This window comes from Mixophyes fleayi, chromosome 3 (assembly GCF_038048845.1).
Source record: "Mixophyes fleayi isolate aMixFle1 chromosome 3, aMixFle1.hap1, whole genome shotgun sequence".
Classification (NCBI taxonomy): Eukaryota; Metazoa; Chordata; class Amphibia; order Anura; family Limnodynastidae; genus Mixophyes; species Mixophyes fleayi.
In genome coordinates, this window is record NC_134404.1 from 16,469,212 (window position 1) to 16,531,997 (window position 62,786).

Here is a 62,786-nt window from a genome sequence, read left to right on the forward strand (position 1 = left end):
ACACTTGGACCCTGTCTGTCTTTAACATACTTAATGGGATCTCAATGACGAATTGTCTGTAGCATGTTTGGAGGAGGTATTGTGGCCCCGGTATCAAGTTGGGTACCGGGGCCACCCCACTACGCAGTCCAGATACTTGTTTGGTGGAATTCTGACACGTGGAGGGTGTATTTATTTTATTGTGGCCCCGGTATCAAGTTGGGTACCGGGGCCACCCCACTACGCAGTCCAGATACTTGTTTGGTGGAATTCTGACACGTGGAGGGTGTATTTATTTTATTGTGGCCCCGGTATCAAGTTGGGTACCGGGGCCACCCCACTACGCAGTCCAGATACTTGTTTGGTGGAATTCTGACACGTGGAGGGTGTATTTATTTTATTGTGGCCCCGGTATCAAGTTGGGTACCGGGGCCACCCCACTACGCAGTCCAGATACTTGTTTGGTGGAATTCTGACACGTGGAGGGTGTATTTATTTTATTGTGGCCCCGGTATCAAGTTGGGTACCGGGGCCACCCCACTACGCAGTCCAGATACTTGTTTGGTGGAATTCTGACACGTGGAGGGTGTATTTATTTTATTGTGGCCCCGGTATCAAGTTGGGTACCGGGGCCACCCCACTACGCAGTCCAGATACTTGTTTGGTGGAATTCTGACACGTGGAGGGTGTATTTATTTTATTGTGGCCCCGGTACCAAATTGTGTACCGGGGCCACCACACTACGCAGTCAAGATAGATAGATGCGTATCATAGATAAAGTACATTCAGTGGTGTGGGGCAAATTGAAAAATATTCAAAATGCACTGACATTATCAAAAACAAGAGGTTGTCACATGCTAAAACTCCAACATGTATATGATGGAGAGGATGGAGGAGCAGCCGTATGTGTAGTGTAATGCAGACCTGTTGAAGGTTTTTTATATATTTTATTGTGGTGCCCAGTGCCCACTCCTCTACGCAGTCCAGGTACATTTATTGGTGCGAATCAAACAAGTTGATGGTTTTCTTATTATATATATTGTGGTGACCCACTCCTCTACGCAGTCCAGGTACATTTATTGGTGCGAATCAAACAAGTTGATGGTTTTCTTATTATATATATTGTGGTGACCCACTCCTCTACGCAGTCCAGGTACATTTATTGGTGCGATTCATAAAAGTTCAGGGTTTTTAAGATATTGTGGTGACCCACTCCTCTACGCAGTCCAGGTACATTTATTGGTGCGATTCATAAAAGTTCAGGGTTTTTAATATATTGTGGTGACCCACTCCTCTACGCAGTCCAGGTACATTTATTGGTGCGAATCAAACAAGTTGATGGTTTTCTTATTATATATATTGTGGTGACCCACTCCTCTACGCAGTCCAGGTACATTTATTGGTGCGATTCATAAAAGTTCAGGGTTTTTAAGATATTGTGGTGACCCACTCCTCTACGCAGTCCAGGTACATTTATTGGTGCGAATCAAACAAGTTGATGGTTTTCTTATTATATATATTGTGGTGACCCACTCCTCTACGCAGTCCAGGTACATTTATTGGTGCGATTCATAAAAGTTCAGGGTTTTTAATATATTGTGGTGACCCACTCCTCTACGCAGTCCAGGTACATTTATTGGTGCGAATCAAACCAGTTGATGGTTTTCTTATTATATATATTGTGGTGACCCACTCCTCTACGCAGTCCAGGTACATTTATTGGTGCGATTCATAAAAGTTCAGGGTTTTTAATATATTGTGGTGACCCACTCCTCTACGCAGTCCAGGTACATTTATTGGTGCGAATCAAACAAGTTGATGGTTTTCTTATTATATATATTGTGGTGACCCACTCCTCTACGCAGTCCAGGTACATTTATTGGTGCGATTCATAAAAGTTCAGGGTTTTTAAGATATTGTGGTGACCCACTCCTCTACGCAGTCCAGGTACATTTATTGGTGCGAATCAAACAAGTTGATGGTTTTCTTATTATATATATTGTGGTGACCCACTCCTCTACGCAGTCCAGGTACATTTATTGGTGCGATTCATAAAAGTTCAGGGTTTTTAATATATTGTGGTGACCCACTCCTCTACGCAGTCCAGGTACATTTATTGGTGCGAATCAAACCAGTTGATGGTTTTCTTATTATATATATTGTGGTGACCCACTCCTCTACGCAGTCCAGGTACATTTATTGGTGCGATTCATAAAAGTTCAGGGTTTTTAATATATTGTGGTGACCCACTCCTCTACGCAGTCCAGGTACAATTATTGGTGCGAATCATAAAAGTTCAGGGTTTTTAATATATATTGTGGTGACCCACTCCTCTACGCAGTCCAGAAAGATACCTTGTTGCAACGTTTTGGACTAATAACTATATTGTGAGGTGTTCAGAATACACTGTAAATTAGTGGAAATGCTTGTTATTGAATGTTATTGAGGTTAATAATAGCCTAGGAGTGAAAATAAGCCCAAAAACTTGATTTTTAAACTTTTTATGTTTTTTTCAAAAAAAATCCGAATCCAATACCTTAAATCCGAACCGAGACCTTTCGTCAAGTGTTTTGCGAGACAAATCCGAACCTCAAAAATAACGAAAATCCGGATCCAAAACACAAAACACGAGACCTCAAAAGTCGCCGGTGCACATCCCTAAAAGTAACAGAGTAATTTTATCAGGTGATCAGACAATATTAAAAGCATAGCGATGGGTGAATCTAAAAGATTTAGCATTTATGATTGGCCTCATCTCATCATCTAATATTTTTCTTTTGCAGATTAATTGATTGCTGGCTCTATGGATTATTCAGCACTGTTATATGTGATGGGCAACATAGAGAGTTTGTCAGAGGCCTTATGGGGAACACTTTTAAACAAAGGCTCAATACACAGAGAGTTTTGGTGAAGGAAAATAGGTTTGAAGTAGGGTGTTATAATTCAAGCAATCTAGTCATGAAAAGTTTGGCTTAAAGGTTTTGGCTTAAAGATAAAAAAAACCCCAAAGCTATAGACATAGGAAGGATTAACATAAACTAATCAATTGCAGAGTTCAAACATACTTTAGTTGGTTTTGCATACAGACATGTGCATATGAGGGAGCAGGCTGGGGTGTATTTAGAAATGATTTTTTTTGGAAGGGTGTTCTGATATCTTTTCTATTATTTATTGGTGTACAATGCATATTGGAAAGACCAATTGTTTGGTGAAAATTACATTGTCAATGTATTACAAAACTCAGCATGGGTACGAGGGAGACCCTGATCATGGGGCAGAGCTATCTCAGATAATAAACATTCAGTCAGTTGTAAATGGTCTGGAAAGGCCAAGCAATGTTCTTATTTAATGCTTGGTATATTTGTAAATGTAACAAGTTCTGACAAAATGCTCAGGGACACAATGCTTCCACCATGAAAGTAGTATGTGCCTTTTATGTGGGTTTATTATTTTATAGATGAATAAAAGACTTGACTAGTTCAGTCTCATTATACGCATGTTCAGAGGTGGAAGTGGGAGGTATACGGGGTATTCCATACCGCCACTTCTCCTACTGCCTTCATTGTGTAGCCCCTCCCTGTAACTCCTGATAGGAAGTTTGGTGGTGCTTGTCTGATGTCTGGTGCAAGTCCAGGGCTGGGCTACCCTGGGCGGGGAAACTCCAGGAGACAACTCCCAGGCCCAAACAGCAGATCTTTCAGATATTTCTCAGCCAGATAATGTGATAAATGTCACCAGAGCAAGTGCAGTGATTGTGGAAAAAGAAAAAGATGACGGAAAGAAAGTGAATATGACACAGACGTAAGTGCAGTTACTAAACAATGGTTTGAAAAGTCAAACTAGCTGCAAACAAATGTAACAGCAAATACAACAGATTCAAACAAATGGAATGCAGCAGCCTCAAGAAGAAATGCAACAAATACAGGGAAAAATAGAAAGTACACAACAAAAACTGCAGAGAGCACAGGAGGGCAAACATTGTGCATCGAATTCACCTGGTTTGCACCCTCAGAGACAGAGAAGAGCATCCATGGAAAGACAGACTAAAAAACAAAACCTGCAACACCAACATGGTGCGCCCAGGTCGCTCTCGATCCCAGTGAGATGGAGGTGATCTTAGGAACATAACAAAATGACAAAGCCTGTGTCATTGGATCCCACTAAGCTGCAATCTCCAGAGAAGCCCTTGTTGCCAGTGAAGCAAAGTGCAGGTAAAGCTGTAGCTACAACACACCCAGGATCCAGGCTGCAATCTGGAGATCCTGACCACGTGGGAGAGGAGTGATGGTGATTACAGCCCGCAAGACACCACAGACCTGTATACCTGTCGCTGAGAGACCTGTGGCAGGAAGGAGCAGTGATAGAGGAAATATGGACATGACTAAGGGGAGACATTCTCCAAGGCCAGAAACATCAAATGGGGCTGAGTGGTTTTATACAGCCAGGAGACATCTCAATGCAGAATCAAAGTCTTAAAGGGGCAGAGCGAGCACCTGAGCTGCATTTAGCAGAAAAAAATCATTTCACTTGTAAAATAAAATATTAAAATGGGTAATGTCTGGCGCTGGGGCACCGAATGGTATAAATCCCGGTGCTGTGCGCCTAATATAAAGATGTATTCTAAATGTGTTTGATAAAAAAATAAAAATGTATTTACATAATATAAATCAGACTTGCCAACTCTCCCGAAATATCCGGGAGACTCCCGCATTTTGCGAGAGTCTCCCGGGCGAGTGTGGCAATCCCCCGCATCTGGATAATTCTGCCCACTTCCTAGTGAAGTGGGCAGAATTAAGTCCCAAACGCCGCGATTCCCGGTGAATCGCGGCGTTTGGCCCCGCCCCCCGCTGTCAAATGACGCATTTTGCGTCATCACGTCATGGGGGCAGGTCCAAAATGACGTCACTTGGAGCCCCCCCCCCCCCCGTCACGCCCACCTCCTCTGCAGGCTCCCGGATTTCACCAACAGAAAGTTGGTAAGTATGATATAAATGTTTCATCTTAACCTCGTGGTCAAGTGGGGATCAGGTGGCCTCCAACTTAGTGGCACCAGGGTAGAGAGGGGGATGAGACCAACAGCACCAATGAGAGAAATAGTTCACAGGGCAGATATTTGATTGGTTAAAGGAGTAAGGAGCTGGATTACCCCTGACAACCTGTATACCCCTATACAAAAATTGTATAAAAAAAGGCAGTTGAGCCCCAAGTAAAGGGTGCACATTCTTATGATCCACCTGGGTTTATCAGCACTGCCTCACTGTGACGTGTATCAGCTATTTTAAGAACTACATTTCAGCAATAAAAACCACTCTTCATATCAATCTGCTGCTAGCTGTGGAAAGGGCTACAAAAAATTTCAAAACATGATGGAACACTAGGGGTATGAAGTGAAGAAAAAGCGGAATCTTTTTCCAGGAACTGTGATTGCGGTTCGTGTAAAGCCTGAAAATGGCAGCATCATGTTCTATACCTTCTACCATCTGAAACGGACCTTTCATCACAGAGAATTTGTGGAATGTATTTTTGGTTTTGCATTTGATTATTACTATTTGGGAAATATCGTAGGAGAAAAGAGTGCACCTGTAAAAAAGTGTAGTGGAATCATTTGTCCAGCTGGGCCTGTAAGAGGGATTGATGAAAAGCCTGTTTTTATCATCCATCTGGTAAGTACAATTACATGTGGAGGAGAACAACTTCATATACTACGGATACCGCTGTCTGTGAAGTATCTGCGGGAATTGTTATTTTGTCAGTTTATTATGATGAACAGATGTCAGGAAGCGACTATACTCTACCTCTCGTTTGGTGTTTTTGCTGTGAGTGAAAATGGGCTTCATTCTATTGGCGCAATCTTTTTGTTTTTTCTTTTTGTTAAAAATTCAGAACGATTCCTATTATCTGCTGACTTTTTGTGTCCTACAGAGCTGACCCTCTAATCTATCAGATGGATGTAGCAGTGTCTGTTTATGATTGGAGGTGACCTTCTATATGGTGATAGTGTTTAGATTCTGTGGGAACAGGAGATGTACAAGTCTCTGCTGCAGATCTATGATGATCTCCTATATGTAATAAGAGCCAGAGTAATCACGGTGTAAATTAAAGATAGCCATAACTAAACACTATTTGTCATAATAATAAAAATATTAACAATAATATTAATAATAATAATAATAATACATCTTCAGCACACAGTGTATTGTGGGATGATGCATTTATATATTATATGACAAAGTCTTACCTGTAGCTCTGCATTTTGGGGGGCCTTGGCGTGGTGAGGTTCTCGTACCAGCAATCTCTTTACCCTCTCTGTTGACGCACCAACACATACCCGTGCTGCCATGACACTGCAGTGGCCTGTAGCTGCCATCTTTATCACACTGAGGTACATAAGCTCCTATTAGGGGTTTTTTCTTTGCACGCTCACGTTCCTTTAAGCAGGGAGTAAGATCCTCTGAAACACGACATGACAACACATGGTAACATTTTTTTGGAGCAGAGTGGCACCATCTTTAAAATTTAGCTATGACACACAACACAGCTCTGCTCAAAAATAGAGTTGAGCTGATAGATGAGTTTCTGTATAACATCAGTAATTAGTATGTGAAGGTCAGTTTCTGAACGATGTTTGGAGGCTGCAGCATCCTGTCACTGAGTGAAGGTAATGAGGGTATCTGAGAGACTTCACACAGCAAGCTCCAGGCAGGGAGCGAGAGTAAAGACGGATCCAGCAGAGGTTTGGGCTACAAAAGCTTGTTGTGAAAGTACCAAAAACGGTTCTAGGGATGGAATTCTATTGAGCTGAGAACCAGAGCTCTGGATGCAGCAGTGTAGGATTGCAGCCCCAAATTTGAGTTTACAACCCTTGCTGCTGACTTTGGCACGGAGGTGGCACGAGGCACCGGGGACAATGTCCTGAAACTAAGTGTGGGAATAAGATTTAAAGATTAAAACTCTCAGCCCAGACTTATTTGATACATGGTGGAGAAAGGGAAGAGACCACTTCATGTAAAAAGTAGGATCATAAACTGAACAGATCCTTGTAATAGTTTAAATAATCATTTGGGACAAGAGGATAGATGATCACCTGCCAGCTTGTGAGTGTGTAAAAGAGTATATGAAGGTAAAAAAGACCCCATGTCAAGTATATCACTTACGTACTTCCATTAAGTGTTAGCGTGTGTAATCGCTCTTTTAAGAACTTCTCATTTATCCCCCAGCTGTCCTGTGATACCCTATACCTGCTGTATTCCTGTATCCTACAGATAAGGACTAACACTCTCCTCCATCCCCCAGCTGTCCTGTGATACCCTATACCTGCTGTATTCCTGTATCCTACAGATAAGGACTAACACTCTCATCCATCCCCCAGCTGTCCTGTGATACCCTATACCTGTTATATTCCTGTATCCTACAGATAAGGACTAACACTCTCCTCCATCCCCCAGCTGTCCTGTGAGTCGCCTATACCTGTTGTATTCCTGTATCCTACAGATAAGCACTAGCACTCTCATTCATTCCCCGGCTGTCCTGTGATACCCTATACCTGTTGTATTCCTGTATCCTACAGATAAGGACTAGCACTCTCATTCATCCCCCAGCTGTCCTGCGATACCCTATACCTGTTATATTCCTGTATCCTACAGATAAGGACTAGCACTCTCATCCATCCCCGGCTGTCCTGTGAGACTCCTATACCTGCTGTATTACTGTATCCTACAGAAAAGAACTAACACTCTCATCCATCCCGGCTGTCCTGTGAGACTCCTATACCTGCTGTATTACTGTATTCTACAGAAAAGAACTAACACGCTTATCCATCCCACGGCTGTCCTGTGAGACCACTATACCTGCTGTATTACTGTATCCTACAGATAAGGACTAACTCTCTCATCTAACCCCCGTCCTGGGTAATATATTGTACACTGGAACTATTAGGCTGCACAGTGATATAATTAGGGTGGACACTGAGTAAGTTATTCTGCCAATTATGATCGTATTAAATTATAATTTTATACTTTAAATAGTTGAATCTATTTATTTTATCTATGTGTTATAGGCTAGGAGATCCTTCACCATATGTTTGTAATTTCTTTATGTAATCTTCTCATGTCATGTTATCTTCAAATGAGACAATTATTTAAGTCTAAATTGGAATGAAAGTTATGTTTACACATAATACAGTTATACTCATCCATTATTTCACTTGTATTTGCTGTTGCATTTACTCCACAGGAGATATGAGCTAAATTTGAAAATTGTTTTGTGAAATATTCACCTCATTCTGCATTTGTCATATTCTCGCACTTTGCCCACAGAATGGATATTGTGGTTCTGAATTCTACTGCTATATGTATTGGATGGGGTTTCGATGATCCTTACCGGGCAGCTACAGCCGAAGCAGTCATCTCTAGCTTATTACAGAATTACACCAATGACATTGAGAGGAATTCATGGTCCACTGCATTACTATTGACTATTGTATCACTGTACTTCACAAGGAAGAGACCAAACTTGCTAAATACTAGTTTTAAGTTACATGAATCTGAACCAGAACTGATGCAGGTGGATGGTCTAAGTGATTTACTGTCTACTCTCGAAAGCATCTGTAGATTAGAGCAAAACTGTTTATATAGCACAAGTCCAGGACAGTTACAGTAGCAATGTCCTCTCCAGAGGAAAGGTAATTCCTCACACCTCTAGAATAACAATCTGAGTCCACCAGCCAGATTCCTTGCTGTTATGTTTGAGAAGTTATCTATCTGAGGTCCCTGGAAGAGTCTGGGTCTATGGGCAATTAGATTGATAGAGGCTTTATTTTACAACATAAAATACATACAATGCAAAAGATCAAGTTTATTCCACTTGACCAGCAGCTCACCTACTGCTTCTGGGCCTGAGTCTGTTGGAGCCATACCTCTCCTTTTAGAAACCTCCATGAGACATTTATAAATGCTCAGTCTAGACGTGGTCCAATCTCCAAAGTTTCCTGTAGTTTTCATGATACTCTGGCTAGCAGATCATATCTAGCAATCAATTGGGTTGGACAAATGAATAACCTTCACTACAGCTCACTATCTCCACCAACACCTAATCACTCATAGCAGCAAAAACATAGAGGGTGCATTATATATAGCAAGATTTTTTGGATAAAAAATAAGCTGCGGTAATGCCCCCTCACCAATCTTGTAACTGCTGCACTGATTAGCTACATGAAACCTAAATTCCATTAAGGTGAATTTATTGCTTGTCGGAACCACAGTTAAATACCATCCAAATAAATACTGATGATAATGTAAAGAGTTGTTTATCTGCCCATCTACTTTGACAGCTGGAGCTCACATCTTCTTTGGGCAAGAAAGATGGAAGTCTTCATCCAAATCTTACCAAATAACTGTAAATGCAATCACAGTGTGAAATTGATACAGATTCAGAGTTATTTAAGAGGAATTGCATGGTGAAAATTTTTACTAAGCTAGACTAAAGAGGTGCCTATGATTTGATCTGAATACTCCCTGGGGATGAATGGAAGAGGACTTCCTGCATTTGCTTTGGCACTCACTTATGCTGGTGGGATTAACTAACACCCCAGCTACCTTTCAACATTGTCAGAATTATGTAGTCTGAATCGGTATGTAGTAATCTGCCTTGATGACATTCTTATATATTCGCAAATACTATCGGATCATAGACGGTACATTATGCAAAACTTAATGCAAAACTAGAAAATTGCATATTTGAGGTTGACAATATCTATTTCCTTTGGTATATTATTGTGAGGATACCACCCATAGCTGGGATGGCAGTTACCCTCTGTGGGATTCAACTCACTTGGGTAGACCACAGTATATCCTAAGTAAGGCTTTATTACGACAACGCAACACCACAAGACGATCACAAGATAGAGGGCAAATTTTAGCATGTATCCTCCAGCAGCCTCTTGCAGTCATCACTCCAAACTCATAAGCTTAGTCTCTTTCAGAGTCTTATAATCCTGCAATATTACCACTACCATTTAACTAGACAGATACCATGTCGCCCAGCGTTGGATACTGACTCACACAGACACTGTCCTGCTAGGGTTTCCTCCAGCAGCACTGCAATGCTTGCCCAGAGTCCTTTTTGCTGATGTATTGTACACCAGGATCCTCCAAGCTAGAATAGCTCTCTTGGCATTCTGCTCTCCTTATATTCTTGGCTGTATACACAGGGAGTAGGGTCAAATGTCTCAATCCTTCCTCTTACAGCAGGGGTCTATCAGTGGACACATTAAGTGATAGACATACAGTCTCTGTTACTTTGATTATACAATGGAATGGCTTGACTCAATTACCTATTTGGCTGGATACACTAAACAAAGGGTTACAATATTACATCAGGGAATGACACTTCAGACTTGCGTGAAACAATAAAACATTTCACTCATTGTATCTGCAGCATTACGCAATCTGAGTCAGTGATACATTTTGATACAAGAACATTATATTGATACATATTAATACATTCCCAGTGCTATTGCAGGCAGTATATTACTGTGAAGGCACAATGCATATCATATAGAAGTTCTAACCTAAATACCTTTCAAATTGCCTTTTGACCTAGATAATTAACTTGGCTGCCATCTGGTTAACTCACTCAGACATTGTTCTGATTACAAACCAAATCTAAGCTGCACCTCATAACAATGGCCATTTGAGACAAATGGTAATTACATTAGCTAATACAAGCAAAATTACTTCTGCTGCCCCTGTTATTTTCACACAGTATGGCAATATTCTTTATATTTTTAATACATACAATATTGCAGGTAATAGCAAGGGTAAAATGTACCTAATAACATGAAATAATAATACACATAATACACTGATGCTCTGATGTATATACTTAGACTGGGCCAAGGATTAAAAAAATACATTTAACTGTGAGAAACAGGTGAAGAATAAAAAGTCCTCAGTCTAGTAACACCCTGTTTTGTCACAATTATCTTCCCTGAAAAAGTAAAGATTCATCCATCCATCTAGGTCCAGTCGATAGGAGTCTATAGGAGTCTTGTGGACAAGTACCACAATTATAGAGACAGTGCAACAATTTATAGGATTCTCCAAATATTATTTGAGATTCAAATAGAATGGTTTTAAAATAATTGCATTTCACTTATCTTGGCCCTAAACATTAGGGTACCCGTTTCCTGTGTACAACTCCTGCACAACAGGGTTTTTGTCAACTAAAGAAGACTTTCCAAACCACTTCTGTGTTGCCACATCCTGACGCTAATCAACCATTTGTCTTTGAGGTGAATACCTCCTAGATCATTGTGGGGACTGTCCTCTCTCAAAAGTAGGGAGAAAAGAGGTCAATGTAACACTGTACCTACTTTTCCAAAACTTGTCGCCTACAGAGCAAAATGAATCAAGATTTTTCTCTGCAGTAGGGGGCATTATGCAGTCTGTGTTGACACAATTAGGATTCTCTGCCACTTTTCATGGGATTGCTTAAATGAAGTGTGGGGGAGTAAAGGGATCAGCAGATTGTTGGGATTTTAGGATGGTATAAGGTACTGCATATATAGTCCCCAGCTAGATTACTGCTCAGGGCACAAGACAGCGGAAGGAAACGGTGATATCTTATAATATTAGAAAACTTGTATTGTCGGTAGATTACAGCCAGTACAAACATGGTACCAGACTCATTAGAATTCATTTTAGTTTTGAACAGGGAATATTAATTTAAATCTCTCTAGTAGAGATGCTCACTGACCCCCGTGAAGTGGTTTTGGTTTTGATTTTGGATCTGGATTAGCATTGTGTTTTGGTTCTGGCAAATCCACCCTCGTGTGTTTTGGTTTGGGTTTTGGATCTGTATTTTTTTAGCAAAATTGCTGAAATCACATAATTTTGCTCTTTTTTTGATCCTTTATGATTAACCTCAATAACACTAATTTCAAGTCATTTGCAGTCAGTTTTGACCTCACAGGTCACAATATTATTTTCATGCACTTTTGGACAAATACTGCAGCCACCTGGCTGGATGGTAAGCGACAGAGCAATGACACAAACACACGGCAGTTCCTACCACATTTAGGACACATTGGCACACAGCAGTGTCAGAAAAAGAAAAGTGGGGCAAGATGGAATTGTCCTTGGATCATGAAACTAGTTATGGTTCATTTGATCGCTGCTCCTATTTCTTGGATAAGTGAGGTAATTCTACAGCTAATACATGGCAATGAGCGTTGACCCCCCCTGGTATGCGTGCTTTTATCAGACACACACCAATCCATGGTGCCAGACAATGCACTAAAAAGAGCCATTGTAATTCCCAGCAAAAAGAGCCAGTTCATCAGTGAGCTTCAAATCAGCCCCAATTCCGACAAAAATATAATCTAGTTAGCTACCTTTCATGTAAAGTGCCGATTTCAAACACTTGATGAAACAGCAGCAAGTGGAAGATATTGCATATACACGCCTATTTAGACATCCATGCTTACATTACTTCTGCAAGCAACGTTGCTCTTTGTTATTAAAATAGCTGTCTTTATACCATTCAAAATATTTAAAATAATCCTCCATCATTCTTTGAATGTTGATAGTAGGATCAGGTGGAGTTACAGCAGAGGTGTCACTAATTCTGGTCAATACTTTTACGGTAGATAAGACCAGATGTCAAAATTGTGTGCTGATTCATCTGCATCATCAATGGGTGTCTAAGATTTTTGCTAAGCACACAACAATATATATATAGCACATATAGGTAACATTGTCACACAGCGTTAGCTGAAAGGAAAGATGGAATTGTCCTTGGGCCCTCCCACCCACCCTTATGTTGGATCTTAAAAAAAGACATGCACACTTTAACAAACCAAGCACTTCAGCCACAAAAGTGCCACTCCTTGTAGCTGAACTGCTTGGTTTATTTGGGCCCCCACAAAACAAGGTAACAATGGCCTTAAGCCACCTAAGGTAACAGTGGTGTTAATGAACTCTACTGTGACAAGATGTTGTTGTCATCATCCTCAGCCTCATCCTCACTTTCATCAGTGTGTACATGATCCTCACACATTATTAATTCATCACCGCTGGAATCCACCGTTACAGAAGTCTCAGTATTTTGAACTGATTGGCATGAAAGGACTTCCTCTTTGTACTTGAAGTTCATTTTTATTAATGTCGAAGTCGTATAATTGGATGAGCAAAGTATATTAGTTAATATTGTTTTATTGTGCGATTGCACTCAGTATGCCACGCTACACATGGCATGGCGCGATCACGCGGTAAAATGCGCACGCACACACTCGCACTACAACATTTAGTTATTTATATATTTCATGTTTATATTGATTCCATTCCACAAGTATGGATGGTTTTTCGCTGTTCCTCCATCCGCAGAAGCATATACAGGGTGGAATTCCACTTTGTCACCACCTCTTGCTTCAGTTGGCGGCAGGGCAAATTAAACTGCTCTTGTAGTTGCTGCAATCTCCTACACGCTGTTGCCGAATGTCGAAAAATGTCCCGATATTTTACAGACAGCATCTCCTGCATGTCCCTGTCATTTTTTTAAAAGCTCTGCACCATCAAGTTTATTCTGTGAGCAAAACAGGGAATGTGATGGAATTCACCCAGCTGTAATGCTCTCACAATATTAGTGGCATTATCAGAAATGACATATCCTGAGGAGAGTCCAAGTGGGATAAGCCATGTTGCAATGACATCCCTTAGTTTTTGTAACAGATTGTCAGCTGTATGCCTCTTAGTGAAGCCGCTGATACACAGAGTAGCCTGCCTCTGACAAATGTGACGTACTTGGGTACATGCTGCTGCTGTTCCTGATGGCGAAGGCGAATCATCAATCCAGTGGGCTGTCAAGGTCATATAATCTTTAGTTTGCCCAGCTCTGCTTGTCCACATATCTGTGGTTAAGTGTACAGTGGGCAGAATGGCATTTTGCAGCCCAATAATAACATTTTTACGGACTTTCTGGTAGAGGTGAAGAATAGCTTTTCTACTGAAGTGGTGTCGTGATGGAATTTGGTAACAGGGACACAAGACCTCAAGTAACTGTCTAAAACCAGCTGCAATAATAGTGGATATTGGATAAAGATATAATACTAGCATAGTCGCCATGGCCGTCTGTGATCCGCTTTGCCACTGGGTGACAGCTTTCATACTTGCTTCCTCATGCAAAGGATTGTTTAACAGTCAATTGTTGTAAACTACTAGTAGTCTTCTTCTTGGTCTGCTTCTGGGATGAAGATTCACACCCGGCAGCAGCAACAGCAGCAGCAGCAGGACGAACGCTCAAGAATTCTTCTGAGGAATCCAGAATAGTGGAAGAGTCATCTAGCCTTACCAACTTGGATGCGGGACTAACTCCGATCGCTACTGAGGATATTGATGAGGACGGTGTTGTGGGTGTAGATTGCAGGCGTCGGGATGAAGGTGAGAGAAGGGTCCTGATGATTGGCTGCTTGTTGTTATTTTTTTACTATAACTTACTGATTTTCCCAATACCTTGCCATGAACTCGTGTCAAATGGTGTAACATGGATGAGGTTCCTAGATGGTTAAGGTCCCTCCCTCGATTGACTGTGGCTTTGCATAAACTAGACAACTGTTGTCAGGATTTGGATAGAAATAATTCCACACATAAGAAGTGGCTTTTTTGGTTTTAGGTCCAGGCATGACAATGGCCTTCTTCTTATCATGTGTCAAAACTGCTTCCAACGGTGCAGGACTTACACGATCAACATCATCCTCATCAACATCCTCATTATCACCCTCGTCAGCTACACAAATATCCCCCTCATCCTGTTTCAATTCCAAAGTGGCATCCTCAATTGGTGTATCACCGGCTACACTCGGGCTGTTCAGGCACACATCAGCAGAAATGCTGAAAGGGGCCTTCTTTATGGATACATTATCTGAATGGTCACAATAACACATAGCACTCATGCATGGACTCTCCTAATGGATTGGTGTCATTTCTGAATCTGAGCAGACATTTTCCTCTAATGGCTTACGGTTTTCTTCCAGTGCGGCTTTTACATGAAACAGTATTTGTGCACCACTTTTGGAGTCGGAATTACTTGGACTTGCTTGGCTACGAGTGACCTTACAAGAAGATGACTCAGTAATAATTTTAGATCTCGCACTCATAGAGAAAGGCGAAGGCCTCATTCTTTCTTTGCCACTGCATGTGTAGAATGGCATGTTGGCAATTTTTTTTTTTCCGGCAGATAACTTTTCTTCACCACAGTAAAAGGTGGTTTTTTTATGTTTTTTTCCCTGACTTAAAAAGACTTTGTACTTTCACATAGGCTTTACCAGATGACATACAGGGATTATCATCATCAGGACTGGTTGAAGCAGCAGCTTGTTGCTCCTGCTCTTCTGTGTACTGCTGTGAATCCATTTGGATAACACCTTACACTTAATGGTGCAAATTCAGAAAAAAGCCTGCAAGGACTAGTATATTAGATTTGTATTTCAGCAATGACAAATTGAGCAATGCAGCTCTTGTCTTTGGGTGTATATAGCACTACACTTATTGGTGCAAATTCAGAAAAAAAGCCTGCAAAGACTTGTATATTTGGATTTCACCAATGACAATTAGCAATGGAGCTTTGTTGAACAATCAGCTCAATTCCTTTGTAGAACCCTCCGACACTCTCTCTTCATTTGATCCCACAAATGAAGAGGAAGTTTCTACTCTCTTCTCATCCTTCTACTCTACCTCCTGTCCTCTTGATCCCATTCCCTTACAAATTGGTAGGTCCCTGTCTCCTGTGCTCATTACCCCTCTAACTAAAATCTGTAATCTATTGCTTTCTATTGGTATTTTTCCATCACTATTCAAGCATGCAGTGATTACTCCCATTTAAAAAAAACAGAATTTTGGCCATAACTTTCTCACAAATTACCACCCCATCTCCCAGCTCTCATGCCCCTCCGAGCTTCGAGAGAATTGCCTACACTCGCCTCACACACTTTCTTACAGCAAACAACCTATTGGATCCTCTTCAGTCACGCTTTCGCTCTCAACACTCCACAGAGACTGTGCTGACCAAGGTTGTCAATGATTTGATCACAGCAAAAAATAATAACCATTACGCTCTTCTAATTCTCCTGGATCTCTCTGCTGCATTTGACACTGTTGACCACTCTCCTCATACAAACGCTACAATCCCTAGGTCTTGAAGGTACTATCCTATCCTGGTTCTCATCCTACCAATCTAATCGCTCTTTCAGTGTTAATTTCTCTGGATTCACCTCTGCTCCGCTTCCCTTATCAGTTGGAGTACCACAAGGCTCAGTCCTAGGTCCTCTGCTATTCTCTATCTACACCGCTTCTCTTGGAAAACTAATAAGCTCCTTTGGATTTCAGCATCATCTCTATGCGGATGATACACAAATGTATCTATCCTCTCCTGATCTTTCACCATCTGTGTTGTCTCGCGTTACTGACTGTCATTCTGCCATTTCATCTTGGATGTCTTCTCGCCAACTCAAACTCAATCTTTCAAAAACTGAATTAATAATATTCCCCCCCAAAAACAGTAGCTTCCTGCATGGCATTTCTATTTCTGTTGATAACATGACCATAAATCCAACCCCGCAAGCTCGTTGCCTAGGTGTAATTCTTGACTCACAACTGTCATTTATTCCCCACATCAACTCTATATCTAAATCATGTTACATACACCTAAAGAACATTTCCAGAATACACACATATCTCACACAAGACATCGCAAAAAAATTAATTCATGCATTCATCATCTCCCGCATTGACTATTGCAATTCCCTCCTTACTGGTCTTCCCAAAGTCAGACTTGAACCCCTACAATCTATTTTGCATACCGTGGCTAGATTGATTTTCCTTACAAACCATTATTCCTCTGCTGAGCCACTCTGTCAGTCTCTACATTGGCTGCCTGTATTTCAACAAATCCAATATAAAACTCTTCTACTAACATACAAGGCCATCAACAAAATCGCACCAACATACATTTCGTCACTTGTCTCAAAATATCTCCCAACTCGACACCTCCGCTCTGCACAAGATCTGCGTCTCTCTTCCACTCTCATCATATCCTCCCATTCTCGATTACAGGACTTTTTCAGGGCTGCACCCACTTTGTGGAATTCCCTCCCTTGCACAGTAAGACTTTCCTCTAGTCTTCAAACCTTCAAGTGTTCTCTGAAAACCCACCTCTTCAGACAAGCTTATGATATTCCTCAACCACCATCTTAATCTCCCCAGATTACCCTATTACCACCCTCTACACAGCTAACACAAGGCAAGAACCCTCTGACCAACATTGCCACACACACAGCCCATTCAATAGCAGTATTTATAGATTCCAAAACTCCCGAGATCTGACAACATCACGATGACATTTAGCCTCGTTTTGGAATCAACAAAGCGTGAAAGATCCCATAAGTTCGGGTGGGCTTGGTTTTCAGGAAACCGAGCCCGCCCATCTCTACTTTCTAGCACTGGACAATTGTCTATGACAGCAACATCTTTATAATAATAATTCTGAATATTTATTTATCTGGTAGATATATTTTGTAAGTTAAAGAACAAGTAATCCCCTCTTATGCAATTATATTATAAACACTGTATTTCTGAGATAAATAATAATAAATCAAAAGTGTTAATACTTTACTAAATCTTCCCAGTATGTTATCCTAATTCTTTGTATAAAGCAGACATTTTCAAACTATATGATAAGAATATGCTAAGGTTACAAATCAGTGCAGAAGGCTTCCATGTGAGTAACTGGCTCCCCCATTTCCCATACATTTACAGTGTGAGGCTGCTTTGCTGAATGGGCAAATGTCTGGCACTGGGGCACAGAATGGTATAACTCCCGGGGCTGTGAGCCTAATATTAAGATGTATTCTAAATGTGTTTGATGAAAAAAATATAAATAATATAAATGTTTTATCTTAACATCGTGATCCAGGGGAGATCTGGTTGCCTCCAACTTAGTGGCAACAGGGTAGAGAGGGGGATGAGCCCCACACTACCAATGAGAACAATGTAAAACTGTTCAACAAAGTCCAGGCAGATATTTGATTGTGAAAAGGGCAAAGAGCTGGATTATATCTGACAACCTGTGTATAAAAATTGAATAAAAAAGGCCGATGAGCCCCAAGTAAATGGTGCAAAGTCTTATATTCCACCTAGGTTTATCATCACTGCCTCACTGTGATGTTACCAGCTCTTGTAAGAACTACATTTCAGCAATAAACACCACTCTTCATATTATCTGCTGACTTCTTGTGTCCTACAGAGCTGACCCTCTAATCTATCAGATGGATGTACCAGTGTCTGTTTATGATTGGATATGAGCTTCTATATGGTAATAGTGTTTATTTTCTGTGGGAAAAAGGAGATGTACAGGTATCTGCTGCTGATCTGTGATGATCTTCTATATGCAATAAGGACCTGAGTAATCAAGGTATAATTTAAAGATGGCCATGATTAAACACTAATTGTCATAATAATAATAATAATAATAATAAATAATAATAATAATAATACTGCATCTACAGCACACAGTGTATTGTGGGATAATGCAATTATATATTATATGACAAAGTCTTACCTGGAGCTCTGCATTTTGGGGGGCCTTGGCGTGGTGAGGTTCTCGTACCAGCAATCTCTTTACCATCTGTGTTGATGCACCAACACATACCAGTGCTGCCATGACACTGCAGTGGCCTGTAGTTGCCATCTTTATCACACTGAGGTACATAAGCTCCTATTAGGGGTTTTTTCTTTGCAAGCTCACGTTCCTTTAAGCAGGGAGTAAGATTCTCTGAAACACGACATGACAACACATGGTAACATTTTTTGGAGCAGAGTGGCACCATGTTTCAAATTAAGTTATGACACACAACACAGCTCTGCTCAAAAATGAAGCTGAGCTGACTTCTGACACTTCTATGGAAGCAGAAGATTTTAACACTTGGAAGATTGGAAAGATTGGTGCACATGCTGTATGGTAATGACTAATGTCATTACCAAGTGTACACACCCTGGCTATCCCACAACTCCCGCTTCATGGTGGACTGCCACTTAAAGCGGCTGAAAGGATGCAAATATGAAGGAAGGAGTAGAAATGTGCAGATATTTGCCATAATATATAGACACAATTTTATTTCCTTTTTGGTGACATTTGGGAAAAATAATAATTTCTACTGATCAGTTTCTAAATTACTTCAGATCATTCTCTGAAGGTAACAGGGGAAGTTTTATTGCCTGTTCCTTATAGATGAGTTTCTGTATAATTTCAGTAATTGGTATCTGAAGGTTAAGGGGGCTTATCAGTGATGATTACTGACCGATGGAAGGAGGCTGCCACAACCTGTCGCTGAGTGAAGGTAATGAGGGTATCTCAGGGACCTCACACAGCAAGCTACAGGCAGGTTTGCAGAAACCCTGTGGGAGCGAGAGTAAAGATGGATCCAGCACTGTTTGGGCTACAACAGATCCTTCTGGAAGTGCCAGAATGGTTCTAAGGACGTAATTCTATTGAGCAAAGAACCAGAGCTCTGGATGCAGCGAGTAGGATTGCAGCCCCAGAGTCGAGTTCCTAACCATTGCTGCTGACTTTGGCATAGGGAAAACACGAGGCACCGCGGGCAATGTCATGAAACTGAGTTTGGGAAGAAGATCTAAAGATTTAAAGATTAAAATTCTTAGCTCAGACTTATTTGATACATGGTGGAGAAGAGGAAGAGACCACTTCACCCAGCAAATGAGTGATATAAAAAGTAGGATCATAAGCTGAACAGATCCTCATAATAGATGAAATAATACTTTGGGACAATAGGCTAGATTATCACTTGCCAGCATGTGGGTGTGTTAAAGTGTATATGGAGGGACAAAAGACCCATGTAAAGTATATTACTTATGTACTTCTATTAAGTGTACTGTGTGATATCGCTCTTTTAAGGACTAATACTCTCATCCATCCCCCCAGCTCTCCTGTGAGACCCCTATATCTGCTGTATTCCTGTATCCTACAAATAAGGACTAACACTCTCATCCATCCCCCGGCTATCTTGGGTATTATATTGTACACTGAAACAATTAGGCTGCACAGTGATACCATTAGGGTGGACATTGAGAAAGTTACCCTTACAATTATGATTGTATTAATTATAATTTTATACTTCAAATAGTTGGATTTATTCATTTTATCCAGACGAAACGCGTTGAACACATCTTTTTGACATTATATTCACTTTACACGAGTGCCGGAGGTGACGTTTGCAGTCCATAGTGGAACGCAAGCGTCTTCCTACTTCTGAAATGCCGAACTCCGTCTTGCCGCTGCACACACCCGGTATGAGGAATTGCTGGGTACCCGGCCATCATCAGCACACAGCAGGTATCTACACACAGTTGAATGACCTTTTCTATCTAATTTAATACAGCTGACACCATTGGAGACGGAAATCCGTTAACCACATCAATACAAACACTGGTCAGGACCATATAGTGTATTCTTTTGTTCCTTTCTCCCAGATGGAGAGGATTATGATTTACACATCATAATATATTGCTATTCATTTTTATTGGAATACCTTTCGGTGGACTGTTACTATCTCTGTGACTACATATTGGATTTTGATTTACTCAATAATTTCCTGCACACGTGGCTAAACCTATCTCTTGGTCATTTCCCTCAATTTTAACGGGTTGTAGCCATTATATATGTATAATTTATATGCACAATTATGTAGAATTATATGGGATTTTATCTGGACTATACATGGTTATTATGGTATTTAGGGTTGATAAGAATCTGGTTGATTTTTTTATCAGGACTTGTTTTATGTGTTATTATTCACGTTTTTCAATAAACCATACTGGATTTTATGTTTAAATTATTAGGCTGTCACTCATATCTGGAGATACGGATAATATTTGGTTTTATTTATTCAAAACCAAAATTATTGATGTATTTTAATATCTTAGTACACCATTGTTGCTCCAACTTAGGGGTCACAATAATAATAATAATAATAATGCATCTTCAGCACACAGTGTATTGTGGGATGATGCAATTATATATTATATGACAAAGTCTTACCTGGAGCTCTGCATTTTGGGGGGCCTTGGCGTGGTGAGGTTCTCGTACCAGCAATCTCTTTACCGTCTCTGTTGACGCACCAGCACATACCAGTGCTGCCATGACACTGCAGTGGCCTGTAGCTGCCATCTTTATCACACTGAGGTACATAAGCTCCTATTTGGGGTTTTTTCTTTGCAAGCTCACGTTCCTTTAAGCAGGGAGTAAGATGCTCTGAAACACGAGATGACAACACATGGTAACATTTTATTGGAGCAGAGTGGCACCATGTTTAAAGTTTAGTTGTGACATACAACACAGCTCTGTTCAAAAATGGATTTGATCTGACTTCTGTCACTTCTATGGTAGCAGAAGATTTTAACATATAGAAGTTCGGAAAGATTGGTATGGGCAGCACAGTGGCTCAGTGGTTAGCACTTCTGCCTCACAGCACTGGGTTCATGAGTTCAATTCCCGACCAAGGCCTTATCTGTGAGGAGTTTTTATGTTCTCCCTGTGTTTGCGTGGGTTTCCTCCGGGTGCACCGGTTTCCTCCCACACTCCAAAAACATACTGGTAGGTTAATTGGCTGCTAACAAATTGACCCTAGTCTGTGTGTCTGTCTGTATTTGTGTGTGTGCGTTAGGGAATTTAGACTGCAAGCCCCAATGGGGCATGGACTGATGTGAGTGAGTAGAGAACTCACTCACATTAGTCCCTGCCCAATTGGGGTTTATAGAGAGTAGAACACAGTGGGAATAGTGGCACTATATAAATAAATTATGATGATAGAAGATCGGAAACATTGGTGCACATGCAGTATGGTAATGACTAATGTCATTACCATGTGTACACACCTTAGCTATTCCTCAACTCCCGCTCCTTGGTAGACTGCCCCTTAAGGCGGCTGAAACTATGCAAATATGAAGGACAGAGTGGAAATGCACAGATGTTTGCCTTAATATATAGACACAATTGTATTTCCTTTTTGGTGGCATTTTGGTATAAATAGCAATTTCTTCTGATCGAACGTTATGATGAGTTTCTATATAACATCAGAAATTGGTATCTGAAGGTCGAGGGGGCTTATCAGGGACAGTTAATGACCGATGGAAGGAGGCTGCCACAACCAGTCACTGAGGGAAGATAATGAGAGTATCTCATGGACCTCACACAGCAAGCTCCAGGCAGGTTTGTGAAAACCCTGTGAGAGCGAGCGTAAAGATGGATCCAGCAATCTTTGGGCTACAACAGCTCCTTCTGGAAGTGCCAGAAGGGTTCTAAGGATGGAATCCTAAAGGAGCAAGGAACACGAGCTCTGGATGCAGCAGTGTAGGATTGCAGTCCAAGAGTTGGTTTTTCGAACTTTTGCTGCTGACTTTGGCACAGAGGGGGCACGAGGCTTTGTGGGCAATGTTCTGAAACTGAGTTTGGGAAGAAGATTTAAGATTAAAACTCTCAACTCTGACTTATTTCACACATGGTGGAGAAGGGGAAGAGACCACTTCACCCAGCAAATTGAGAAATATAAAAAGTAGGATCATAAGATGAACAGATCCTCATAATAGATGAAATAATAATTTGGGACAAGAGGCTAGATTATCCCCTGCCAGCATGTGGGTTTGTAAAAGTGTATATGGAGGGACAAAAGACCCATGTAAAGTATATTACTTATACACTTCCATTAAGAGTTAGTGTGTGTAATCGCTCTTTAAAGGACTAACTCTCATCCATCCCCCTGGCTGTCCTGTAAGACCCCTATACCTGCTGTATTCCTCTGTCCTACAGATAAGGACTAACACTCTCATCCATCCCCCAGCTGTCCTGGGTATTATATTGTACACTGGAACCATTAGGCTGCACAGTGATCCTATTAGGGTGGATGTTATCCTGCCAATTATGATTACATTGATTATAATTGTATACTTTAAATAGATAAATCTGTTTATTTTATCTTTGAATGTAAGTTTTTTTATGTAATCTTCTCATTTTATGTTATTTACAAATGAGACATTTATTTATTTAAGTCTAAATTAGAATGAAGGTTATGTTTACACAATATAACATTTATACTCTTCCATGGTTCCACTTGTATTTGCTGTTGCATTTACTCCAGAGGAGATACGAGTTACATTTGAAAATTGTTTTTCAAATTTTCACCTCATTCTGCCTTTGTGATGTTCTCGAACTTTGCCCACAGAACGAAAATTGCGTTTCTGAATTCTACTGCTGTATGTATTGGATGGGGTTTTGATGATCCATACCGGACAGCTACGGTAGAAGCAGTCCCCTCTAGCTTAATACAGAATTACATCAATGACAAAGGAATTCATGGTCCACTGCTTTACTATTGACAACTGCTTCACTGTACTTCCCAAGGAGGAGATCAACGGTCTGTTACTTCTTTGTTTCTCTGGCATTACCTGCCAAATACTAGTCTTAAGTTACATGAATCAGAACCAGAACTCATGCAGATGGGCAGCCTCAGTGATTTACGCACTGTCCTCACCAGAGGAAAGCTATTTCTAGACATCTCTGGATTAACAATTTGAGTCCCCCCGGCAGATTCCTTGCTGTTGTGATTGAGTAGATATCTATCTGGATTCCCTGGAAGAGTCTGGGTCTATGGGCAATTTCATTGATAGAGACTTTATTTAACAACACAAAATACATACAATGCAAAAGACCAAGTTTATTCCACTTGATCAGCAGCTTATCTACTGCTTCTGGGCCTGTGTCTGTTGGAGCCATACCTCTCCTTTTAGATACATCCATGAGACATTTTTAAATGCTCAGTCTAGAGTCTAGATGTGGTCCAATCTCCAAAGTTTCCTGTAGTTTTCATGATACTCTGGCTAGTTAGGTCATATCTAACAATCAATTGGGTTGGAAAAATAATAACCTTCAGTACAGCTCACTACCTCCAACAATACCTAATCACTCACAGCAGCAAAAACAGAGTGTGCATTATATGTAGCAACCTGGAGCATTTTTAAAAGTATCAAGATTTATTTGATAAAAAATAACCTGAGTTGATGCCCCCTCACCAATCTTGTAACTGCTGCATTGATTTGCTACATGTAACCCAAATTCCATTCGGGTGACTTTACTGCTTGTCGGAACCACAGTTAAATACCATCCAAATAAATATTGATGATAATGTAAAGAATTGTTTTTTCTGCCCATCTAACGTGACAGCTGGAGCTCATATCATCTCTGGGCACGAGTAGATGGAGGTCTTCATTCATATCTGACCAAATAACTCTAAATTTAATCACAGTGTGAAATTGATACAGATTGATCCGGAGTTGTTGAGGAATTCTATGGTGAAAATATTTACTAAGCTAGACTTAAGAGGGGCCTATGATTTGGTGCAAATACTCCCTGGGGATGAATGGAAAATGACTTCCTCTATTCACTACAGGCACCTACTTATGCTGGTGGGACTAGCTAACACCCCAGCTACCTTTCAACATTGTGAGAATTATGTAGTCTGAATCGGTATATAGTGATCTGCCTTGATGACATTCTTATATATTCACAAATACTCAGAACTTAGACAGCACATTAGCGCTGTTTTTAAATGCTTAAGAACACAAACTTTATGCAAAACTAGAAAAGTGCATGTTTAAGGTTGACAAAATCCTTGTGTCACGGTTGGATTACTGGAAATAGATCCCTAGGATCTGCTGAACATTGCTAGGCCCACCCGCGGGCGTGGAGTCTAGCAGGTAGGTGTTTTTTACCAGGAACCCCCGCAAGGAAGTATGGCACCAAACCTGCAGGTTGCGGTCCCACGAGTGAGTGAACAGCAGAATGATGTGGAGGAGCCAGGTGATGCAGGAAGAAATGATGGAACCCACAGGTAAGTGGTATAGATACAGTAACAATGGCAATATATGCTGATGGTCAGCAGAAGATGAGTCACTAGAAGATAAGGTGCTCTGCGGGTAGCAGTGAGAGAACAGTTGCTGTCACAATGGTGTACTCAGGAGTAGATAGTGGAGGTACTGGAACAGAGGTAGTTCAAAACTGGGCATGAGCTGAGAGAAAACTGAATTAGCGGAGGTAACTCAGGACAACAGCTGATGAGTGACAGGCATAGTAGCGGCTAAGAGAGACAGCAGCGAGAGAACTGAGGCTGTCACAATGAAGTACTCTGAAGATGGTAATAGAAGTACTGGAGCAGTGATAGTTCAACATAGGCCACGAACTGAGAGCAGACTGGAATAGCGTAGGTAACTCGGAATAACAGCTGATGAGTGACAGGCATAGTAGCGGCTTTGAGTGGTAACGATGAGAGAACCAGAACTGTCACGATGAAGTACACTGGAGATGGTAATAAAAGTACTGGAGCAGCGATAGATCAACATGGCCACGAGCTGAGAACAGACTGGAGTGCACGCAAACCACAAGGAGAACAGGAACCAGAACCACAGGCTGTAGGCAGTGAGCTTGAAGAACAGGCGTCAGACAAGCGAATCCAGGAGGTTTAAATAGTACTCCAATAACACTTAGCCAAAGAAGAGAGGGAGGAGGCCCTGAAGTGCAATAGACTAGCACCTGCGCAGATCTGATAGTAGCTGAATAAATGATTAGAGTCTGACGCTGAAACATGGCAGTTTCCAGATCAATGAGTTGCAGGTAATGAGACAGGTACCCATTTGCGGGACCGGAGCATTACACCTTGGGTACATTATATTCCCTGAAAAAGTAAAGATCCAGCCATCCAGGATCAGGCGATAGGAGTCTGGACAAGCACCACATATATACAAACAAAACAGCAATTTATAGGATTGTCCAAATATTATCTGAGATTCCAACGAAATTATTTTAAAATAATTGCATTTATCTTGGCTCTAAACGCAAGGGTGCCCGTTTTCCTGTGTACATCTTCGGTACAACAGGGTTTTTGTCAACTAAAGAAGACTTTCCAAACCACTTCTGTGTTGCCACATCCTGACGCTAATCAACCATTTGTCTTTGAGGTGAATACCTCGTAGATCATTGTGGGGACTGTCCTCTCTCAAAATTAGGGAAAAAGATGTCAATGTAACACTGTACCTGCTTTTCCAAAACTTGTCGCCTAGAGAGCAAAATTAATCAAGATTTTTCTCTGCAGTAGGGGGCATTATGTGTTGTGTTAACACAATTAGGATTCTCTGCCACTTTCATGGGATTGTTTAAATGAAGTGTGGGGGAGTAAAGGGACCAGCAGATTGTTGGGATTTTAGGATGGTATAAGGTACTGCATATATAGTCCACAGCTAGATTACTGCTCAGGGCACAAGACAGCGGAAGGAAACGGTGATATCTTAGAATATCAGAAAACTTGTATTGTCGGTAGATTACAGCCACTACATACATGGGACCAGACTCATTAGAATTCATTTTAGTTTTGAACAGGGAATATTAATTTAAATCTCTCTAGCACTGGACAATTGTCTATGACTGCAACATCTTTATAATAATACTTCTGATTATTTATTAGTATTGCAGATGTATTTTGGAAGCTAAAGAGCAAGTACTCCCTTCTTATGCAATTATATTATAAACAGTGTGTATTACTGAGATGAAGAATATATCGGAAGTGTTAACACTTGACTAAATATGCCCAGTATATTATATTATTTCTTTCTATAAAGCAGACATTTTCAAACCATATGATGAAGGTGAAAAGGTTGCAGACAAGTGGAATAGTCTTCCACGTGAGTAACTGGTTCCCCTATTTCCCATACATTCACCGTGTGGTGCTGCTTCGCTGAATGGGCAAATGTCTGGCATTGGGGCACAGAGTGGGATAACTCCCGGTGCTGTGTGCCTAATATTAAGATGTATTCTAAATGTGTTTGATTTGGAAAAAAAGGGTATTTACATAATATAAATGTTTCATCTTAACCTCGTGGTCCAGTGGGGATCAGGTGGCCTCCAACTTAGTAGCACCAGGATAGAGAGGGGGATGAGCCCCACATCACCAAAACTGTTCAACATAGTCCAGGCTGGTTCACAGGGCAGATTTTGGATTGGTTAAAGGGGCAAGGAGCTGGATTACCCCTGACAAACTATGTATACAAATTGTATAATAAAGGCCATTAAGCCCCATGTAAATGGTGCACATTCTTATGTTCCACCTTGGTTTATCATGACTGTCTCACTGTGATGTGCAATCTTGTAAGAAGTACATTTCAGGAATAAACATGACTTCATATAAATTCTGCACAATGCCTACTATCCATACTTGCCTACTTTATGTTGACGCACTCTCGGAATATCCCTGAAAAAGGGTTTGGTGGGAGGGCGGAAGGGGGGGGACCAAAATGACACAATTCGCCATGAATTGCGTCATTGAGACGGGTCGGGGACAGGATGTGTGAGACTTGCCTGTTCTTGGACATACTGGGAGAGTAGGCAAGTATGCTATAAATAAATGATAATGATGATGATGATGATGATATTATCTGCTGACTTCATTTGTCCTAAAGAGCGGACCCTCTAATCTATCAGATGGATGTACCAGTGTCTGTTTATGATTGGAGGTGACCTTCTATATAGTGATAGTGTTTTGTTTCTGTGGAAACAGATCTGTGACAATCTTCTCTATGCAATAAGGGCCACTGTACTCGAGGTGCACTTGAAAGATGGCCATGATTAAACACTAATTGTCTTATTAAAAATAATAATAATAATAATAATAATAATAATAACAATACTGTAATTATATATTATATGACAAGGACTTACCTGTAGCTCTGCATTTTGGAGGGGCTTGGTGTCGTGAGGTTCTCGTACCAGCAATCTCTTTACCGTCTGTGTTGACGCACCAACACATACCAGTGCTGCCATGACACTGCAGTGGCCTGTAGCTGCCATCTTTATCACACTGAGGTGCATAAGCTCCTATTTGGGGTTTTTTCTTTGCAAGCTCACGTTCCTTTAAGCAGGGAGTAAGATCCTCTGAAATATGACATGACAACACATGGTAACAATTTTTTTGGAGTAGAGTGTCACCAGTTTAAAATTTAGTTATGACACACAACACAGCTCTGCTCAAAAATGGAGTTGATCTGACTTCTGCCACTTCTATGATAGCAGAAGATTTTAACACATGGAAGATCGGAAAGATTGGTGCACATGCAGTGAGGTAATGACTAATCTCATTACCATGTGTTCACACCCTAGCTGTTCCTCAACTCCGCTCTATGTTGGACTGCCACTTAAAGCGTCTGAAAGGAGGCAGATATAAAAAGGTCCTCTGCCTCACAGCACTGGGGTCATGAGTTCGATTCCCGACATGGCCTTATCTGTGTGGAGTTTGTATGTTCTCCCTGTGTTTGGTGTGTTTCCTCCGGGTGCTCCGGTTTCCTCCCACACTCCAAAAACATACTGGTAGGTTAATTGGCTGCTATCAAAGTGTGTGTGTGTGTGTGTGTGTGTGTGTGTGTGTGTGTGTGTGTGTGTGTGTGTTAGGGAATTTAGACTGTAAGCTCCAGTGGGGCAGGGACTGATGTGAGTTCTTTGTACAGCGCTGCAGAATCAGTGGCGCTTTATAAATAAATAAATGATGATGATGATGGAAGGAGTGGAAATGCATAATATATGGACACAATTGTATTTCCTTTTTGGTGGCATTTTGGGATAAATAACAATTTCTATGAGAGATATAAAAGTAGGATCATAAGCTGAACAGATCCTCATAATAGATGAAATAATAATTTGGGACAAGAGGCTAGATTATCACCTGCCAGCATATGGGTGTGTGAAGGTGTATATGGAGGGACAAAAGACCCATTTAAAGTATATTACTTATGCACTTCCATTAAGTGTTTGTGTGTGTAATCGCTCTTTTAAGGACCAACACTCTCATCCATCCACCGGCTCTCCTGTGAGACCCCTATTCCTGCTGTGTTCCTGTATCCTACAGATAAGGACTAACACTCTCATCCATCCCCCGGCTCTCCTGTGAGACTCCTATACCTGCTGTGTTCCTGTATCCTACAGATAAGGACTAACACTCTCATCCATCCCCCGGCTCTCCTGTGAGACCCCTATACCTGCTGTGTTCCTGTATCCTACAGATAAGGACTAACACTCTCATCCATCCACCGGCTCTCCTGTGAGACCCCTATTCCTGCTGTGTTCCTGTATCCTACAGATAAGGACTAACACTCTCATCCATCCCCCGGCTCTCCTGTGAGACTCCTATACCTGCTGTGTTCCTGTATCCTACAGATAAGGACTAACACTCTCATCCATCCCCCGGCTCTCCTGTAAGATCCCTATACCTGCTGTGTTCCTGTATCCTACAGATAAGGACTAACACTCTCATCCATCCCCCGGCTCTCCTGTGAGACCCCTATACCTGCTGTGTTCCTGTATCCTACAGATAAGGACTAACACTCTCATCCATCCCCCGGCTCTCCTGTGAGACCCCTATACCTGCTGTGTTCCTGTGTCCTACATATAAGTACTAGTACTCTATTTCATCCCTATTTGATCCCCCAGCTGTATTATGTTGAACCTACTGTACTGAGTCAATGCTCTACCTACTACCTAGCAGTCCTGATGCTAAGTATGAGGTCAGGTGTATCCAGCACAGTCAGTGGGATCCAGCCAGAGGAACAACATGCCTGTGAAGTAGCCTGTTTTGGAGGCAGCAATTATTATCCTGTAGCTAGAGGTACCATGTTGCTAAGCAATTGGCACAGCCGGTGATTGTCTGCTTTGGCCAATGGTCAGGTTAAGTGAAATTCCTAACAATCTATAAGTCTCCAACAGAGAGGCAAAACCCGTATTGTCACAATGGTTTCTGGTCTTGATTGGATGTGAGCTTCTGTATTGTGCCAGCTATTGGTCTATGAGGGAGGACGGGATTATACCGGTGTCAGTTACTGAGCCAGTGTTTTATTAAGGCTCTATCTAATGCAATATATTTTACCTTATTATCTTAATATCTTATATTGCAACAAGACAAGTATGTTATTGCATCACCATAAAATCACTGTGATCGTCTAAATAAAAATAAGCAATAAAATTTGTGAATAAAATTTACTACATATTTCAAAAGAATTAAATCAGTGTGAACTCAGTTTTATTGCCACAAATGAAAAAGATTTCCTCTAATATAAAATAAAATATTCATTCAAATATAAAATAGTAGTGTCTTAATGAAGACGTGCTAGAGAATAGAATTGCAATCCAATAAGAAAAACGTAACAAAATATTGTCATCAAAACCCTCAAACAAGCCAAGGATTTCATAGTTCTAAGGTGAGTCCTTTGGTGCTAATACGGAGATAGATGTACACGCTGATGATTATGTTCGCCAGCACTATATAGCCAATGCTGATTGGCCTATTGTGGATTTACCACTAAAGCTGACTGATGATTTTCTGCATTGTTTGTGTATATATTATGATTTTGCAAGTATATTTTAGCAAGTACTTTTCATGCACTCAAGAGAAGGAGAGTTTATTCACACTTAATAGCAAATGTGTATTCCGCTATCAAAACAGTTGTTGTAAAACATGGGCTTAAGTGCATCTTATGTATGTCTGACCGTGGAACATTTGCCACTAGTGCAGAGTGTGATGCGTTGTGCAATGCATGCACCTCAGCATATGGGCGTAAGGACACTTTTTTTTGCATGGCCCATTCTTCGCTTAAATTATGTCCTGTATATGCCCAACTCAGCATCAGCCCCTTTCTGTATACACCAATATAGACACACAGCATTTATAGAAGTCCATCATAAAACATGGTCGGAATACAGAAAATGAATTGTTATAGACAATGTAATCAATTATCCAAATACTATGATCTTAATAAAATATAATATAGTACTGTAATAAAGAAGGACATATTAAATAGAATCCATAACATAAGCATGTAAGTATTTTTATAGATGCATAGTAATAATAATATTTAATCAGAAACGATGTAAATGACTGAAAAGAAGAAATACGTTTTCTTATTTGACAATTCACAAGTTTTACTGCTCCATGTTACATGGAGGAACATTGTCTTCTCTCTTAATACTACTCTCAATTTTGAAAACTCAATTTGCTGATCTCTTAATGAGAATACTTATTTAATTGACAGACACAAAACGAGCAACTAGTGAATCCAAAGAGCTAATCTAAAATATTAAACTGGGGTAATAATAATAATAGAAAGAACAGCAATAACCTCATTATATGCAGGTCCTACACTGACCTATATGCTTTAAACACCATTAAAATGCAGTTAAAATCAGATGCACTCACCTCCCAGGTATAGGGGTTTACATCTAGCAAGGCCTGGCTAGTGAGCCACACCTAAATGTGCCCTAAATAGGCTTGATGAACAGCTGCTATGACAATAAGGCAATATTTTGAAACAAAACCAGAGAAAAAACAAGCCCGCGCTTAATATATCCCACATTATATATGGTACCAGCTGCTTGGCAATAAGCCTGCGCTCGGTATATCTATGCTAGATGTAAACCCCTATGTTTTCATTTTGCTAGACACACACAGATATGCATTGTAAACTGTCTTTTTGTTTTGTATACATACATGGACATTTATATTGCCATGCAGCTGGTACCATATACCATATGGGATATACCGAGCGCAGGCTTATTGCCAAGCAGCTGGTACCATATTTAATGTGGGATATACTGAGCGCGGGCTTGTTTTTTCTCTGGTTTTGTTTCAAAATATTGCCTTATTGTCATAGCAGCTGTCCATCAAGTCTATTTAAGGCACATTTGGGTGTGGCTCACTAGCCAGCCCTTGCTAGATATAAACCCCTATACCTGGAAGGTGAGTGCATCTGATTTTAACTGCATTTTAATGGTGTTTAAAGCATATAGGTCAGTGTAGGACCTGCATATAATGAAGTGCCCCTGACGCTGGGATGCAGGCTTAAATGTTCTGATCAAAATATCAACTAATACCGCATGTTTTCATTTTTCTAAAAACACACGGATATGCAGTGTAAAGGATAAGTGCTGACAACTGTCTTTTTGTTTTGTATACAATAATGATAACAGTTAAACTATGTCACGTACCTGCAGTCACTGCTGATAGCAGGAACAGCCCCAGGAGAAGCAAGAAAGCAGTTGGTCTCATGTCTGATGTCTTGTGTGAATCTCAATTCCAGATCTGACTGTCATTTATACCAGGGTCTATAAGGAAAAGGGCAGGGCTGAAACTGCAATCTGTTATTATTGCCCAACATCTTTCTTAAGTCCTCAACAAGCTTGTAATTCACAGCAGTAACACCCAAGTAATAAAAAAAATATTCATGTTTATTTTATTATTAACTCGATACATCCTATACTGTGGTAGAGACCATTAGGAAGCATATATGCACTGACCAGACCAGGGGTTGGGAAACAGCACTGTATGGAACACTTATAAATAAATTATTGTAAGAATATATTTAAATTACTAGCACAGTGCTCTAATTTACATCATTGCAAATGTACTGTTTTTTGATACTGTGTATTAAAAATGTACTGATATTTTTTTATATTGTGCATCTTTCGGTATAGGGAATGTATTGATTTGTAATGTATTGTGCCAGGTCAGAGGAAGGCTGTTTTGCAGATAGCAAGAAATGCTAAGTAAGTCTTTTCATCTCAGAAGTGACAAACATCTGCTTTGTCCTGAAGGTCTGGCAGGGGGTCATTACCTGTGTGTATATCTTGTTAGAGAGACAGGAAGCCTCTTAACAATATAGACAGCACATTTGAGGAAATCAGGTTGGTGTGAAAGTTAAACTGTGATGCAAGATTATACTCGATTAGTATCTCATCAACAGAAAGACGGTATCTGTCACGATGCTTGGAATCTGAGATTGACTCAGAGATGACGGTGTAAGTCTTTTTTAGATACGGGCTTGTATAGATCAGAGCTGGCAAAGACATAAAGCGTTCAGTTAGAGAGAGGCAATTTCCATATTGGTAAGTAAGTAATAATAATCTCAAACAACCCTCAGATGTAAAAGCATAGACTGTTTGAATACAGGAATCATAAAGATAAAGTATGGTAAGATTATAAGCGCTCAATTAGCAGAGATAAGCTCCGTATTTGTAAACAGATAGCCGCAGTCTCAACCTGTTCTCAGGTGGGTTATAATTACCAATCCACAATCTGGACGGCGAAGGCAAGATTCCACAACGATACAGAGAAGGTCTGAGGTGTAGCAGCTGTTACGCTCTTTACCAAAGAAGAAGATTGCTGCTTGCAAGATCAAATCCAAAGACGTAAATAATATAGCAGTCGATGGCACTGTGGTTTTCATTACAGACCTGCCATGTTTCATCAGCGGACGTCTAAGGTGATCCATTCCACTAAGCACTTATATTTCAACCAGACAATCAAAGACTGGCAATTGATTATCCACCTGAATCCCTGCAGAAAACTTTATTACACAACCGTTGGAAATTAAATCACTAATATAAATCAACCTATTTATAAAACCCATGCGATTAATAGATCTATGACAAATACGTTCAGTAACAATTAGGGATGTGCACCGGCGACTTTTGAGGTCTCGTGTTTTGTGTTTTGGATCCGGATTTTCATTTTTTTGGGGTTCGGATTTGTCTCGCAAAACACTTGACGAAAGGTCTCGGTTCGGATTTAAGGTTTTGGATTCGGATTTTTTTTGAAAAAAACATAAAAAGTTTAAAAATCAAGTTTTTGGGCTTATTTTCACTCCTACGCTATTATTAACCTCAATAACATTCAATAACAAGCATTTCCACTAATTTACAGTGTATTCTGAACACCTCAAAATATAGTTATTAGTCCAAAACGTTGCAACGAGGTATCTTTCTGGACTGCGTAGAGGAGTGGGTCACCACAATATATATTAAAAACCCTGAACTTTTATGAATCGCACCAATAAATGTACCTGGACTGCGTAGAGGAGTGGGTCACCACAATATATATAATAAGAAAACCACCAACTTGTATGATTCGCACCAATAAATGTACCTGGACTGCGTAGAGAAGTGGGTCACCACAATATATATAATAAGAAAACCACCAACTTGTATGAATCGCACCAATAAATGTACCTGGACTGCGTAGAGGAGTGGGTCACCACAATATATATTAAAAACCCTGAACTTTTATGATTCGCAGCAATAAATGTATCTGGACTGCGTAGAGTAGTGGGTCACCACAATATATATAATAAGAAAACCATCAACTTGTATGATTCGCAGCAATAAATGTACCTGGACTGCGTAGAGGAGTGGGTCACCACAATATATATAATAAGAAAACCATCAACTTGTATGATTCGCAGCAATAAATGTACCTGGACTGCGTAGAGGAGTGGGTCACCACAATATATATTAAAAACCCTGAATTTGTATGATTCGCACCAATAAATGTACCTGGACTGCGTAGAGGAGTGGGTCACCACAATATAAATTAAAAACCCTGAACTTGTATGATTCGCAGCAATAAATGTATCTGGACTGCGTAGAGGAGTGGGTCACCACAATATATATTAAAAACCCTGAACTTGTATGATTCGCAGCAATAAATGTATCTGGACTGCGTAGAGTAGTGGGTCACCACAATATATATAATAAGAAAACCATCAACTTGTATGATTCGCAGCAATAAATGTACCTGGACTGCGTAGAGGAGTGGGTCACCACAATATATATTAAAAACCCTGAATTTGTATGATTCGCACCAATAAATGTACCTGGACTGCGTAGAGGAGTGGGTCACCACAATATATATTAAAAACCCTGAACTTGTATGATTCGCACCAATAAATATACCTGGACTGCGTAGAGGAGTGGGTCACCACAATATTATTAAAAAACCCTACACAGGTCTGAATTCCACCCAAAAAGTTTATGGACTGCGTAGTGTAGTGTTCCCCACAATATTATTTAAAATTTTTGCAGCAACAGTCAACGTTGTTTAATATCTGATACACCTCTATCTGGACTGCATAGTGGAGTGGCCCCGGTACCCAATTTGGTACCGGGGCCACAATACCTCCTCCAAACATGGTACAGACAATTCGTCATTGAGATCCCATCAAGTATGTTAAAGACAGACAGGGTCGAAGTGTTATTGGTTGACTTTGTAAACCAAAAAACTGTCCCTGTTGCACAAAGTCGTGCAATGAAGACTGACTTTTTCATTTAAAGGCACCATCTTTCAAGTGTAGTGTTTGTAAGTCTAAGTCATATTATACTTTTGGTAAAATTGGTTTATTTTGTTCCTCTTTATGGTAACTACTAATAGAATTAAAGTATTAAATAGAAGCGGCAGTTCCTCTTTATGGTAATTAGTAATAGAATTAAAGTATTAAATAGAATTAAAGTATTAAATAGAGTGGTATAGAGTTGTAGTGTGGTATAGATAGAGTGGTCCCCACAATATAATAATAAAACCCTCAACTGGTCTGAATTCCACCAAACAAGTATCTGGACTGCGTAGTGGGGTGGCCCCGGTACCCATTTTGATACCGGGGCCACAATAAAATAAATACACCCTCAACTGGTCTGAATTCCACCAAACAAGTATCTGGACTGCGTAGTGGTGTGGCCCCGGTACCCAATTTGATACCGGGGCCACAATAAAATAAATACACCCTCAACTGGTCTGCATTCCCCCAAACAAGTATCTGGACTGCGTAGTGGGGTGGCCCCGGTACCCAATTTGATACCGGGGCCACATTACCTCCTCCAATTTCCAAGTGTAGTGTTTATAACATATTAACACTACACTAATTCTAGCACGTCAAAACCTCTTGTTTTAAATAATGACAGGGCATTTAACTTTTGATTTAATTTATTGAATTTGTTGGCATTTTCTTTTACTTTTTGAACATGGCAAACGACTGTTGAATGGTCACATAATGCCAAAAAAAAAGTTGCAAGATGGAATTGTCCTTGGGCCCTCCCACCCACCCTTATGTTGTTGAAATAGGACATGCACACTTTAACAAACCAATCATTTCAGCGACAGGGCCTACCAAACAACTGTGGCTGAAATGATTGGTTTGTTTGGGCCCCCACACCAATAAAACAATTCATCTCTCCCTGTACAAACTAAACAGGCTCTACTGAGGAAAGATGTCGTCCTCATCCTCAACCTCTGATTCCTCTCCCCCTACAGTGTGTACTTCCTCCTCCTCACACATTATCAATTCGTCCCCGCTGGACTCCACAACCACAGTCCCTCTGTACTGTCTGGAGGGCAGTGCTGTACTTCATTGAGGAATTGATTATTCATTTTTATAAACATCATTTTTTCAACGTTGTGAGGAAGCAACCTCCTTCGCCGCTCACTGACCAGGTTCCCCGCTGCACTAAAAACTCTTTCCGAGTACACACTGGAGGGGGGACAACTCAGTTAAAAAATAGAGCCAGTTTGTACAGGGGCTTCCAAACTGCCTTTTGGAGTTCTACCACGTCACTACCTCTAGTTAATTTAGATTGCAAGGCTTGTAAATATAAATACTTTGAAGATAAAAAAAAGCAGGCTGCACAGACTGAGGAGCAAGAAAGTGAAATTAAATGGACCACGTTACTTTGGTGGCTATCTATGCCCCCCCCCCCCCGCCCTACACTTGTAGTTGAATATAAATAAAGCAGCCTGCATAGACTGTAGAACTAGAAATTCAAATATACAAAGAAATGGACAAAGGCAGTTTGGTATCTGTCTGCATCAGATCCCCTCTCCACTAGGAGTAAAACAGAAAACTTTTCAGCCGTTATATAATCTAGAATATAAATAGAAATTGAGAAAGGCAATTTGGTATCTGTCTGCATCATAATCATCAACATCCTCCTCAGCGCCAGCTACATCAATATCCTCCTCCCAGTGTACAACATTCACACCTTCATTAGCCAAATCTGTAACTGGACTGTGGCTGATCCTTCCAGCATATGCAGAGGGCGTGCTGCAAATGCTGGATGGAGTCACCTCTTCCCGTACAGTGATGGGAAGGTCAGGGTTCACAACCAACAACACCCTTGGACTCGCCTTGGGGATTTGTGATGTCATCTGTTTAGAAGGCAGAGTTCTTTGCTGTTTTGTTGTTGTTGCTGACAGCATAACTCTCTTAAATTTTTTGTAGGGGGGGGGGGAGGGCTTAGATCCTTGGGTGAAGCTGGACCACTAGTCATGAACACGGGCCAGGGCCTAAGCCGTTCCTTGCCACTACGTGTCGTAAATGGCATATTGCCAACTTTACGTTTCTCCTCAGATGATTTTAAGTTTCTCTTTTTGCTGTTTTTTGAGAACTTGGGCTTTTTGGATTTTACATGCCCTGTACTAGGAGATTGGGCATCGTGCTTGCCAGACGACGTTGATGGCATTTCATCGTCTATGTCATGACTAGTGGCAGCAGCTTCAGCATTAAGAGGAAGTGGGTCTTGATCTTTCCCTACTTTATCCTCCAAATTTTTGGTCTCCATTATATGTAGCACAAGATACTGCAGAATGTGTGAACTTGGTAATATTGCAGTACCAATGGACTTATACTGCTGGATTGGTTTTGCAAATTTTGTTATAATTATATATTTTTTTTTTATTTATTTATTTTTATTTTTTTTTACTTTTTTTTTATTTTTTTAAAACTTGGGAATAATGGGGAAATAACTATGCCCTTAGAAGCACAGAGCACAGGACACAGCACCACTGGACTGAACAGGACACGGCACAGGACCCAGCAGCACTACGGAACTCAGCAGGACAGAGCACAGGACACAGCACCAATGGACTGATACTGCAGAATGTGTGAACTTTGTAATATTGCAGTACCAATGGACTTATACTGCTAGATTGGTTTTGCAAATTTGGTTATAATTATATATATTTTTTTTAATTTTTAATTTTTAATTTTTTTTTACTTTTTTTTTATTTTTTAAAAACTTGGGAATAATGGGGAAATAACTATGCCCTTAGAAGCACAGAGCACAGGACACAGCACCACTGGACTGAACAGGACACGGCACAGGACCCAGCAGCACTACGGAACTCAGCAGGACAGAGCACAGGACACAGCACCAATGGACTGATACTGCAGAATGTGTGAACTTTGTAATATTGCAGTACCAATGGACTTATACTGCTAGATTGGTTTTGCAAATTTGGTTATAATTATATATATTTTTTTTAATTTTTAATTTTTAATTTTTTTTTACTTTTTTTTTATTTTTTAAAAACTTGGGAATAATGGGGAAATAACTATGCCCTTAGAAGCACAGAGCACAGGACACAGCACCACTGGACTGAACAGGACACGGCACAGGACCCAGCAGCACTACGGAACTCAGCAGGACAGAGCACAGGACACAGCACCACTGGACTGATACTGCAGAATGTGTGAACTTTGTAATATTGCAGTACCACTGGACTTTTACTGCTGAATGTGTGAACTTGGTAATATTGCAGTACCAATGGGCTTATACTGCAGGATTGGTTGTGCAAATTTTGTGGTAATTAAAAAAAATTAAATTAGTTTTTGGTATTTTTTTAAATAACTTTTTTTTATTTTTTTAAACACAGGGGAATATTGGGGAAATAACTATGCCCTTAGAAGCACAGAGCACAGGACACAGCACCACTGGACTGAACAGGACACAGCACAGGACCCAGCAGCACCACTGACCTCAGAAGGACAGAGCACAGCACACAGCACCACTGGACTGATACTGCAGAACACAGCACAGCACAGCACAGCACAGAACTAAACAGCACAGCACAGAACTAAACAGCACAGCACGAGATCTACCAGGACAGAGGACCACCTAACACACCCTCCCTCTACCCTGATCAATGCCCGAGTGAAGATGGCGGCGACTAGCGGGGAATTTATAGGATCCGAGTATCGCGAGATCCGACAACGGGATTATGAGTCAGAGCCTCAGTTTCAGATTTGAATTTGGCGCCAATACCCGGATCTGTCTCGGATCCGACTCGGATCGGCAACGTTCGGGTGGGCTCGGATTTCAGAAATCCGAGTGCGCTCATCTCTAGTAACAATGCATGGGGGCCACATTGCTTGGATTCCACTCTAGAATCCAAGACTTCTCCCGTGCTGCCCCCTTTCACTGGAACGACCTCCCTCGCTCCATTCGTCTCTCACCCAATCTGTGCTCCTTCAAGCGGGCTCTTAAAACTCCCCTGTTCCTTAAGGCCTACCAACCATCCACTTAACCTCTCACCTCTTCTGGTTCTCCCCTGCCCCCTTTCTCTCTCCCCGTTGCTTCACTGGCTCCCTTATGTACCTGATTCTGTTTACCCTCCCTTAGGATGTAAGCTCGTATGAGCAGGGCCCATGTTCCCTCCTGTCTCCCTACCTGTTCTTCCGCTCCGTCTCTACTGTATCTGCCTGCCTGGAGTTTCTAAAGTACTGGTACTTTGTGATTATTTTTCTGTACTGTCTTACTCTGTATAGTCTACTGTTTGTACCATGTACGGCGCTGCGGAAACCTTGTGGCACCTTACAAATAAACGATAATAATAATAATTGCTAATACCACGATTATTACATTAGAATGTGTTTTATGTACCACAGGTCTAGTAAAAATCCACAGGAACAGTATCATATTATTATTAGAATTCCTACACACCCACATCCGATATTACAATCAGTTTTACATACAAGCGCCAATTGTGTTTGTATAACTGTGTGTCTCCTCCTATAAATAACTGTGCAATTAGGTATTAGTGGGTGTCCTCTCTTGGCTCTGTATGTACTTACTGTACTGCAGACCACCCCCCAATAAACAACTTTCACACCTACAGTAAATTCAGGTAAAACACATGTACTGTGTGTGGCTGTGTATATATGTGGATACTTGGGTGACTATAGATTCATTTAAATGATTTTAATAACTTATTTTTTTTAAATGCCTCTGTGAAAAATGAATAAAAACTTATATATACCCCCATGTTTTGGTTTTGGAAGTGGTTTTGGTTCTAAAACATCTTCGTGTTTTGGTTTTGTTACAGACTATGCCCAAAATTCCTAAAAAGATCTTGGCTTTGATTTTGGATCTAGATTCAATTAAAAATTATGAAAATAGGTAAAATTATGTGATGTGTAATGAGCTGGCTGGCTAAAATTATTGACAGAGTAGCAGCACAAATACATGGCAGTTTTATAAATGATACAATCCCTAGAGACACAGCAGTGTGCACAAAAAAAGGGCCTGATTCATTAAGGAAAGTAAGGCAATAAAAAGAGTAGGTTTCCATGTTACAATGCAAGGGGTGCAAATTATTATTTTTATTTTGCAGACAAGTTAAATATTGGCTGTTTTTTCATGTAGCACACAGATACTTGATAGCTTATTTGTACACTGAAATGTAAAAATGATATAGGACATGCACTACTCCAACTATAAATCTGTCCTCACATTTTAATTTTACCTCTCCCCCCAATAAGACATGGTTTTTCCAAGGTGCAAAGTTACTCATTTTGTTTTGCTTTATGCTCCTTAATGAATCAGGCCTAAATTGTCTAAATGCAGTTTGAGATTAAAATGTCAATCTTGATTTGTCCTTTTGGCTAAGCTCAAGTGTAGTATCTGACATAGTACGGTTGGTTCGGTACACCCTGAAAAGGCAGGTCTCCTTGGTCTGATGCCGGAAGGCCGGTGGTGTTTGGAGCTCGAGGTGACTGTGCACAAATTCCAGTTTGTTTTATTTTTTGTTTGCTTGAACGAGTTTTGGATATAGCCTCTTTATGGGCTACCCTCTCCTCTTGTTGTCAGAGGGCTGAAGTACCAGCCCCCCCCCCCCCTCCGGGGAAGCTTTGGATAACTCTGGGTGTAAGAAAAACTTACCTTCTCCTCACTCCTGTCAGCCATGCGGCACTTCCGGGTGCGCGGCAGGGCTCCAGTCACATGATCTCTGGGCGGGGATTATGAAATCCCTTCTCCTCCTGTATTAAAGAAATGCTCTGATGCTAAGCTGTGTCAGAGCAACAGGTTGCTTACCACCTGACTCCTGTGCTCATTTCTGTAAACCTACGCTAACCGATTACCTGCTGTTTAACTCCCTGTGTAATGAATGAATGATGATTATTGCTCAAGTGTCCTGACAAGGACAGTTCCACTGATTTAAGGTATCAGTGGTCAGGTCAGATGGAACATCAGAAGAAAACATTACATGCTTACACAGCTCACCTTTTATACAGTTCTGACATAACTCCTAGTAGAGGTAAGTCAGCCCCTTGGACCTAGCTGGCTCCAGCCCGTCTAGAATATTCCCTCAGATCTCAGGATGTAATCTAATTTTACATCTAATAATTGAACTTCCATATCAACTTAATTTCCATCAGATCTCAGGAGTGTAATCTAGTTTTGCATCTAACACAATTTAACTTCCACATCCCCCCTTCAGATGTTCTGTCTCCATTGTTTAGTGTTCCTGTCTGTCTAACAGGACCTGCACTCAGGTAACAGCCTTCCTGTTGTGCATTCAAGTGTTGGTCACTCACATTGAATAGACTTAATTAGCCGTAATGAGGACATCCTCTACACTACACAACAGACTTACAAATGCTTATCAGAAATCAAACATATACCTTAGACATGAATGCATTTCCTTGCACTAAGATATGCAAAAGGCTTTCAAAACAAAGACTTATTGTATCAGGTATACATCAGAAATAAGGTATTTCCTTTAGCAAGGGTAAACAGAAAAACCAACTTTTCTACCGTGGTCTCAGAGATAACGATTTCCTATCTCACAATATACACAATATCAAAAATAAGTGCATTGGCAACTTATATAAATCAGCGTTTTAAATGAATTCATACCAAAAGTTATTTATCAGTGATCTAGTCACAGGAAGCTTCATTGATCAATAAGTGAATATAAAATATAGCCTTTATTTAATTATATTAAAACGCAAGCGAAATATAAAAAATTCTAAAATGAGCCCTTGGAGAATATATTCAGTTTTCTTTATTGTAACTAGTCAATTGCTATATTATATATAACCTGATCTAACAGATTCACAAAAGCCGTTGAGCCTTTTGTTATTGTAGTTGTCAAAACCAAATCATTAATAAAAGATGTAGTGTCGTTAATTATGCCCCTGACTACAGAGGCGGAGAGAGCTGTGGGCCCTGGGGCAGGGAGGTGGAGAGGAGGGAACTGGGGCCCTTGACCCTCTGCATCTGTCATGCAGCGGGCCCCAGTATCTCCGTGGCACCTGCCACACCAATGGTAGTTCCACTGTCTGACTACATTTTTTCATGTCTAATTCTTAATTTACATCATTGCATCAGTTATTCCATGTTCCCATACGTAATCATTTATTTCAGATAGGTTATTCTCGGCAATTTACAGTTATCACTTTTATATTACTCTCAGTTATACACAGTTATCACTTTAATATTAATGATCGAGATAAGAGCCGGTTTTATTGGCAACACTATATTGATTCTGTGGGTTATCCATGTAGATTTTGCCAGCTGTGTTACGCAGTGAGGAGTTAATAATTGCTTTTAACTGGAAATACTTATATGGGTGGCGAAAGTATATTTCGATCTTGCTGGCAGCACTATACTGGTTTAGCAGCCTGTCAGTACTAATTTAGCCAGCCGTGGTATAGACAAAGAGGAGATTAGTAGTTACTAAATCAAATAAACACTGTGTTTTACATATTGTCATTATCGCTTTGGTCATTATAATTTATTATATCTCATACACCATTGTTAATGGTTTTCGTATCATGAATTCACCGTGTCAGACTGACCGGCCGTCACTATTTTCATAAACCAAGGCACTAGAGTGATGTGATATAAGTATGTGTGTAGATATACATAGGGGAGGGAGGCCTAAATGGGCTTATTCACTGCTAGACTTTCCATAATTTATGTATCTCCCTTTCTACCAAAAAGGGCTCCAACATTCCAGGAACCAGACAAGCAGCATCCAAGCATCAGAGACCAGCAGACGCAGGTAGTTAAAACTATAAGGACAGGTAGGAGAGTGCAGCACTGCCTGCCAACTGTCCTGATTCTGATGACTACAGTTCTGATTGTATGTGACTAGCCTGCTCAGTTAGTAATTTGTCCTGACTGCAACAATAGTTGGGATGTATGTCCTGCTTTACACTGTACAGCTCATTAAGGGCAAGCAATATGTACTACAGTTAGATACAAGCAACTCACCCTTAATAACAAGTACAGTGTGTAGCAGGACATCCATCCCAACGAAGCTTGCAGTTGGAACAAAATCCTGACTGAGCAGGACAGTCACATAAAATTGGGACTGCCCCACCAGAATCAGGACAGTTGGCTACCATTGCCTGTTGCAGTGTGGAATGGAAACTACCCTCTAGAAATCCTGCATTTGCCCCTGATATATCTGTTTAAATTGAATCTTTCAACCTAGTTGTTGTGACCACAGCCAGGAGATGTAAGTTAAAGTCACAAGAACATGAGAAAAGAAAGAAGAGTTTTAAGGTTTTCTTGATCGAAGCGATACCTGGACATTTGCAGGTAATAGGTAATTCCACAGAATACAGGAGAACTTCAGTTCAAAAAGGAACAAAGAAGTAACCAAAACCAAAGGACAAAAGTACAAATTTAAGAATAGCGACGAAGTTGGATTCCATGTGACATTCTCAGGTGCCAAGCTCTCAGTTTTCTGAGTCGCCACTCTTCATTAAATCATTTGTGTCCCAAAAAGGAAGAAAGCATACCCTATGGGCCTGATTCATTAAGGAACTTACATTAAGAAGTTTCTTATTTAAGTCTCCTGGACAAAACCATGTTACAATGCAAGGGGTGAAAATGAGTTTTCTGTTTTGCACATATACTGACTGTTTTTTCATGTAGCACACAAATATCAACTTTACATTTCAGTGTACAAATAAGCTATCAAGTATGTGTGTGCTACATGAAAAAACAGTCAGTATTTAACTTATGTGCAAAACAGAAAACTCATTTTCACCCCTTGCATTGTAACATGGTTTTGTCCAGGAGACTTAAATAAGAAACTTCTTAATTTAAGTTCCTTAATGAATCAGGCCCTATGTTATAAGTAATGGCAGTATGAAACGAATGAATGAAGTGCTACTCTACCAAAAAGGAAAACAACTTTGGGCATTAATTATACTGATGTCCGTCAGTGAATAGGATTCTGCTTGTATATGAAAAATATTTTTCGAAAAAACATTTCAGATCTTATTTGATATATAGGTTAATTTTATTGTCTAAAATTGATATTTTAATTATTAGTTAGTAGAGGTTACAGGTTACAAGACATACAGATCAATGAGCCCACAGATGCTCATGAACCAGTCTCCTTTTATCCCTTGCTAAACGCTCATCTCCTCTTACCTGTTAAATATTCAGATTCATTATATCTCTTATCCTTTAACAGGGAGGTGTCATCATTAGGACTTATTCAAACCATGTGCAATCGTACAAGACAGGACTCATTTTGTTAAGATGCACTTGCAGAGTATTCTTTATATATTAAAATGAAAAAAATATATATTTACTTAATTGTTAGTTCTTTTAAAATTGCATGAAAAAACAGTCAGTATTTAACTTATGTGCAAAACAGAATACTAATTTGCACCCCTTGCATTGTAACATGGTTTTGTCCTGGATATTGAAATAAGAAGTTTCTTGAGTTAAGATGCTTAATGAATCAGGCCCCTAATCTACAATAACAATATAGTTAGTGGATTTGCTTTGTTTAATTTCCTACTTCAATTTCTCGAGCTGCTTCTCAAAAAGTCTAATTAGGGCAATCACTTGACTCAAGCTAACTGTATCTGCACTTTCTGCACAAGTGACTACTTCGCTGGACTAAAGTACATTCCCCCTCAAATTCTAGTCTTCTTGCAGCTGCTGCATTCTCCTACATGCTGTTGCACAATCCAGAAAATTACCCTAAATATTTCGGGACAAATTGTATGTCACTGTCATTTTTTAAAAAGTTCTGTATCGCTAAGTTGATTGTGTGAGCAAAACAGGAAATGTGATGGAATTCCTCCTTCTGTAATGCTCTAACAAAATTGGTGGCATTATTAGAAATCACATATCCTCAGGAGAGTCGAAGCAGGATAAAACATGTTGCAATGACATCCCTTAGTTTTTAAAACAGGTTGTCAGTGGTATTACCCCTGACCTGCACATTTTCTCGTGTCTGATAACCACCTCTCACTCCCGCCTTCAAGACTTCTTCCGTACTGCTCCCTACTTATGGAAATTCCTACCACGCTCCATCAGACTTTCCCCCAGCCTTCAAATCTTTAGATGTTCTTTGAAAACCCATCTCTTTTTTAGATTTAACATTATCCTCAATAACACTATTCACACTAATGCACCCTCACAACTATCCCAATCTCCACTCTGAGCCATACTCGATCCTCTTGTTTCAGCTGTGCCCACTTCCCTTTAGAATGTAAGCTCTGTAATGATACCCTTTGTTTTCATGTCTCTATTCATTTTGTCTGCCTTGTCTGGTTTTGTTCTACGTATGTCTTGTTTTATGTATGTCCTTGTCTTCCCTACTGTACGGCGCTGTGGAGCACTGCGGTGCCTTACAAATCTACGATAATAACAATAATAACAATAATATTAATAATATGCCTTTTCGTGAAGCAGATGATACACAGAGTAGCCTGCCTTAGAAAAATGTGACGTACATGCTGCTGATGTTCCTGCTGGTGAAGGCGAATCACAGACCCAGTGGGCTGTCACAATCATATAATCTTTAGTTTGCCAAGTTCCGCTTGTCCATATATCTGTGGTTAAGTGTACAGTGGGTAGAATGGCAGTTTGTAGCCCAATAATTACATTTTTATGAACCTTCTGGTAGAGGTGAGGAATAGCTTTCTAGTAAAATGGTGTCATGATGGAATTTGGTAACGGGGACACAAGACCTCAAGTAATTGTCTAACACCAGCTGCATTAATAGTGGATATTGGACGCAGATCTAATACTAGCATACTCCCCATGGCGTCTGTGATCCGCTTTGCGACTGGGTGAGAGCTTTCTTACTTTCTTCCTCTTGCAAAGGATTGCTTAAAAGTCAATTGTTGTAAACTACTAGTAGTCTTCTTCTGGGTTAAAAATCCACCCCCAGCAGCAGCATCAGCAGCGGGACTAATGCTCAAAAAAACTTCAGATGATACATGGTTAGTGCAGGACTAACTCCCATCACTTGTGAGGATATTGATGATGAAGGTGTTGGGGGTGTAGATTGCAGGTTCTGGAATCTAGATGAGAGAAGGTAGCTAATGCTGGACTGCTTGCTGTTATTTTTTAGCAAAAGTTTCTGATTTTCCCAAGAGCTTTCCATAAATTTGCTTCAAATGGCGTAACATGGATGAGGACTGTGGCTTTACAATGCTACAAATGGTTAAACAATTGTTGTCAGAATTTAGGTAAAAATATTTCCACACATAAGAGGTGGATTTTTTGGTCTTATGCCCAGGCATGACAATGGCCTTCTTCTGATCACTGGCAAGAACTGCTGCAATCTTTGCTTGAAAGTGTATGAAAATAATATTGTGACCTGTGAGGTGGTCAAAATTGACTGCAAATGGCTTGAAATTAGTGTTATTGAGGTTAATATAATGTAGGAGCAATAAATGATTTTAGCAATTTTTCTAAAAAATAGATCCAAAACACACGATGGCGGTTTTGCCAAAACCAAAACATGCAGCTAATCCAGATCAAAACCCAAAATCACTTCACAGGGGTTAGTGAGCATCTCTAGTTAATAGCCATCTCCTCCCCACACACAGCACGGGAGTCCAGGGGCCCAGCTCCTCACCCGGCTGCAGGACTGGTGCAACTACAGCTGCCCCTCATTCTCAAATCCAGCAGCTCCCCCCCATAACAATGCAGGGTGATAATCTGCCATATTCCCCAACCTCCCACCCCCCTCCAGTCAGCACTTACCTCCAGAGCTTACTGCAACAATATGCCGCCCCCCTTCCGCCACGTCCAGCACTGTCTATTCAAAATAGATCAAAATACATCAAAATCAGAAAAAAGCCTGAGGAGTGAGACAATGGGATGTGCATAATATTCAGCAGTACTAAAACTAACAAAGTCTTAAGTGGGTCTTCACTCATACTGCAGGGATTGAGTGAGCAATGAAAATAAAGTCAATTATTCAAACAATAGTTCAGGAATAAATAGTCTAAATCCTTTTCCATAAAGTTATTCTAATGGTAGTGAGTAGACTTGGTTTGTAGTAGAAATGAGAGTATTCACTATTACTTGGGTAGTATAAATAAGAGCGCTTGTACATCCAAAAGGTATAAGAATACTCTTACAGCTATAGTAGGGATATTGCAGCCACTTAGGGGTTAATCTAGCTGTAGTCTGTGTGTGTGCAGTGCTTCGGTCCATCAACAGAATGAGCCGGCTGTCTTCGTGTCGCATGGGGATAAGTTCAATGAAATGAATGGATGAGTGGAATTTTTTTTAGCTACATTCAACGCGTTTCACTCGAAAGAGCTTTCTCAGGGATATCTTTGTGTAGAGTGATGTCTGTTCAAATAGTCTTTGCCACGATCCTTTGACAGTTGGAATAATCAGACTTTAGCTGTGATTGCTTAGTCAATTAGCAAGAGTAATTAGAGAGGAGACATACACATCAAACTGTGTTGAAATAGCTAGCTAATAGTCGTAGCAATGGAAATGAAGCCACTAAAATCAACTAAGCTAGTAATGACTAAATCTAGCAATGCAACACTCAAAATATAGTAATACATTCATACATTCAACTGTATATGGAAAACAGACAGTTTTAAAGAACTAAACATGGCATAGAGCTTGGCATAAAAGAGAATACTAAAAACTAGTTGAAGTCCCAAAAGTTTTTACTGTACATAAAAATGTAATAAAACCAACTGTCTGATCAATATGCCCTTAATAAAAAAAAAATCAGGATATAGTTATAAATAGTAATCTTATTCGGATATGAGGAACAGAAAATATATAGGCACCTCAGGTAAACTATTTTTCCAAAAATGTGCCAAGGTCAAAATCTAGGTTTAGGCCCTTTGGTGATAATGTGCCTAGGTCATATATTCATCTCACTTCTTCTCTTGATATGGCCTTATACGGTTTGACCTTGTAAACCATTCAACATTGGATGCAATTTTAGTTTTCAACCTCCAAATCACAGGATAGTAAATCTTGTTATTTGGGGCTGTAAACCCCACTGGATCCACAAACGCTGTTTAGTAAAGCTACCCCTAAGTTTTGCCCCTTCAATAATAACCTATCGGAGTGATGTTAGGTGAATTTGACTGTACATTGTGCTGAAAGCTCAGTGTCAGAGATCCTATACTTCTTCAGGAGTAACTGGAGGATCTGTCTACCGATATTTCTATGGGATGGCCGGACAATGTAAATCAACAGCTTGGCTGGTAACAGGATATAGAAAAGATTGCCTGTGTGATAAAATAAACCTCAAGATACCAGGCTTCTCTGTGAGTCTAGGCTTTTATGCCCTGGTATTCAAAATGATTTGTCCTTTTCACACAGGAGCCTTTTTCCCAAACTAAAATACACTTTTTTCCCCCCTGTGCAGTGGATATTTAAATGCTTTGGTCCCTCAGTTACTCATCAAGCAGTAAATCAATTATGCGCATACATATAAGCAGGCATCACACGACCAATAAGTATTAAAGAAATCTAAACAAGACAATCTTAATTACAGCCTTGTCTCTGGGTTCCCACAATGTGTTTTTTCCAGGTAGATATCCATCAGACTGTCCAGATCATACTGGAGCTGCATCCTCTCTTCAGGATCCACAAAAAGAATAGATGCAATTTAGATTTATATATAGTTCCATTATAAATCTCTACTAGAAAAAACATGTCGATAACTGCCTTAAATTAAACTGAAATGTAATGACTAAATTAATTTATTAACAGAATTCAATAACTTTTTTATACACTACATTACATGTAGAAAATTTAACAACGGAGTACAATGAATAAATAACTATATTATCAATCACTATATTAAAGGAACTAAATAATTTCTTTATACACTACAATATATATATAACTTCTTCCATCGAAGTTACATTGCTGGGCATGGTCCTGATGAAACGAGCTGATATACAGTATGTGGCTGCAAATAATTGTCACAGTTTCCAGACCACCCAGCAGGTCACATGTTCCAGGTCACTCAGTAGGGCTGCAAATAACTGCCACAGTTTCCAGAGAACCCAGCAGGTCATATGTTCCAGGTGCACAGGGAGAGTTCATTAACTGTCACAGTTTCCAGAGCAACCAAGAGGTGCTCAAGTGTATTGCCTGTCACATTTTCCAGAGGACAATGATATTGCATTGCTCTAAATGATAGGCGGACATTTTTCAAAGTAATTCTGAAAACAGACCAAGACCTTTAATTTGGTATATGAAGTGCCCTGCTCAGTCAGTGGCATACTAGAAATAAGTCACTCATAAAAGTCATACTTATGCTATTAATATATAGATATGCCCAGAACACAGCACTGATTTCATGGTAACTTCAAGGCTCAATTGTATAATGGAAATCCAATGACGGAGAACTACCACTTCCTTTTTATCCCATGTATCAATCATTATGTCTATGCATAATTATCTTTTAATACTGTGTATTAACCAGCTGAATAATATTTATGAAATAACTGGAACATTTATACTTAAGTAAACATACAAAGCTTAATGTAATGGAAGCCCCTGCGCACAGAACCAAATGCAGCCTCTTTATCCTTTTGGCACAAATCCCCTTTCTGTGCTCAGAGTACTGATACATGCAAAATTTAAAGGAACAAGATGGCGCTATTGGTACACTATAAAGCACAAGTCCATAAAGAGTCTCATATAAAAAAGTCAATGCTGATGAGGTTTTCCACTTTACTTCCAATTCACTTGTTTCTCATATCAGTCCATGGAATATAAAACGAAAAAAACATCCAGAAATGGGGTCTTAGAATAACTTTAATAAAAGCTTTTAACAGTTGCACTCTTTATGGTTCCCCTAATCACCGGTGGAGTATACCATATAACATGCAACACCCCGTGTAGAAAACTGGAAGTTTGAATAAATAAAATGTACACTTACACTCAAAACGGATAAACAAGTCCAGTTAGTGACTTTTTTCTTAAAGTTGCAGTTTTAGTGTACACCGTACCAATATAGAAAAAGGAAGAAAATTCCCCATGTGTAAAAACGTAGATACATTTATTTCAACAACGGGCGCACATCCCGATAAAACAATAAAAAACATCTACTGTACAATCCAAGACTCTCTTGTGAAGGTGGACTCTTACCCTCACTCAGAGATAAAACGGGCCCGTAAGGAGATGTTTTCTGTCCGGGTCCGGATCACCGGCTCTATCACTCACAGATCCCGCTGTTCCTGGGTAGAGGGGAGTTCCCTTTCACGTTCTGCTTACGTCACCTCCTCCTTGTAAACATGTCAACCAGACTTTCTTTTACTCTTTTGCATGTTTGGTGAGAGGTGTTTTTCTAACTTACCGGGCAAAGAGTAACATCTAGCCAGACTTGCTCTGCAGAAATGCACTATGTGGATTGCTGAACTCACAGGGACAGGGACAGTAATGTGACAGCAGCTCAGATGACTGCATCTTCAGATATGTCCTGTATCAAATCCCATCAGGACACTGTCCCAATGATATGGAGGGGTTTCAGCTGTGTTTAACGGAGTGTGAAAGTAATATATGACTTTCCTAGAGAGTTGCAGAGAAATGTCAGGTTAACATTTTACCTTCATGGGCCATATCTGATTATTTAGTGGTCATTTGAGCTGGCCAAATGCTTTCATTGCCGGTAATCTTGCATTTATTACTCTTACGCAAAGACATAGTCACAGATTACATCAAATAAAAAGGGACTATCTTTCTCCAAATACAGTTGTATAGTTGTTGAAGACTAACATCTCTGATGAGTTATTATAAAATAAATTATTACCAGATTCCATACTAGCCATTTAGATAAATTTATTTGACAATGGATTCATTAATAATATGTCATTATACCCAGAACACCCATTGTGCACTTATCATCCATCATTTATATATTGCTAGAATAGTGCAACAAATTCTGCCACAGGCTTATTGCAAGATTCTCTAGGACTATCCACTGACCCATTCTCACCTTAATTAGGTTTGCTTGAAAAACATCACAGATGTTAGACACAAAATAAATGTAGACATGAAAACAAAGGGTTTGAAGGACCCTGCCAATTAGAGAGCTTACATTCTAAGTGGAAGAGGGAACAGCTGAGACAAGTTGCGCAAGTGTGACTTAGATTGGGACCACTGTGAGGGTGTATTAGTGTGAATAGTATCATCAGGGATAAGGTAAGCTTTAAAAAAGAGATGGGTTTTTAGAGAACATCTAAACATTGAAGGCTGTGGGAAAGCCTGATTGGGCATGGTAGGGAATTCCATATGTGGAGTGCAGCACTGGAGAAATCTGGTAGGCACAAATGAGAGGTGGTTACCAGAGATGAGACAAAGCGTAGATCAGAGTTAGATCTATGAGGGCGGGAGGAAGAGTATTTTGATATGAGATTTAAGATGTAAAAAAGGGTGGTGTTTTGGATACGTTGAGCATTTGATAGTGTTGAGATATCCATGTGGAGATAGCTGAAAGACCATTGGTTAAACAACATAGTACAGAAGGAGAGAGGCCAAGGGAAGAAATATAGATTTTGGTGTCATCAGGGTAGAGGTTGTACTGGAGGCAGAATGAGTGAACAAGTGCTCCAAGAGAAGAGGTGATTAATGAAAAAAGTAAAAGGCCAAGCCTTGTGGGACCCCAACGGAAAGTGGGAGTGGACGGGATGATATGCAGGGGTAGAAACACTAAAGGAGCGGTTCGATAGGTAGGAAGTAAACCAGGAAAGAACTCTGTCATTAAGGCCAATGGAGTGAAGGGTGTGTAGGAGAAGAGGGTGATCAACAGTTTGAAAAGCAGCAGAGAATTACAGAAGAATGAATATGGAGAAATGATCGTTAGAGTTTGCAGTAAGTAGATCATTGATCACTTTTGTGAGAGCAGTTTCAGATAAATGTTGGGGATGGAAGCTTGATTGCAGATAGTCGAGAATGGAGTGAGTGGAAAGAAAGTGAGATAGGCATTTGTACAGTAATTGCTCAATTAGTTTGTAGGCAAACGGGAAGAGAGAAATAAGGCCGTAGTTGGAGAAAGAGGCTGATCGAGAGATGGTTTCTTTAGAATTGGTGAGATAAGTGCATGTTTAAAGTAGGGTGAAAGAATGAATTAAGGGTGGGGAGTGTAGGTGAAGGCGGGTAGAGTGGGTAGAGTTTGTATAACTTGGCATGAGGAAATATCTTGTAGAATGGTGTCAATTTGTTTTCTTTGAAATAGGTGGCAAAATCAGGGGCTACGAGGGTGGAAGGGGGAGGAGGTGTAGGTGGGCAGAAAAGAGAGTTGAAGGTGGCAAAGAGGCGATATGGGTTAGAAGACTGGGTGGACATTAGAGATTTGAAGAATGTTTGTTTGGCAATTGAAAGGGCAGTGCTGTAAGATGAAAGAATGATTTTTAGTGGAGGAAATCGGGATAGGAATGAGATTTTCTCCAGTGGGGCTCTGCAGTGCTGGAGCACTTTTGTAGTTAGTGGGTCTCTTTGGTGTACAGTGGTTGGGGTTTGGATCCTCGGAGACTGTATGTGGTAGCTGAAACTGCATTGTCTGGGGGTGAAGTGAGTGTTTTGTTGAAGAAAGAGGCGGCCTGATTTAGGCAGGTCAATACAGACACAGAAGAAAATAGTTGTTTTAGTAAAGATAAGAAGTGGATTGGGTTAAGAGTACATAGGTCGTGTACGTGTGGATTTGGGTGCAGAGGGGAGGGCAGGAGGTAAGGTGAGGCTGAAGGAAAGCAGGCAGTAGGATGTAAAGAGAAGGCAAAGTTGATGAAACTAGAGATAGAGCAGTTGCAGGAGAAGACAAGGTCAAGGGAGTGTCCATCACAGTGGGTGGGAGATGAGGTCCATTGGGAGAGAGCAAAGAAGGAAGTGAAAAAAGTTTAGTGGTAGAAGAGACAGTGGGACCTCCCCTTTTACGCCTTATCCCGATTTTCTGTGTTTATATTTACTTATTTGTGGAAGTATAGTAGGTGTTTTCAAGAGCTATTTGGGCTGCATTCCCTACACCCTCCCCTAATCATTTAGGTGCACAGAAAGAACACATATATCTATCTATCTAGGTCAAAGGATAGGAAAGAATTGAGCCTGGGGGCGATAAATGACAGCAGCACGAAGTTAGAGAGGATAGAATAGACAGATAGTGTGGACTTCAAAGGAAGTGAATGAGAGTGAGGGGTCAGAGGGTATGACTTGCAAGGTGCAACTTGGAAAAATGTGGAATCCCTACACCACCACCCTGTCTGTTTCTGGGTCTCGTGGTATGGCTGAGAGAGAATTCCCCCATATAAGAGAGCTGCAAAAGATGTAGTTTCAGAGGAGGTAAGCCAAGATCCTGTAATGGGAAGTAGGTTGAGGGATTTAGAAATTAAAAGATTATGAATGGATGCAAGTTTGTTACAAACAAATCTGGCATGCCCTAGTGCACAGGAGAAGAGAAGAGATGGTAGTGGAGATATGTTGATAAGGTTTGCGGAATTGCATGAAGGTTGGGGATGGAGCGAGGAGTGTGAGCAGAGAATAGAGATTGTACAGGGTGCAGGTTTAGGAGAGATGTCACCAGCAGCCATGATTAAGAGCATAGAAGCAGACAACATGAGCAGAGCTACCAGGGAGGGAGAAGAAGTATCCTCCTTCCTCTGTACTTGCTCTGCCTTTTGCAGTTGGTCACAGTGCTGCTCATTATTAAGGAATAAATAAGAATATAATAACATATCTATATACTGGGTGTCATTCTCAGAATCTTCTCTTATTTTATATGTATGGGAAAGTGCACAGTACCACTTATGAACAGCAGGAAATTCTTGTTGTTTGTGCATAGACAAGTATTCAGTAGCTATAAGAGTAGACACAATTACTCTGCCTTATATACTGGGAATAATATTAAATATTGAAAGCATTACATACATACAGTATACTTATTTGTTTACATCATGTATTAAAATTAATAATTAGTTACTTGTTCACTGCATTGAATTAATGGTTTGGTCAGATAATATGAATGCCTGAGAATGATTTATTTTCAGTTAATATGCACTGATATTTTCGAGACTGATCAACATTTCCATCATTGTCGCCCTAAACACCATCAGAAAAGACAGAAATGCTAGATAGGGGGAGTTGCACTTGCAGATGTGATTTATTGGGCAGGCAATTTTGTTTCTGCTTATCATGTGCCGGCTGACTGGCAGCTGGATTTAGTTACATGACCATTTCATCTATATCATCCCTGCTTGAAACCATTTCTGAAAATAGGTTATCTAATGGAATTAAATTTTGTGAGATTATGTCACCAGAATCTGCAAACACAAATTGCTTTCCAAAGTATACAATATATAATTGTTTGTCATTCATACAATTTTTTTTTTTTGTAAACATGTTGGATGAGGACGCATCAGTACTACTGTTATTTGCTTCATTACCACTAACACTAGCATTGCTTCATTTTCTTGAGCATTGTACTTAGCAATGTCGGGTTGTCTGAGCACATTTGCCCATTTTTTCCATGCTAGATTAGAGCTATATTTGAGAATGAGAAGATAATAAATATTTATCCTCATTATCCCTGTAATCATAACTATTACATTGCAGAACTACTGTCTCGTCATACTCATTGTGAAAAGTCATGGGCACTAAATTGTAATCTAAGTAACATCTTTAGAAAGAGTACTACTCCTATACAGACTGGATTCACTTGTTTTTTACCGTGCCCACCGCTGGTCTGATCTCCCTTTCTCCTCTGTATTACACTATTATTATCTATATTTTCCCTCTTCTCTGTCTCCACCCTCCTTTTCTCTTCTTTTCCCGTCTTTTCTTCTTTCCCCACATTCTTTCTCACTTTCATTCATTCCATATTTCCTCATTTCTTTATCTTTTTTTCTTGCCCTTTATATCTCCTATAAAGTTATTATTGTCACTAACATACACATTTATTTCCGAGTCCTTTAGCAATTGTTTCTTGTGCCCCTTAAATTCCAACATCAACCCCCTCCACAACCCCTTTCCCCTCCCTCAGCAGCAACCTTGCAGACCCTTGGATGTAGTGCAAGACCAATACAGAGATCAACCCACAGAACACCGAAGCACTCCACACATAGGTGTATGGTGAAGACAAGTGTTTGAGATATGGGAAACCCAATGCTTTATTTATATGATCCTGGAAGAAAAATATTATTAGCATATTATGGTTAAATTAACACTATATATGTGTGTGTGTGTGTGTGTGTGTGTGTGTGTGTGTGTGTGTGTGTGTATATATATATATATATATATATATATATATATATATATATATATAGTGACAAAGGGAGGTATTTTCCACAGGCTTCTAAAAGAGGCGATGGGTATTTAGCTGACAGAGAGGCTGAAAACAGAGTTACACGTTTCTGAAGTAGTGCACCTAAGTTAAAGAGATACAAGTGGAGGACATACAAGTCAGCATCACTCCAATGGGTTATAGTTGAAAGGACAAAATTTAGGGGTAGATATATACGAAGCACCGGCTTAAAATGACACACATCGGATGTGGTTTTCAGCACCAAACCACAAGACTTACTACTATTCTGTAATTTGAAGGCTGAGACTCAAATAGCTTCTGACGTGTGGCAGTAATCAAACCCTTAAACAGCATGTGGTTTAGGCCAAAGGACATAATAAAACTGAATGAGCAAGAACCCACTACTACAGAGCATGGGGATCTTTCCTCTGGGGAGGGGGCCTGAACAAACAATCCCAACCTAATAATGGAACTTGGGCCAATGCTGAATAGCTCTGGGCCCCTCCTGGTACCGCTGGTCGCTGGGTATGATAGTAGTTAATTATTTGTACCACTATTAGTAATAAAATAAATATTGCTGCCTCCAATTATCAATAAAACGCTAAGTACTACCATGTAGAAATAAATTAGCGCCCCTGTAGAACTAAAATAGCATTACATGTAGATGATTATTAAAGCTAAAGTGTGACAATTAAATATCTCTAGTCACTGTTTATGTTTGTATACACATCGAATTAGGACAAGGATTTACAGGTATCCACAGTTATCTGGGGGGGGGGGGTATTTATTTTTATGAAGTTCCTAAATAATCTTTCCTGTTATGTCCATGTTATGCATCTTTTATGTATTAGTTATACATATTGTATCAAAGTAAGTATTCTATATTCTAAATATTAAATCAAAATATTTGACACCCATTTATTTCTTGAATCTAGACATCATTTGCAGTATAGATTATTTTACAATAAATACAGGATATATTGACAAAGCACAACATTATGTAACTCAAAACCAAATATATGTAATGTAATATGGCCGCCCCTTGCAGTTAAACATAATTGCTATTCCTTAACAATATCAGGTGTTCTTACAAATGCAAAACAGTGAAAAGTGGCACAATGCTTGGAGGAATGAAAGCGACTGTATTAAAATTAAATCTAAATGATTTACTTACTTGTAGATCGGTAGCCAAATATAATGCAAATCTTATAGCAAGCAGTTCTATATTTAATTTTAGCTCAATATGATTTCATATCACAGTGCAGCCTGTCTCATCCACATTAAACAAGTAAGACGAACAGGGCTGGTTTCTTATGAAGAGTCTGTGAAGTTACATTATTCTGATAAAAGAAAAGATGAATTACGCAACTTTCATTTTCTTATCAGTTGCAATTTGTTCTTTGATGTTCATCGGATTATTTCTCAATACTTTTATAGTGACAAAAAACTTCATTTGGTGGCAGAAGGGTCAAACTCTTCAACCTGTGGACATTATCATGACCAGCCTGGGGGCAGTGAGGATCATTCTTCTAATTTTATGGGCATGTAATGAATTCCTACTTAATGCTGAGATTACAACTCCAGTTAAAAACATTTTGGAATATATACTAATTGCAGCAATAACGGTTGCATTCTGCAGCCTGTGGTGGGGCACCGTGCTCTGTGTATTCTACTGCGTAAAGATCACAAACTACAGCAACAGATTATTCCTGAGACTTAAGATGAACATCTCCAGATTGGTGCCGTGGCTGCTTCTATCGTCAATGATGGTGTCTGTTCTCTCCAGTCTGCCCTGTGTATGGTTAGTGTACTCTTTACAATGCAGTAATTCTACCAATGCTATTAATGGTACTAATGATGGAAATATAACTTTGGAAGTAAATTATACCAATTTAATGATTATCAACCTTGTAGGAACCTTCATACCGTTCCTCATATTTGGTGCAGCCATTTCTCTTCTGATTGTATCACTCCTGAAACACACCAGGAATATGAGCAGCAACGATTCAGGAATGACAAAGCCTCAACTTGTTGCCCACATAAGGACAGTTATAAATATGGCCTCTTTTCTGTTCTTTTATCTCCTCTTTTTTATTGGTTTAAACTTGATGCCTTTAGCCTTCGAGGTACAAGAACAATTTTACCGTCACTTGTGCTCTATTTGCTGTGTTTCCTACCCAAGTCTGCACTCGGTTATGTTAATTGTCAGTAACAGAAAACTGAAACGCTCCATTCTTGCTGTTCTCTGCTGTGGAAGGAAAATCATTCTTCATTAACACATTTCATACAGGAATCTCTACTGGTTACTATATGGACACTAAGCTGACAGCAGAGATAGACTGTAATATAAATGGAAGTTGAACAGCAGCTGTACAGTAACAATATAGATACCATAGTATGTCTGGAGTCTACTGTTTAAACGATTATTTAAATATTTATCAAATCATTATCTTTAATTAGAATGGAGAAGATCTGTGAGGAAAAGCTCTAAAACAGAGGTGTCCAAGTTCAGCCCTCAATGGCTACCAACAGTTCATGTTTTCAGGATGTCTTTAGTCATGCACAGGTGATTTAATTTACAGTATCTGGCTGGGTCAGTAATTGTCCCACATGTTTCTACAGACTGAAATCCTGAAAACATGAACTGTTGGTAGCCCTCGAGGACTGAACTTGGACACCTCTGCTCTGACATGAAGGAATATTTAGATAGTAGTTTGATATCATGTCACAGTATAGTACTTTAAAGGTAATTGTATTGCTGTCACCAGTATATTTGGCTTCTCTGCTCCTAAGAGGAAATAGTAAATTGAGTTCTAGCAAGAACATTTTGGCAGGAATGGAGCTCTATTAAGAACACCTAGGGCTTGATTCATCAAGAAACGTAAGTCCTGTTGTGTGCAGTATTTTGCATGACATTGCTCTGCGCATGTCCAGAAACGGACTTTACGTCAGTAAACACAAATGCATACAATTCAAGTTTGAATGCAAATGACACTTCTGACAGCCTACGAAGGGCGGAACGGGAGAGAGAGAAGGGGTGTATGTACGTAGGCAATGTATAGTGAGGGTTTGCCAAGGTCGACCGCATGCACATTTATCCGATTCAAGCTCCGGTACATGATTTTTAGCCATACCACTCGCACCAGCTACAGGGCAGGTATAAATGCCAACTGATAGAGATGACGGTCACATATGCATGCTAGAACATGTGTTTGCAATTAAGAAATGCCTTTTATGTACAGTAGACATTAACAACATCCTGATAAATGTACTTTATGTAAAAATAATTGTATGCCCAGAGAATGCTTAGAATGCAGATCCACTTGCACTTGGATACGGGCATACTGTATGTGTGTAAATTCCATCTTTAAAAAAGAGCAAATTGTGTTCACTCTGCGTTCCTTGATGAATCAGGCACTTAGTGTTCAGGAAAAAGAAAGATCAAAACAAAGTCTACTTTTTAGATTGTTTGAAAAACATCTTATCCTTTATATTTACATTTATATTTACAGTCATGGCCACAAATATTGTCAGTGCAGTTTTTTCTACTAATGCACTATTTATTCCAGAAAATCGTTGCGCTTAAATAATATTTTCTTATTCACAAATGTAGAAGTGGAATGGAATAAACCAGTGCAGTGGAATAAACCAGAAAAAGCCTATAATTAGACTCCAATGAGATTATTCTCCTTCACGTTAAAAAACTGAATTCACCTGTGGTGACTAGCAAGTACCTGCAATATAAAAAACACTTATTGTATATCACTGTGTATATTGGAAAGAATATGGAGATAAGAGAGAAAAAGCCAGAGAATTGTCTGAAGAGATCAGACAGAAGATTGTAGAGACTTTTATGTTCCTGTTTCCACCATACATAATGTTATCAGGAAGTTTAAGGTCCATGGCACTGTAGCCAAACTCCTGGGACATTGCTGCAAGTGAAAACTTGCTCAAACATTGCAGCATGGGATTATTCAAATGGTGAAGAACCACCTTAATCAACTGCCAACCAGATTCAAGCTGACCTTCAGACACAAGGTATGGTAGATTCCACTCCCAACAATCGTAGCCAATTCAATCAAAGGTGGTTATAAGGTGGGAGGCCTAGGAGGGCCCCACTGCTGAGAGGGAACATAAGAAAACTTGAGTGGTGTTTGCCAAAACATCTGAACCAGCCAAATTCATTCTGGGAGAATATCCTTTGGACGGAGGAGACCAAATGACAGACTTTTGGTAAAGCACAACATCCATATGTATTTTCTATACAGTCAAACATAGAGGGGGTTCTGTGTCATGTGCATGGCATCATGAAATCTGGAGATTACCAGGATATTTTGGAGCACAGTCAGAAATCTGGGTATTCGTTGAAGGTCAAGGGTCTTCAAGCAGGACAATGACCCCAAACACACTTCAAAAAGAACCCCGGAATGACAAGACACTGAACTGTTCTGAAGTGGATGGTATTGAGTCCAGATCTAAATCATATAGAACATCTGTGGAGAGAACTGGAAACAGCAGTTGGGAGACAGCAGCCTTTACATCTGGGAGAACTGGAGCAGTTTGCACAAGAGGAGTGGACTAAACTGTCAGTAGAGAGGTGCAGGAAGCTCATACATGGCTAAAGGATGCAATTGATTGCAGTTATTTTAACCAAAGACTGTGCTACCAAACACTACGTCTAGTGTGCCAATAATTGTGTCAGTTCCATTTCTTTTTCTTTTCTGATTTAAAGGTATACATCATATTACATTCAGAATTAGACAAATGTTCTGTGATGTTAACAAAGAATTGTGAAGATCAAATACAGTTGTTAATTTCAAATTGTGAGTTATTTAAAAAAAGATCAAGGGTGCCAACATTTTCTGGCCATGACTATGTATGTCAAACCGTATATTTATATGTCAACCTGTATATCTACCTAGTTGAACAAGGTCAATACTATGCAGAGCTCCAAGAAATAATTGAAAATAATAAGTAGTGATTTGCAATTTAGGAGCTAGTTGAATGGTACAAAGTTATAGGTTGATGTATTTATTGTCTGCAAGAAAATACAATATTCCACCCCGGGGCAATACTGCACCTCAAGTAAGTCATATATATAGTCAAATATTTCTACTCTTAGTAACTTTTATCACTGTCATTGCTAAACTGGAAGTTACTAACCTGAAACAAAGTATCTTCAAACTTAACTGAAATCTTTTTAATCTACAAAAAAGAGATATTGTCAAAAAATGAAAAAGAATGGAGTATGAACAGTCTGACCTCCTGCTGCCAATCTCATGTGACATTTTTCTCTCTCGAAGATACATTGAAAAATCTGAGTAACAAGGAGGAGACATTTGAGGTTACAAAATAGAGACAGAATTATAGAAATGTGCGGGTGACCTGAGACAGATTAAAAAGTAAATAGGAAACAATTTGCAGTACCTGCAGTTGAGATCTGTGTTAATCTGTAGATTTCTGGGACACAGAAGCTTTCCAGATATTAACCACTATTGTCATCACCAAAAGGAGACCAGATAGATACACACAATGCTGCACTTATAAATCAGTGGGTTGGATTGTTCAGAACTGGCTACTGGTGATAACAGCGAGTTGGAATCTATCTCACGTAAAAGCTCTGGGGTGGCTACAAGTTCCCAAATATCTAATGATACAAGTCACCAACGTCAAAAAACACACTAGAGTAGCAGCTGAGAGAAGGGGAGTGGGGGATGTGGTGTCAACCACCAAAATGAAAACGAAAACAGAGACTGGACATCCTCTTTTCCTTCTTGCACAATATCAGCATTTGCAGATAGCAATCTGAATTAAACTTGGGTTGACATCTCCATAAATGTTTGAAAGACACCTGAGTTCCAGGAATCATTTAAAGACAATTTTAATAAAATAGTGACATATAGACCACATGTAAATTGAGGCATCAAGTGGCTCAAACCTCTTACTTTCCTATTGCTAACATTTTTCTAATTGCAATGTATATATATATATATATATATATATATATATATATATATATATATATTTATATATTGTGGCAAATATGCCTCCTTGCCACAGTTCCCCAATAAGGGATCTGATAAAAATACAGCCAGGTTAAAAGTTCCCTGGGATCCTCTTTTAGCACACACAAACAAGTGTTCCACATGGGTGTTATTGGTTTGCTGTGATTTGCTTGTAGTGCTTGGGGTGGAGGATAAAGACACTGTCTGTATGTGTGGCTGGGACCACTGATGCCAGTAAGTGGCCGGCTTGCAGACAGGGAAGTTATGTCTACCCAGATATTGGTGGTGGGGATTTTTGTGTACTGTTACTGGATATAATTGCTGAACCAGTGTTGGAACTGTTTACCATCCTGCCATCCTGACAACTGCTAATAAATAGTTAAATGGTTCAGCATACCTGTGTTGGATTCCTGTGAATGCTGTACTTTCTCACAATATATATACATACATATGTGTGTGTGTACAGAATTAAATTTAAACTCCTCACAGTCACCTTTAAAGCTCTTAGTCAATCTTCCCCTCCCTACATCTCCAATCTCATCTCTACCTACACTCCTATCCGCCCCCTCCGCTCTGCCTGTGACCGCCGCTTCACTATTTCACTGATCACCTCCTCTCACTCTCATCTTCAGGACTTTGCCCAGGCTGCTCCCCTGCTGTGGAACGATCTTCCATGTTCCATCAGGTTAGCATCTACTCTCAAAGAGTTCAAGCGTGCCCTTAAGACTCATTTCTTTATTCAAGTCTATCAGTCCTCCTCCTAACTTCCTTGTCCTGGCTCTCTCCCCCAATTAGTACCACCCTATTTGTGTCTCCCCCTTCCCTTTAGGATGTAAGCTCTCATGAGCAGGGCCCTCTTTCCTTGTGTGCTCCTTCTACTGTTCCTTCACCCTCTGTACCTCTTGGCCTGCTTCCCTAGCCCTGTTTTCCCTGTTTTCTTAATCTTTGGGCTTCTTCTCTCTAATTTCTACCATCCCTTTCACTACCTGTCCCAGAGTTAATCTGATTTCGCTTTACCCCGTCACCTGTGTATGTATATATTTTTGTATCATGTTGTGTCTTGATTCTGTTTTAGGTATATGTAATGTACGGCGCTGCGGACCCTTTGTCGCGCCATATAAGTCAAAGGAAATAATAATAATAAAATATATATATTCACACACATATATATACATATATATATATATATATATATATATATATATATATATATATATATATATATGTACACATATACAGATAGATAGACAGAGACTAACTCCCCAGCCAGTGGTCACTAG

The 62,786-nt window shown here is 39.9% G+C and overlaps 1 protein-coding gene across 1 annotated transcript; it reads right to left on the minus strand.

Moving 5' to 3' along the window:
- Window positions 1–5,943: 5,943 nt before the first annotated feature.
- On the minus strand, window positions 5,944–56,733 carry LOC142143079 (equistatin-like). Its single transcript, XM_075200794.1, has 7 exons — window positions 56,676–56,733; window positions 32,113–32,229; window positions 27,805–28,017; window positions 21,085–21,297; window positions 18,589–18,801; window positions 6,218–6,430; window positions 5,944–6,038 (listed from the first exon to the last, which is right to left on the minus strand). Exons 2-7 carry the CDS (start codon window positions 32,171–32,173, stop codon window positions 5,944–5,946), a joined length of 1,008 nt encoding a protein of 335 aa, XP_075056895.1. The 5' UTR covers window positions 32,174–32,229; window positions 56,676–56,733.
- Window positions 56,734–62,786: the final 6,053 nt, after the last annotated feature.

Coding starts and splice junctions, on each gene's coding strand:
- LOC142143079 (XM_075200794.1), bottom strand. CDS start 32,173: ATGAGACCAACTGCTTTCTTGCTTCTCCTGGGGCTGTTCCTGCTATCA. Junction 6,431..18,588: donor CCCAAAATGCAGAGCTCCAG/GTAAGACTTTGT, acceptor GTCGTGTTTCAG/AGGATCTTACTCCCTGCTTA. Junction 6,039..6,217: donor CCCAAAATGCAGAGCTACAG/GTAAGACTTTGT, acceptor TATTACATATAG/GAGATCATCATAGATCTGCA.